This window comes from Carettochelys insculpta, chromosome 1, assembly GCF_033958435.1.
Source record: "Carettochelys insculpta isolate YL-2023 chromosome 1, ASM3395843v1, whole genome shotgun sequence".
In the NCBI taxonomy this organism is placed as follows: domain Eukaryota; kingdom Metazoa; phylum Chordata; order Testudines; family Carettochelyidae; genus Carettochelys; species Carettochelys insculpta.
In genome coordinates this window covers 292017258-292089346 of record NC_134137.1, presented here as the reverse complement: position 1 = coordinate 292089346, position 72089 = coordinate 292017258, and the positions used below count along the sequence as shown (strand labels likewise).

At 45.4% G+C, this 72089-nt stretch overlaps 2 protein-coding genes across 2 annotated transcripts; one reads left to right on the top strand and one right to left on the bottom strand.

Annotated features, from left to right (window-relative positions):
• Positions 1-26133: 26133 nt before the first annotated feature.
• SNRPF (small nuclear ribonucleoprotein polypeptide F) lies at positions 26134-28468 on the top strand. The gene is made up of 4 exons (XM_074983982.1): positions 26134-26261; positions 26377-26502; positions 27208-27272; positions 28362-28468. Exons 1-4 carry the CDS (start codon positions 26259-26261, stop codon positions 28426-28428), a joined length of 261 nt encoding a protein of 86 aa, XP_074840083.1. The 5' UTR covers positions 26134-26258; the 3' UTR covers positions 28429-28468.
• A 133-nt stretch (positions 28469-28601) lies between these two features.
• On the bottom strand, positions 28602-70447 carry CCDC38 (coiled-coil domain containing 38). Its single transcript, XM_074983981.1, has 15 exons — positions 70381-70447; positions 69981-70075; positions 64637-64811; positions 63643-63710; positions 62507-62670; positions 62336-62416; positions 59386-59645; positions 58107-58232; positions 55174-55285; positions 53890-53953; positions 53372-53523; positions 51360-51495; positions 44891-45096; positions 33192-33285; positions 28602-29220 (listed from the first exon to the last, which is right to left on the bottom strand). The coding sequence occupies exons 1-15, from the start codon at positions 70445-70447 to the stop codon at positions 29110-29112; spliced, it is 1911 nt and encodes a 636-aa protein (XP_074840082.1). The 3' UTR covers positions 28602-29109.
• Between the last annotated feature and the right edge of the window lie 1642 nt (positions 70448-72089).

The following is a 72089-nucleotide window of genomic DNA, read 5'->3' as shown; positions in this document are numbered from 1 at the left end:
TTGCTGCTTCTGCCCTTGGCTTCTTCCCACCTGGCTCCTTTATCATCACCCTTAGCTCAGGGTTAACATTTGCAGGTCCTCTCTCTCACAGCTTAAGCAAATGAAGCTTGGACCAAACTCTAGTTATCACTTGAGTGCCTTTGACCAGAGAAGAGCACCCTTCCTTGCCGATCTGCTCCCAACCAGGTGCTGACCTCCTGCTAAGGCCCTGCAGCTCCTTTTATCTGAGCCTGCTGGGCTCTGCCTGACTGCTTCTCTGTGGTCTAGGCAGGTCTGGAGGTGCCATTTTGCTGCTCCTTTCCTGGGTAGGGTCCCTGAAGGCTGATACACTCTGCCACACATTGGTGTTAAGAACATACAGTCTGCACCTCCCTGGTCCAGCATGGCTGGGACCTGACCAGTCCCAAACAAGAGAATTTGCCAGATCAGGGACTCTCTCTCGCACAGCCCTCCACTGTGCTGCTCGCCCAGCCAGACTCTGGCCCCAATTTGCCCTTCCCCCTGTGGGGCTGCCAGGTGACGCTGGCTCCCAGCCCAGCCCTGTAGGGTTGCTAGCTCCAGCCCAGCTTCACTCTGGGATAGCCTTCAGTGCCCCACATAAGGTTGCCAGCTCTGGCCTCACAGAGCTGTAGCCCACAGAGTTGCCAGAGGGATGCCAGGCTCCAGCTTGCCTTCCTGTCTGGTCCTCACCAAGGATGTTGCCAAACCAGAGAACGCCAGTTTTGAGAGGTGAAGCCTGTACTTCAATAATCTGTGGGTTTATCTAAGGTTTGTTATATACCCTATGGGAAGCTGGACCTCATGCTCTTAAAGAGCTGGGTTATAATATGGAGATATACCTATGTCATAGAGTTGGCAGGACCCTGAGAGGTCATGAAGTCCAGTCCCCTGCCCTCACAGCAGGGCCTATCACCATCCCTGATAGATTTGTTTTTAAATCTATTTACCCCAGATCCCGAAAGGGCTCTCTTATGGGCTGAACTCACAGCCTTTGGTTTAGCAGGCCAAATGTCAAACCACTGAGCTAAAGCTTCCCTAGGCCTGCCTGTGGCCTAGGCTCAATTTTTACACCTCAGAAAGGACTCATTGTTTGTAGACTTGTAAGCTAAGAACATGGATTCTGGGCACGTTAATGTTAAGACTATTTTAGGCCTTCTGAGGCAGGATGACCTCTGTGTAAACATCATTTTATCTTGCTATACTCAAGTGTAAAATGTTTGTCTAGATGTATACAGGGTCATCTCCCCTCGTGTTTATTTCAGGTTCCTTTTAGCCGATGGCTTCTGCTCTGGAGATGAGGAAGACCTTTGGAGAGAATGATCCATCAGTTCTACCTGGGGGTGAAATTCACCACCATGCAGACAGTCAGAACAAAATGGGTCACAAGTGTTTCACCAGCCTGCACTGGCTGGCACTTTGCACAAGGGTGAATATCATGGTGCATTGAAATCTGGGATGTATGGCCGTGCTTCTTCATGACTTTGTAAGTGTGATTAGAGAGAGCCAATCTTATTTCAAGTCCTAGAAAAGATTGGAGCTCAAGAGTATTAGTTGTTTTTGCCGCCATATCACAATCCAAACATATCTATTTTGCTATCTGTTCTCACACCAGGCTCCTTTCTGCATTACTGCTTTCCAGGTTCCACCTTCAAACTGAATAGACCAGATCCTCTGCCATGGCAGAAGAGCATGCAGGACCCTATAGGGTCTGGAGGGGTGTAAAGATAAAGTAAAACTCACCATTGCTTTTCCCAGATCCAAGGGGCTGAACCACGAAGATCCCGGCCATGCCTCTTCGCCTCCTGCCATGCCCTCTATGCTGGTAACAGGGGACCGGTGGCTGAAGAGCTCCTGTGGTATTTCTATGCCACAGATGGATTCCCCAGCACGGGGTGATCCTGTGGTGGCTAGTTCCATCAGTTCTATGGCCGAACAGTCATGTGGACCAAACCAGCTCCTTGGCAGTCAAGGCCTCAGCCAATACAATTTGCTTACTTTCCGCTAGCTGAAGTTCATTCCATTCGTTGCTATCTGTACGGATAACCTCTGCACTTAACTTAGTACACATTTCTCTGTTGGCACAGGGGTTTGCAACACCTCCAAACTTGGCATCTTCGGTGAATTTCATTGCCATTGACAAAGACGTTAAGACCGCTCGGAAGCTTTCGGTATTACATACTCTGGGTGGTTGCTCCAGTGTCTATGGCGATTACTGGTGTGCAAGGATTGTCTCCACTGTGGCTGGAATATCTGTGCATCTGCAGTATGCAGGTCCTAGCTACAAGGCAGGAACTAAACTGTAATTCGACACAACTGTGCATCGATTGCAAACACCTAGTGAGATGGGGCATTCTTCCTCTGCGCTGGGACCTCTCAGGGAACACAACTGCCTTGTGATTGCAGTGTTTTATAGTTTACATGACTTCAAGAGGTGTGATTCAGGAATATTTCATTATTGCTGCCTATTCAGATGATCTGTAGAAGTGGACTGTTTTAGTTCACCTTTCCCACTTGCCCTTCAATCCCTCCCTTTAGTGTCATCACCATCAAGCTGTATCTCACTGGCCTTTATATTAGTACATACTGGCAATTCCACCCTCTTTTCTTCCCTTCCGGTCTTTCCTCTCTATATTGTAACCACCTATAGGGAAACTAGCTCTGAGACGTTTTGCACTGAGCCACAAATAAATTAACAATAATTTCTCTTGTTCTTGTTACCGCATTCCTGTCACAAAAATATTCAATTTCTTGTACATCTTCTGTTCCAGAATGCCTCTCTCTGTTATATTATGTTAATGGTTGAAAGTTTGTTCTGTACAGGTGGAGTTACAGTAAGCAAAAGCTGCCCCTTTCACCCCTTCTATTTTCTCTAAATTTAGGCTTTTGGATCCCAGGCTGTTGATTTAAATCATATTGGGTAATGCATTATTTTTCCTTTGAAAAGACAGAAATTCTCAATTACAGCCCCTGCCCACTTTCAGGGATGTTTTTAACGGAGCTACAGCAAACTTTGATCATTTTCCTCTGATCTAGGTTTGCAGTGACACTACTGAAAATCAACCTGAGGACAGCTATTGTAGCTAAATACCAAAGGATTTTGTTGGTTACAAAGGGAGTCCAATTCTCTTCTTTGATATGTCTAAAATGCTGGTTTTCTTACAGGGCTGCCAGTTTTGCAATGTAGTATAATGAGGAGAAGGAAATGAATGAAGATACTTCAGAGAACGGTTTGACATTTTTCTGCTCGCACAGGCCAACATTTTTAAACTGGAGAGTCTCATGTTAAGCCCACAAATCCAGTTTTTTGCACCTACGTGAAATTCAGCCTAAATTCTAAGGAGTGGAACAACTGCTGTTCCTAACTTCAGCATGGGTGCATCACTCAGAAAGGCTAGTGCTGTCATTGCTCTACGTACACTATATTACAAAGGTTTGCAGCACAAGAAAGAGGAAAGCTTGTTTCAGACGTGAAGCCATTTCACTCTGTGTGTGCATGTTAAAAATGGGAGGAAAAAAGGTGTCAGTTACAAGAGCTTAATTACCCAACAGCGATGAGTCGGTATGGAGCTGGAGAGAGTACTCTGTCACCACAGAGTCTGCAGTAGGCAAACTCAGATTAAAATATCCCTTTCTCTGTTACCAGCCACTAAATCAATGACAGGTACCATATTTCAGGTCCTGAGTATGTGCCCCAAACTCATAGTGACATGAAGAGAGTCCAAAGTGTGATAAAGGCAGCATGTGACCCTGAGTGATGTCTCAAGGGGTTTCACAACAAGAGTATCTTTCTCAAATATTCCAGCTATTGTACGATGTTACAATGTGCAGCGACTTTTGCAATTCCTAGTGATGCAGAGGTTCGCCAGGCCAAATCTGAGTGCGTGCTGCTATGGCCTGGTGGATGGGGTTGCAGCATCATCACCCACTCAAGTTTGGCCAGCCACCGCCTCTATCATCATGATGTAGCGGCAGCCAGGCTAAACCTGAGCAGTGCTGCATCCCTGTGTGCCAAATCACAGTGCCCCTGCGGTGAGCTGGGCCTGGTTGTGGGGGTCAGAAGCTAAAGAAGTTGCCGCTGTGGGATAAGGTTTTAGCTGTTCATTTTATTTCATATTTGCAGAAGCCGCTAGACTCTAGCAATGATCCACAGATTGCCAAGGGCTCTTCTGACCTTCCGCATCTGATGCCAGGTGATGTGTCCATCCTCCTTAAAGATTCAGTCCCAGTGTGGTACCGCTGCTACGTCTTACACCTTGCTCCCAACTTCTCTATACCCCCAGGGACCTTCCCGCCCCTGCTCCCTGAGGCATCTCACACCCCTTGAGTGAAGGACCTGAAGAGATACAATGAAATATGAAGACAACCCCCCCATCCACACAATGGTATAAAATATAAACACTCATAAGAATGTCAGGGGTTGTGGTCATTTCCCATCCCCGCCTGACGCAGCTATGCTGACAGAAATGTGCAGGCAAGGCCTGTGACTTGGACTGCAAGCGGGTCTTTGCCCACGAAAGCTTATGCTCCAAAATATCTGTTAGTCTATAAGGTGTCACAGGACTTCTTGTTGTTTTTGAATACTCCCTACATGAGCAAAGATTGGGGGGGGATATAGGACAGCCTGGTCCCCAATGTGGACACCACACAGAGGTGATTCATGGGGCGGGGGGGAAGGGAACAACCCAGATTTGTCTCTTTGGCCCTGCTCCTTTCCACGAAGGAATGTTTGATGAGGTGAGCAGTGATCCCAGGTACTCTCTGTATCCAGATCAGTTTCCCACCATGGGCTGTGTGAGGCAAGGACAAAAGAGCAGCTCCTGACACCTCACAGCGCAGCTCAGGTGGGAGGCTGACCTGGACACTTGGGGTGCCTGGCGTTGCTGCTCCCCAGCCCCTTAGGGCCACAGAGGAACACGTGGGGGTAGGGGATGAGCAGCATCGCCCGGTGCTCTGTGCACCTAGGACAGTTTCCCCATGTGGGCTGTGTGAGGGGAAGGCAGGAGGGCAATTCTGACCCTCCCAGCAGAGCTCTGGCATGGGGCCATTTTGTAGCCTATAAAATAAGAGACCTGCCCCAGGGACACAGGCCCCCAGACACAGGCGCACATTCTCCTCAGTCCCAGTAACAGGGTAACAAGCTCTGAGCGGCTTCCCAGTGCCTGCACAGAGATGGCACAGATGGGCTCAGTGAGCGACAGCAACCAGGGAATGTTTAACGTAGGTAGAAAGTGCTGAGGCAGACTGGCAAAGGGGACAGGAGTTAGTGATGGCATTGTCTGACGTGAGCACTGCATGGTTCAGTAGCTCTAAAACCAGGGACGCTTGCTTCGGAGCTACATGAAAGTGCTGGGTTCTGATTATGCAAGGATTTGGTTTTATGCTAATGCTGGTGGCATACACAACAAATAATTAAACAAAACTGAAGGGAGATTAATGAGCATAAACTATATTGGTGATTTCAAGTACACCGTCATTTAAGAACAACAAGCATCCTGTGGCACCTTCTTGCCTAACAGATGTTTTGGAGCATAAGCTTTCGTGGGCAAAGACCCACTTGTGGGTCTTTGCCCACGAAAGCTTATGTTCCAAAATATCTGTTAGGCAAGAAGGTGCCACAGGACTGCTTGTTGTTCTCAAAGATACACACTAACTTGGCTTCCTCTCTGATACTGTCATTTAAGTATCACAAACGATCAATAAATGGAGATGTTAGAGCTGTAACTATTACTAATAGTATTAAGCCCCTTCCCCACCCCACCCAACACAGACATGGAACTACACCTGGGTCTATAGACCTTTTCAGGAGCCAGCTGAGCATTCAGTCTGGGTGCATAGAATTGAGCACTGGCTTTCTGGTAAACCACCCAGAGCAGGTGAGTGAAGAATGCATGAGGAGGGCAAGAAATGAGAGAAGACCCAATTCTACCCTCCCTATTTGCTTGCCTGTGCAGCTGACCCAGCCTAAGAGTGCCATATATTGCAGCTGATATAGGCCAGCTGAAAATCACTTCCCCAGCCCCCAGGACAAGGAGGGAAGCAGGGGAGGAGCTGGGACTCAGAGGAGGTAAGTCTGTCTTCCAGCACCATTCAGATGGGATGGAGCTTAAAAGCCACCTCACCCACTGCCCTGGGCTGGCCTGAAATCACAGTTGAGCTCAGCACAGTTGTTATTGTAAATGACAAAACAGTCTGAACAGTAGGCAAATGCCCATAGCATCCCTAGGAGATCAGCTGAGGCTTTGTTTTTCTTTTGCAAACTAATAGCCTGACCTTGTTCTTCTGACCAAAGACCAACAAGTAGGAAAGGAGACAGCAAGAGAAAATGAGAGGGAAAAAAACAATAAAAGTAGATCCAGAACCTTGAAGGGGAGAGCGAGAGAGCATGTACAGACCATCCTTACATCCTACTGAATAACTAGGGCCCTACCAATTTCACAGCCGTAAAAAATGCATCATGAACTGTGAAATGAGCCCTTTGCCAAGAAATCTGATGTCTCAGGAGCACCACTTCAAAGGAGGCTTCCTAGCTGCAACTGTGCAGGGGAAGGACAGGACTTACCCATCCCTCGCAAACTGTTCTACAGTGGGATGGGGGGAACCCAACTGGACCTACCTCCAGATGCATCCACCTGCTGCTCGACTTTGACTGAGATTAGGCAGCAGTCTGAGGTTCCTACAGCTGAGTGTGGGGCAAGAGGTGCAGCATTTTCTGCAAATGAGCTAAGATAGCTAGAGCGCAAGTATTGTCCCTTCTAAGCTGGCCAGGACTAGCAGGGAGGAGTCCCTAGTTGGTTGCTCCCAGCAGCACAGGGGAGATCAGACCCACATCTACCTCCTGGAGCCTGCTGCAGCCCTGGGAAGCTCTGTGGTTGATACCTTCAGAGAACAGCCCTGAAGGCAGCCCAGAAGAGAGGGTAGCAATCCCGTGACCCCCCTACAATAGGTTTGTGACACCCCCCCCAACTCCTTTTGGGTCAGGACCCCATGGTGACATCCCTGAAATTTCAGGATTGAACAGCTAAATGTGGAATTTACCAATTTTCAAATCTTATGGATGTGAAATAGTTCATAATGGACCATGAATTTGGTAAGGCCCTGTGAATAACTATGGTTTCTTTATAGTGTCATACAGCCCCCTATGACTCTTTTTTCCCCAGTACATTGCTTAGAATGGGTGCATATAGCTACGTAAAACTCAATATTCTTCACTGAGTTCATTAACTCTTCTTCTAAGGAAAAGGATAGTTTCATCAAACCATCCTGGCTTTCTGCACTGTTCTGCCTGCATCCCAGCACAGCATCACACCCCACTGGCGTATAGTATTTTGAGTTGCATTACAATTGCAGTGGTGACATTTGCCAGGAACTGCCTATATCCCAGTCTAACGAGTTGTCAGAATTTCTGCAATGTCACTGATCTTCCAGGCAGGTTATTATTATGAAGGCAGCCAGAGGCGGGTGAGGATGGGGTGAGTGGTACATTCTCTGGTCAGCGGGGAGCTGAGACGCTGTTCACATGGGATCAGCAGGGAGCTGTGGGAACATGCCTATCATGCAAACATCTACCAGGACTACCCTTTAATAGAGCTCTAGGGGTTCTTGGAAAACTCAGTGTGGTTTCCTCTAATGTATGTCCTAATGAGCCTTAGGAGGGCGTTCTGCCTGCCTGTAAGCCTTAGTGCGGTAAAGCAGAGTGGACATTCTCATACAATAGTAGGCTTAAATTCAGCTCCTCACCAAGGCTTAATTCGTGGGTGGAACAGCTTTTCTAATACCTAAAGAACAGAAGTACAGTAGGTCACCATTTCTATAACTAATTGGAGTTGACAGCTACATATCTATCCAATCCTCAGAGTGACTGACACATTTTGACTCACCGGGGTTGCTGTGTGCCACTTACACTCAGCCACTTATGGAAGAAGGCTTTGTATGTACCTGGCCTTACATCCTCGAAGAATCAATGGGAGATGGGTGCCAAAATATCTTTGAGAATCTGAGCCAAAGTGCTTCACATATTCAAAGAGTTTCACAGAAATGAGCAAAATTACTCTTCACCGCAGCCCTGTGAGGCAGGTGGAGCAACAAGCGTTGTGATACCTCTGTGACATCATTCCCCACCTGTAAAATGGGAATAATGCTCCCTTTTTCCTACCTTCTGTTTTATAATCTTGTCAGGGCAGACACTGTCTCTTGCGATGTGCTTGTACCAGGCCTATCACAATGGAGCTCTGAGCTGGTTTGGGGGTCCTAGATATAACCATAATACAAATAAAATAATAATTATAATAAAGCTGTTTTACGGATAAAGATGCTGAAACCACTAAATCAGAGATTATCAGACTTGTCAGAACCTATCTTCCAAGCTCGAGCAAGGTGCAATAAGAGACCAGGTTTCTCAACTCCAAATCTCTGCTTAATGTGCCAGATGGTAGTGTGAACATTTATGACTTTTTCTTCTGCATTGGATGATTTTATGTTGGGAGACAGTTCAGCCATCCTTTAATGTAAAGCAGCTTGTCCACCTGCTCGCTCAGACAGAGATCTTGCTGCTGGAAAATGCACAAAGTCAGCACTGTTGACTTCCATTTGAAAACTGGCATGTGCTACCCAGATAAAAAGTTAATACCCAGAACTTCTTAGTGAAGAACCTCATAACTGCTTTGGAATGCAATTCTAATTACGCATTGAGCTGTCAATCTTCATTGTCAATATAACAGCATCAAGAATGTTAACTAGAAAATCAAGTAAAATCACTCTACGAGTGGAAGAAACAATCATCCATCCAGGAGTGGTTTGCGCTAACTTGGGGACTCAATGTTTACTTAGGTTTACTTTTCATGCTGTTGCAGTTGAAGTCTCTTATCTCAAACAGCCAACATAAAATCATTTAGCTACATTTTATGCTTCTTCAAAGCCTTCCTCATCTCTCATTAAGTTAATTCCAGCCTAGATGAAAGGTAGAATATGCCAAGTTGGGCTGATTACCACTTTGTTCTGGGCCCAACAGAGATCATATGGAATATAATGCTGCTTGCATTCAGGCAACAAACTGGCATGATGTCCTTTCTGTATCCACAAAGGAGTATTTTAATTACTATTGATTTTAAATGGAATGCACTCAGATATTACAGTGAGAGGCAGCAATATGAAAGCCTAAAATAGATAAAACTGGGACAAGGTAGATGATCTATGATTTGTTCAAAATATTTTCATGTAAGGAGCATTTGGAATACAAAAATATCCCAGTGTCATGCTTTTAAAGAGACCCAACTGGTAGAGTGGGAAATACATTTTTAAAAACCAAGTGAATGCACCACACATTGGTAAACAGTTCTCAATTCTGGTATGGTGTGCTTGTCGAGGCTTTTGCTACCATGCAACTTTTAATTAGTCCCTCAAAAATTATTCTGCTTCACTTATACAGAGTACAGTAAACAGCTATATAACTGCATAAGAAACTAAATAAACAGGCTTTCTTCATATGTGTCGACGTTTAGAACACAAAACTGATACAAGAATGACATTTCTGTTTCCCCTGGTATTAATCACGGACCAGGTCAATATTCCCTTGTGAAATATACAGTGATTATGGTAAAAAAAAAAAAACAAAAAAAAACTCAACTGAAATTCTTCACTTCACACTTCAACAGTCTTCCAGCCATACAAAAGCATTCATGCATGCATAGCTGTCATTTCCAATCCAGACTTTTTTTTTAATAGCCTTAGTTATTGTGAGGTGCTGCCAGTATGAGTGACAACCCTGATACCTGTAACTAAATGGTTAATCTGTTCACCCCTGTGAATGTAATCAGTGGTCTGAGACAATAGAATTTCAGATTGTGTGTGTCTGAAATGACGTGGTTTAGTAACATATGTACATTATATAAGTATGTTATAATAGAGAAAAAGAAAATATATTTTAAAAAGAACTAAAAAATTGATTTTCTTTTTGCTACAAGAGAAATCGTTAACTGCTGCTTTTTGTGTGCCAGAATCATGACATACTACATGTAAGATTTAAGGTCTTGGCCTGCTGTCACTGTTTTATTATAGGTATTTTTAGCATAAATTGTCTTAGTGGAGCTCCCTTATTCCAATCTCCATACATGAATTTAGTGGTACTCCGGTTTTGAAAATGCTGTGACCATTACAGCAATCTTACTAAGTGTACCAAGGTATGGTGTGCATTCCCAAAAGTGAGAGAATTAAAAACAGGAACTGTAGAGGTGTAGTTGGTATGTATGCGACAGCACAGCCTGGGCAGCTTTAATTTGCTGTGTTGGCACCTTTAAAGTATGTTATCTGAGATCTTATGCATTTTTGCCCATTACAGAGGTTACTTTTTTCACTTGGATGGGCTATTTTATTCGTATATGTTCTCATTCCACATCAGACATTCAGGTCTTCTCTGTTTTCCATTCATATGCATGAATTTTGACCACTATAAGAACCTTCCAATCTCACTCAATAACTGAACTTTCCATTTTTCTGACAGTATTTCTGAACCATAAGAACATCCAAATGGCAATACTGGGTCAGACTAATGCTCCATCTAACCAAACATCCTTCTTTCAATGGTGGCTGGTTGCAGATGCTTCAGAATGAAGGAATGGAACTGGGCAATTTATTGAGTAATCAGTAATCTGTCATCTCATCCCACTGGCAGTTAGAGAGCTAAGGACATGCAGAGCAAGGGTTGCAGCCTTGACTAGTTTACCTAATAGCTGTTAATCAACCTGTCCTCTGTGAACTTACTCTCATTCTTCCTTGAGCCCAGTTACACTTTTGGCCTTCACAACAAGCCCCACAGGATGACTGCACATTGTATGAAAAAGTACTGACTTATGTTTGTTTTAAACTTGTAGCATATTAATATCACAGGGTGACCTGTTTCTTGTGTCAGGTGAAGGAGTGAATAACACTTTCCTATTCACTATCTGTACGCCATTCCTGATTTTATAGACTTTTATCACACAACCTCATCATAATCATCTCTTTTCTAACCCGCAAAGTCCCAGTCTCTCTCATGTTTTCTCATATGGAAGCTGTGCCATATCCCTAGATAAATTTGTTGCCCTTCACTGTATCTTTTCAAATTTTAATATGTATCTCTTTTGAGTCGGGGTGATCGGAATCATACTGAACATTCAAGGTGTGGATGTTCACTGGATTTTCATAGTGTAATTATGACATTTTCTGTCCTTTTATCAGACCCTTTCCTAATTGGCCCTAGCACTCCATTAGCTTATTTGCTTGCGGTGCACACTTTCAAAGAACTCTCCACAGTGACTCCAAGATCTCTTTCCTGAGTGGTAACAGCTAATTTAGACGATCATTTTGCGTGTATAGCTGGGCTTATGTTTGAGATTGTGCAATACTTTGTGCTTATCATTCAGTTTTGTTTTGTCATTTTGCTGCCCAGTCACCCACTTTTGTAAGATCCCTTTCTAACTCTGTGTAGTCAGTTTTGGACAAATATCTTCAGTCATTTTGTGTCAGCTACAATTTTTGGCATCTCAGCATTCACCTCCTTTTCCAGATCCTTTATGGATATGTTGAACAGCAAAGATCCCAGCACAGATCCCTCAGGGACCCCAGTATTTACCTCTCACCCAATAGTGAATACTAGGGGGAGGGGTGCTGAGTAAGATGAACCATTTACATTGTGTGCATCTCCAGAACGGTACAATCTTCTGGAGAGACTGTTATATAGTGGTCAAACTAGGTTTTCCAAAGACCAACAGGCAAAGAAAGGGCTTTTAACATGAAAAGATTGGACTTAACCTGACTCATGGCCTTCTATCTGATCCAGCAAATAGACAGAACCTTCTGTTCATGAGACCCCCAGCCATAGTGCCAGGCTTAAAAAAACTCCCTACTAGGAGCACTAAGCCTAAGAAACGGTCCCACAGCAAGCTTTTGGCAAGCACATGGGAACATTTTTTTTTTGGTCTGTGTTTTTTCTATAATGCTTTTACAGTAAGAAGAAAGTTGCTTGCTTAGAAAGAGATGTGCAGTAATCTGTAGGCAAGACACTGTTCATGGTTCCTGGAGAGACTTCAAAGTGCAGGCAAAGGCCTTTAGGCAGGCTTGTTTGCTAAGCTCACAGTATAAGACAGGGTGCTGTGCGGCCTTTAAACCCCTGGTCAGAAGGGTGTAGAATAAGGGTTCCTCCCCAGAAACAAGTGATGGCTGGAGACATGAGACATACTTGGACAGTGTTAGAGCGTCCATGGATGAGGGAATACAGGAGCTGTTATCCTGATACAACGACACTGAGGTCCATCAAGGTCTTTTGTGGAGATTTCCCAAACGGGATAAAGCAATGGGAGCCTGATGAATGATTTTTACTCACAGCTCCCCAAAAAAGTAGGGAGAAAGAAAACAGGGATAGATTCTGAGATGTGCCTCCTGAAAGGTAAATGAAAGGAGGTGTATCCTTCAAGAGCAGTATGGAGTCTGCTGTAACTGAAAGAAACCCTTGGACTTATTCAGGAGGCAGTTCTGGTCTCACAGCAGACTAGAATTTGGAGGTTGCAAATGTGACTGGAGGTAACCTTCACCCTCTTTTTCTCAAGCTGCACATCATTTAGTTTACCTTTCAGGAGGTGCAGTTCAGAATCTAGCCCAAGAATTTAAATGCCCAGATGATTAGTTATTTCATAGCCGAACATCTGGGCAGAGACATCTAGCCAATGTGCTTATCCCACAGTTTCAGCCTGCTGTCCACACCTCTCCAGTTTGCAAAAGCCTTGGCTGTCCACTATCCCCCTGTCCAAACACCCAGTTCCCTTCCTCCCCAAAAACTTGTGCACTTTTACTACAGAAATGTCAGTGGTGTATTGAAACAGCAGCACCGTGAGGACAGCACATAGGAAAACAAATGACACAGAGGCAAAGGGGCCAACAGTGTTACTTTCAAGCTGTCACAGAATTCCTAGTCTGTTGTGCCAGACAGGCACAGTCTCTGGGGATCTTGCCGCAGGAGAGACCGGCAGCTTGTTACAGAGAATCTGGGGCTAAAGGGCCTACTTTTGTGGGTTCATGCTCCAGAAATACAGGGTCTCTCAGAACAAATACAACAAATGCTGACAGACTCTAAAAACAATAGGGTATTTTTCAACCATATAAAACCCTCTGCGTATGAAAAACCCAAACACATTCTGCCTGAGCTTAATATCTAGCTGCTGCTATATCTTGGCTTCCTACTTCCCCTGGTACCATATAGCCCCGGATGGCTGCTATTCAAAAGATAAAATAGCTTGAACAGCCACTAGATGGAGCAATACTAAAAGCAAGCGTATAAGACGAACCGGGATATAACATGTGAAGAGGTTACCTATAATAGAGACTAGGCCCTGCCTTTAAATAGCAATTAGTAATTTGGGGAAGCTACTTGACAAACTTGATTCACCTTTATTGGGACTTTGTTAAACTGCAGTCACTTTGAGGTGTCTATAGCTGATTTTATGAAGAAGGAATGACACGCTATAGCCGTGTCTACACGTGCACGCTACTTCGAAGTAGCGGCACCAACTTCGAAATAGCGCCCGTCACGGCTACACGCGTCGGGCGCTATTTCGAAGTTAACTTTGACGTTAGGCGGCGAGACGTCGAAGTCGCTAACCCCATGAGGGGATAGGAATAGCGCCCTACTTCGATGTTCAACGTCGAAGTAGGGACTGTGTAGTCGTTGCGCGTCCCGCAACGTCGAAATTGACGGGTCCTCCATGGCGGCCATCAGCTGAGGGGTTGAGAGACTCTCTCTCCAGCCCCTCAGCTCAATGGTGGCCGCATGGAGCGGCCCCTTAAAGGTCACCTCCCCCTCCCTTCCTGTGCAGGAAGCTGAGGGAATGTGCAGGCAGCAGCCCAGACACGCGGCCAGCCTGCACGTCCCTCAGCCAGCACAGCCACCCACCCAGCTGCGATGGCTGCCCAGCAGCGCCCCCAGCGCCCCCAGGCGACCCCCCCCAAGGGGAGCCAGGGCAGCCAGCCCAGCCAGGCGGGCAGCCAGGCTGGCAAGCGGCAGCGGGGCCCCTCCTGGATGGAGGCCGAGCTGCGGGACCTGCTGGGGCTCTGGAGCGAGGAGGAGGTGCTCCAGGTAATGGGGAGCAAGAGGCGGAACGTGGATGCGTTCGCTCGGCTGGCCGACGGCCTGGCTGCCCGGGGTCACCCTGCCCGCACTCCTGATCACGTCAGGAGTAAGGTGAAGGAGCTGAGGCAGGGTTACTCCCGGGCCCGGGATGCGGCCAGCTGATCTGGGGCCACCCCTGTCACTTGCCCCTTTTACAGGGAGCTCAGGGACATCCTGGGCCCCCGGCACACCTCCTCCCCTCCGGCCACCCTTGATACTTTGGCCAATGAGCCCCAGCAGGCCCTGCAGCCGGAGTCCGCCCCGGAGGTAAGCCCCGCACCCCGAGGGCCCCCCCCGGAACCCACCCCTGGGACATTGCGGCAGGAGGAGGGAGGCTCGTCCTCTGCAGAATCCGGGCTGCAGATCCTCCTCCTGCCATCCCAGAGTAGCAGCCGGGTCTCCGCCCCCCGGGGATCTCCAGACCGTGGGAGTGGACCGACAGGTATGTACCCCCCTCTGGTGTACACCCCTGGGCTTGAGGGGTGGGGGGTAATAGATATGTGTCCAGGGCCCCCCACATGCTCACATGGCCATGGCCCCAAGGACAGCAGTGCCATGGCCCTCACAGCAGTGCATCAGCCCCTGCCCCCCCCCACCCCTCACGACAGTGCCATGCCCCATCCCCGGGGCAGGGGGGAGCAGAACCTCGAGGGGTCCCCGGGAGGAGGGGGTGGGACACCCCGCAGCAGCAACAGCAGCAGCAGCAGCATGTGATGGGGTGGGGGGAGTGCAAAAGGGAGACTCAGGCTACATATGAGCAACAAGAGCCGAATAGCTCCCAGGGGCAAAGGATGATCCTGGGGCTACAGCTGGCAGGTGACACCTCTGCCCTGAACAAAGAGGAGGGAGGAGCCGAGCTGGCTTGGAACTGGGGGGGGAGGGCGGGGGCCACAGGTAGAGGCTAGGGGAAGGGAGAGCTGGAAGGCAGCCAACCTGAGGAGGGGGAAAGCTGCATCCCAGAGGGGCCCCCCTTGGGGTCTTCTCCCCAGGACGGGTTGGAAGGACTGTCTCTTCCGACAGCTGGTGCTGTCACTCCTGGGAGAAACTGGGCATCTGTGGCCTAAGAAACCTCTCCTGCTGTCAGACCCTGCGGGGTGAAGTGAGAGTCGCTCCCACCAGGGGACGGGGTGCAGGGCAGGGGGACCCCTGAACCCCATCCATCACAGCAGCATCTCCCGGGGACGGGGATGGGGAACCTGCAGCACAGGGCTGGGGGGACAAAGGCCATGGCTCGGGGCTCACACTAACTCCTGTCTCCATTCTTCTTCCCCCCCTCCTCTCCTGTGTCCCGCACCTGCACCATCAGAAGGACTGGAAGAGAGCGCCGGCGAGGTATCAGTGGTCCCGGAGAGCCCTCCGGGACCATCGCTCCAGGCCAGCCCCTCGGCCAAGGACCAACCAGCCCCACGGCGGGCTAGACGGCGGACCCCACGCCACCAACAGCCGACGGCGACGGACCCCCAGCTGCTGGCCATCCACCGACGGCAGCTGGAGGTCGCGGAGCAGCACCTGCAGCTGCAGGAGCGGGCACTGGCCTGGCGCCAAGAGGCATGGGGGGGCCTACGTGGAGACTTTCAACCGCCTGGTGGACTACCTGGTCCCCCATGCCGTGCCAGCCGCCGCAGCGCCCTCCGTGCCTGCTCCACCAGCCGCACCACCAGCTGCTCCGCCCGTCGCCGTCCCGTCCGCCATCGCCCCGCCACCCACCGCCGAGGGCCGGAGCGCCGAGGGACCCCTGGAGCCAGCTCAGACTCGCCGGGCATATCTTCCGGTCTGGCCCACCCCCAGCTAGCCCCGGATAGGGCTGCGGCCGTGGCGGGGCTCCCGGCCACCCATGCCCAGTGCCGGACTGTAGGGGCGAGGGGCCCGGGACGTGGCCCCCCCCTTGTATATAGTTTCAACTTATTAGTTTGCCCCGTCCCCCCCATGTAAATAGTTCTCCCCTTTATCCTCCCTGGTTTTCTTTTTATTAATGAGGACACTTGTTTCTTACGATTGTTTTATTTGTACATATTACTTTGGTTCCACATGTTGTATATAGTTTGTTCTTGTTTTATATATTTACAGTTAAAAAAAAAAGTTCTCAAAGAAAAAGAAGTTTAAGTTCAGCCACAAGTGCGTGTTGTCATTTGTCCAGGAAAAGTGGGAGGGGGGTGCGGTTGGGTGCTCCATGGTGTGGGCGTTGGGGCAGGAGTGTGGTGGAGGAAGGGGCGGGCAGTGGGGGGCCTGGGCAGAGTTCATCCCGTGGCCTCATCATCGAAGTGGGCCCACAGGGCCTCCCGGACCCGGGTCCCTTCGGGGTCCACCTGCCGACTGGGGGCAGCAGGTGGCTGGACGTCGGCCCTGCCAGCCTCCACAGCTCAGGCCTGGAAAAAGGTCTCCCCCTTGCTCTCCACGAGGTTGTGCAGGGCGCAGCAGGCACCCACAATCAGGGGGATGTTGTTGGGGCCCGCATCCAGGCGGGTCAGGAGGGATCTCCAGCGTCCCTTCAGGCGGCCAAATGAGCGCTCCACCACCTGGCGCGCGTGGTTCAGGTGCTTGTTGAAGCGCTCCTGGCTAGCAGAGAGATGGCCCGTGTAGGGGTGCATGAGCCACGGCCGGAGGGGGTATGCTGCATCTGCGATGACGCAGAAGGGCATGGTGGTGTCCCCCAGAGGGATCTCCCGCTGGGGGATGTAGGTCCCTGCCTCCAGCCGGCGGCACAGGCCCGAGTTCCGGAAAACCTGGGCGTCGTGGGTGCTGCCAGGCCAGCCCACATAAATGTCCTGGAAACGTCCCCGGCTGTCCACCAAGGCCTGCAGGACGACAGAATGGTTGCCCTTGCGATTCAGGTATCGTCCTCCACTGTGATGCGGGGCGCGGATGGGGATGTGAGTCCCATCCAGAGCCCTGAAGCAGTTGGGGAAGCCCAGGGTGGCAAAGGCCACGATGGTGGCATCTGGGTCCCCCAGCCTCACGAGCCTGTGCAGGAGCATGGCGTTGATGGCACGCACAACCTGCAGAGAAAGCACATGGGACAGCACCAATGAGGGGTGAGCAGGGTGTGTGTGGCCCTGCCCTGCCCTGCCCTCCTCTGCCCGGGCCCCCCTCCCCTGCCCGGCCCTCCTCTGCCCTCCCCCGCCCTGGCCTCCCCCGCCCTCCCCTCCCCACCCCTCCCCTGCTCTGGCCTCCCCTCCCCTCCCCTGCCCTCCTCTGCCCGGGCCCCCCTCCCGTGCCCTGCCCTCCCCCTGTGGGTTCTCTTACCTCCATGAGGACAGCCCCGATGGTGGCCTTGCCGACACCAAACTGCTGGCCCACGGATCGGTAGCTGTCGGGAGCGGCCAGCTTCCAGACAGCGATGCCGACCCGTTTCTCCACACTGAGGGCACGCCGCATGGCGGTGTCCTGGTGCCTGAGTGCAGGGGTGAGCCACTGGCACAGCTCCATAAATGTCTGCCGGCTCATCCTGAAGTTCCTGAGCCAGCGGTCGTCGTCCCACTCCCCAAGCACCAGCCGCTCCCACCAGTCGGTGCTGGTGGGGTAGCTCCACAGCCGCCGGCGTGTGAGGCGGGGGGGGGGGTGGGGTGCTGCAGGATTGGGGGTTGAGCTCATGGAAAGCACTCTGTCGCTGGTCAGTATAAGCGCTATGAAGACATCTTAAAGGCCAATGTGAAGTCATGAGGCATATCTCCCAATGATCTGGAAACTCTAGGTCAGGACATATTGTCCTGGCAGCAAACCACTGTACAAGTTCTTAATTGCTTTGTGAGTCAGCGTATCCAGGCTCTACAGCAAAAGCACAGGATCCAAAAAGAACATACAACGCCTGCAGTTGGCAGCTTTCTACGTGACATCTGTAATCAGCTCTGCCAATCAAGGATTGGTTTAGTCTGTCACCAACGGTGTCACAGAAGATTATATACACTGATTGACGGCTCAGTCCAAGAAGAGGAACACAGTTGACAGGACTCAGGGCATGGCCAGCCTTGCCCATAGCACTTTGTCACACCTCCACAGCTAGGCACAGCACTGAAGACACAGCAGCATGGACCCCTGCATGGTTCGTACAGAGCCTGCCCGGAACCCTGCGTATGTCCTCATGTCGTGAGTCCACATGGGGGTCGATGCCGCTGTGTTTTTACTAGTATCTGTAGCTGTGCCAGTTAGATTAAAGCTTGCACAGCTGTGCCCACAAAACTTGCCTAATGGATACACAACTTATAACAACAAAACAGTACGTTAGCTACTTTAGCTTAGACCATCAGTTTGGTGAACAAAAGAAGCCATAATGGAAACGGCACTGATGGTGCTGTAATTTTATCCCATGGTTGTTGCTGGGATAGAAATAGTGAGAAAAAAAGTCACACTCCTCACCAGCACTGCTTGGGTTCCTTCCCGGAATGCCCCTTTGCCCACTATTTTCAAGACCCAGGTGTTGAGACCCATGAGGCTTGTCAGAGGCACAGCTTCCAATTTGTGACCCGCTCTTAAGCAGTCAAAAAGACTTACTTACACCAATGCCCCATTCAGGGAAGGTGGAGGATTGTCAGAACAATTCAGTTGCTGACCAAGAGTTGAAAAGGGAACTTGGGTGGCACTGGAGTGAGTCTATGGTGGCAGAATGGGATTGTTGCTGGCAGTTCCTTTCTCAACAAATCCAGGAAATAATACTGGACAGCTCAGCTTTCTCACAGCAGTGAGAGCTGATCAGGAACTAGCCCTCTCTGGCTGAGATTACAGGGTGATGGTGTGTGAGTGATGTCAGTCATGGTTTGTACTTGCAGAGATAACACAGTATAACGTATTTCGGAATTAAAGTGTCACTGCCATCGGATGTCCTGCTGCTTAATGTGTTTCCTTAGGAACAATATGTGGGCAGTTGGGTTTGTTTCCCATCCCTCTGCACAGAAATAGAATAGCCGTGCACATAAGATTCAAGACTTTGTGTTAATCTAAACCAAAAACTCTTTCCTGATCATTTCCTGCTGAGTGTTTGCCTAAAACATTCTGACCTAAAGGCAGAGAAAAAGGCGAGTTGTTACTAGAGCAGGGAAAATACAGAGAACAAAAGGTAAAATTCACTGCTGTGCAGAGGGATTGAGCAAGGCCCACATAAGCAAACTGCCTCCAACTCAGAACGATTTTATCCACACAATAAACAGCAAATTGCTCACTGAGAAAAATAAGTCAATTTCCAGATCAACCAAGCAATCCAGAACTCAGAATAGTACAATGTATTTCTATACTTTTAGGCAAGCATTTATTTCCATCACCTAGGCTACGTCTACACTACAGTGATTTGTTGACAAAAGTTACTTCTGACAAAACTTCTGTCAACAGATCGCGGCCACACACAAAAGCTGATAGCTCTGTCGAACCACTCTCCCAACACAGCGTGGCTGGTCTGCCCTGCCGCTCTCTTGACAGAAGAGCCAACCAAAAACACAGTAGATAGGGCTGCCTAGTGACCTGGAAGCCCTGTCTGTCAACAGAGGGGGAGAGGCAGAAGGCTGTTGACAAAAGCACCGAGTTCTGTCAACAGTATATTGACACAATGCATTTTCAGTGTGGCCACTCTGTGAATTTTGTCGACAAAAGTGGGATTTTGTTGACAAAACGCTCTAGTGTAGACATAGCTTTAGTGTATCCATCAACAGCACCACACAAAAAGGCAATAGACTCAAAGTACAGTTAATCAGACTACTGAAGTGTGGTTTAGTACTCTGATTGTGAGACCAGAAGCCTATCAACACTGCCTCCTTCTGGTGCCATGCGCAACTCACCTAATTTTTTTCAGATTTGGGTTCATCCTTGGTAAAATGGAGCTAATCATAGTTACCTACCTCTCAGAAAGCCTCAGGGGGCAGCCGAGTTAGTTTGTATCTGTGAAAAAAAATAAGGTGACCCATGGTACCCCAGGACTAATAGATCCATTAGGAAATACACTTTTGTGGGTAAAATCCACTTCACCTGGTGAGTTACAGTGGAAACTGCAGTGGCAGGGGTCTATATAAGAACAATAAAAGAAGTACTTGTCAAGTGTAGGACCAGCGTTAATGAGTCTAATCAAGAGGGGAAATTGCCTTTGTAGTGTGTTAACCACTTAAGATCCTTATTCAGCCCTAAACTGATTGTCATTTCTCCCTCTCGATCTTCACATCTCCACAACGAATGCTGTGAATGAGACATATCCATGCTGACTCATTAACACACTGGTCCCACATGACAAGTACTTCTTTTGTTGTTCTTATATATACCTCTGCTTCTGTAATTTTCACTCCAACTCACTTGATGAAATGGGTTTTATCAGCAAAAGCTTATGCCCTAATAAATCTATAGTGTCTAAGGTGCCACCGGACTTCTCATTGTTTCTACCTCTCAGAGGCATTGGGGCTGTGTCTATGCTAGCCCCCTTCTTCCAAAGGCGCATGGTAATCAGCCTGATTGGAGAATACTCATGAAGTGCTGCGATGAATATGCAGCACTTCATTAGGCTAATTCTCCCTGCAGCAACTTTGAAGTTGTGGAGTAAGGGCACTTTGAAATTATACAGGGACTTTGAATTGCCTGCGGCTACACGGCATGCCAGAACTTCAAAGGTTGCCACGGGTTGAATTAGTCTAATGAAGTGCTGCATATTCATCGCAGCACTTCATGAGCATTCTCCAATCAGGCTGATTACCATGCCCCTTTGGAAGAAGGCGGCAAGTATAGACATAGCCTGTGAGAATTAAATGTGAAAGTACCTTGCCCTGCATTCCTTCACCCAAAACTCCAAATGAAGACATGGGTGCTCAAATACAGTAGAACCTCAGAGGTATGAACATCAGTGCTATAAACAGGCCAGCCAACCGCACATCTCATTTGGAAGCGGCAGTATGCAATCTGGCAACAGCAGAGACAAAGACAGTAAAAAAGGCAAATATGGTTGGTACAGTACTATGTTAAATGTATTCTATTAAAAATAATAAAGGAAAAGCAATATTTTTCTTCTGCATAGTTTCCAAGCTGTGTTAAGTCAATGTTCAGTTGTAAATCTTTGAAAGAACAGCCATATTTTGTTCACAGTTATGAACAACCTCCATTCCCAAGGTGCGCACAACTCTGAAATCCTACTATATCACTGTATTGGGCACCTAAGTCTGAGGATGAGAAATGCTCTCTAAAATTATTAATTATTCTACTAGTAGTAATAGATTCATATTTATGTTTAGCATGCATATCAGGAAAGAACTAAAGCAGCTTCCACAAAGAAAATATTCCTAAGTAATTGACCCTAATCTGACAAATCTTTTGCCCCAACGCACTGTGTGGCAAATTCTGTGACTTCAGGTAATCTGAAACGTTTGGCTATGTAGTCTTTCCAAGACACAGTCATGTTCACAGCACCAGCCCAAGGGTTTTTGCTGCCCTAGGCAAACTATGACTTACTGCCCCCCCACCCTTCAACATAGAGAAAAATGAGAAGCCTAGAATGAAATGTTACCTTTGTTTACCTGTCTTTCTAAATGACCAATATAAAAACTAAAAATAAACTTTTGTATTGATTTTTTTCTCTACTTTTCATTAATCCTAAAACAATTACACTGTACAGGGTAAACCCTCCAGTAGCTGACACTTTAAAGTTTTAACTATTTTGAGTTGTACACAGTGTTTCTGATCAGTGCGATAAGCAGAGATATTTCAAGTTGCAACTGTCTGCCTCCCAAAGGAACTGAGTTTTGGGGAGCTACGAAAAGCTTTACCCCTTGATACTGAATTAAGTCTTTTTCTGAGGTGTAACCTTTTTGTACTAGGCCACTGCCAGAGCCATCCCATCAATAGGATGGTCTTCAATGGCTGCGCTAGGCCGTGTGCTCTGATGGCAGTTGGTGGTATTAACTAGGGGGCCTGGCATGGACTGGCAGCAGAGGTCAGCCCCTCCTCACTGTGGAGATGGGAGCTGGAGAGACCTGACAACCTACTCTGCTCCATCTTGTCACCCTCTCCCAGCCCACTGTGCTCACCTTCACCACAGCAGCAGGCTGGGAGGGGGTAGCAAGGCAAAGCGGCGTAGGCTACTGAGCTGTTCCAACTCCTGCCTCTGCAGTGAGTTGGGAAGAGACTGGCTCTTGGTGCTGCCTTGTGCCAGCCCCTCCCCACCCCCGTGATTCCCCAGCTTGCATTGTTCAAGGGGGCTCTGGGCAAAGGAGCGAAGCAGAGTGGGGTGGAACTGGAGCAGGGGCAGGGACTGTAGGAGGAGCCCCATGCCTGGGGTGGGGCACGTTGACCCAGGCTCTGCGCCCCTCTAAGGATGGCCCTGGCCATTGATTTATGTAAACATTTAGAACTATGGTTTTGTTCTTGCAAACTGGGAAATGAGTTGTCTGAGACAAAATTTTGAATCTGTTTCATGTTCTGTTAAGACGGTGGCCAATCCAACAGGTCTCTCGGCATGCAAGAACGAAGCTAGGTCAATTCTTTACAGGTGCAGTGTCTTTAGGATCATGGCTCTTCACTAGGAGGTGAGCAACTCTGACCCAGCTGTATGATTGGCCAGCACTGGGCTATTGAGAATGACTGAACTGCCAGACCCTGCCCCCAGACAGCCAACCCAGATAGCACTCTTTTGAAGCTATGCCACGGTACATTTTAACTCTACTTACATACACACAATGCTCCCCAATGGCTACGTCTACACGTGAAGCCAACATCGAAAGAGCTTATTTCGATGTAGCAACATCGAAATAGGCTATTTCGATGAGTAACGTCTACACGTCCTCCAGGGCTGGCAACGTCGATGTTCAACTTCGACGTTGCGCGGCACATCGAAATAGGCGCTGCAAGGGAACGTCTACACGCCAAAGTAGCACACATCGAAATAAGGGTGCCAGGCACAGCTGCAGACAGGATCACAGGGCGGACTCAACAGCAAGCCGCTCCCTTAAAGGGCCCCTCCCAGACACAGTTGCACTAAACAACACAAGATACACAGAGCCTACAACTGGTTGCAGACCCTGTGCCTGCAGCATGGATCCCCAGCTGCCGCAGCAGCAGCCAGAAGCCCTGGGCTAAGGGCTGCTGCCCACGGTGACCATAGAGCCCTGCAGGGGCTGGAGAGAGAGCATCTCTCAACCCCCCAGCTGATGGCCGCCATGGAGGACCCAGCAATTTCGACATTGCGGGACACGGATTGTCTCACGGTCCCTACTTCGACGTTGAACGTCGAAGTAGGGCGCTATTCCGATCCCCTCATGAGGTTAGCGACTTCGACGTCTCGCCGCCTAACGTCGAAGTTAACTTCGAAATAGCGCCCGACGCGTGTAGCCGCGACAGGCGCTATTTCGAAGTTGGTGCCGCTACTTCGAAGTAGCGTGCACGTGTAGACACAGCTAATGTGAAATAAATAATATAATTCAGCTCTGACATGGCAATGATGCACTGTTTTACAAGCAAAATATGTGATACTTTTGTTTGTAAGAGAGCATCTTCATGTATTTTGTAAACAGAGAAAAAGTTCACTTCCATCTAGTTTGGCACCCTTTAAGCCCTGGCACATTAGGTGACAGCCTAGTTCATCTATATGGTTGGACCAAACCTGCATGTTCATGCTTTTAGTGTATAACACATCTTCCTGTGTTTCCTTCTATAAAATTTATAATCCAATAAGAGTTGCTTTCTCAGCTGCTATCTACTGAGCCTTGTTAACAGAAATGTCAAAGCATAAATTTAATTAGTCTAACTCTGGTATCACATCTATTGTTTAACAGACCTGGCTCAAGGGGCAATCATATATATTTTGAGCACTAAAAAAACAAAGAACAAAACACGTTTTTGGTATTGTATAAATCAAAACAACCATAATTACACAAATCTTCCTCCACCCAAAACCCCAGCAGCTGGACTTGGCACAGGAGATTTCCTCTGGGACTAAGGAAAGAATATTCCCCCACAGGTCATAAACTGAAAGGTTAGCCACTCCTTGGTCATTACTGCAGTCCTGTGAAATTCCACCAGCCACAGCACACTCCTGTTGCCCGTCTGTTAGAAGTAATATATAAGAAGCACTCTCTACCCAAACCATCCTACGGGGTGATCCAGAGGAACTGAGCAGAGCTGCGCTGAAGGAGTAGAACTCTAGTACTCACACAGCCCATCCCACATATACAACTGTGCAGTTGAAAAGCTATTGGTCCACTCTACGTAGAGATCTCTGTGGCCAAAGAGAAGGGCACATGATTTGGCCCAGTGATAACATAACCAGAGTAATACTATTTCTTTGAACAGTATGGAGACAGAATGAATTTGCCAATGATTTGGGGAGGAGGGGGATATACTACATAGCAGAATGGGCACTACTTGAAAACATAGTTGTTTTCTGAATGCATACATTTTGCACACAGATTTGAATATATTGAATACAGAGTGGAAGAAAATCATATTTATTGTGTACAGTAAACTCAGTCTCAAAAGACCATATTATATCTATCAGGCTATGTACTTGCTTGATTAAATCCTGCTACAAGACTGCAATGCAAACACGTGGGTTACCAAATGTTACAAACAATATTTATTAGGGATTAAGGGAGTTAGGAGTTATAACTACAGCAACACAGCTAAAATTCATTAAGTGTGAGCAAGTCAGGAAGGTCATTCTATGGATTTTATTGCCAAGAGAAATAGTAGTTCTACTGCTTGAGATTTAAAACTATAATGTAGATTCCAATCCTGCACTGGCAGGGACATAGAATAGATTATCTAAGTGGCTTTTCTCCCTACTTTTAGATTCTATAATTCTAGGTCCACATTAATTAAAATAGCCTACCCTATCAATTACTCTTCTGCACAGAAATCCATTTCACTCTGTTTTGCTGTCTTTATATGAAAAGCCTCTGTAGCAAGAGTTTCTTACCACAGGGCTTCCCCATTTACCTCCAGACAAGCCTCATGCAATAAGCACTGCCACCTTGTGGATATAGACAGATAGATGAATAGACTCTCACCACATTTACTGTCGGGATGAGATTGAATCTGTTTGCAGATTTGTAACGCTGTAAGTTCTCAGGTTATTAGAGATAAAGAGAGAAGGACTAACAAGTGGGAAGGGATGGGGGTGGGGACGTAGGATCAACTTCAGTTGGTGAACCTGATGTCATCCAGAAAGATGAAAAATGAAGTTCTAAGTAGGGGGCAATGACTGCTCTAACCCAAAACCTGCAATGGACTCTCATTTTTTAAAACACATTTTTTTCTCAAATTGAACAGGTTCGCTCTCAGCTCAGGAATGAATTAGCATGTATTTGGTAATATTTTTAGGGAACACAGTTCAGTAGTTTTAAAAAACAAAGAGAACAAAATAACTTCCTTAAAGTTTGTGAGACACTGAGCTGCTCTGGCTATGGGGAAATTGGGGGAATAATGAAGCATGAAAAAGTCTATGAATAAATAACCAAACACACAGCATTGCAGAGAGCAGCTCTTTGCCCTGGGTCAGGTCAGGATGACACTGGGTGTGGGACTTGGGAGTCCCCAGGCAACCTCCCACCCTAAAACTCTGCCAATCAAAGGGTCAGGACCAGGAAACAAGCTCGGCACCTTTGCACGGGGAGAACTTTGGGAGCCTGGTTCAATACTCTGCCCTCTACCCCAGCCCAGCCTAGCTGGCCTGGCTTTGGCCTCCTCCCTCCACCCCTAGCAGCAAGTCCCTGGATGCAGTCTGGTGAATGCATTACAGGGAGTGTCCCCAGACTGCAGCAAGTACGTCAGAGGGAAAGGCCTAGCGCTGCCATAGGGTTCACATGCTGGGCTCCTCTATAGGCCCTTAGGGTTAGTCTGTCTCCCTCCTCTCCTCCCCCACCATAAAGTCTCTAAAAAACCGTACGTCAAACTCCAGCCCGCACACACAGAGAACTACGGCACGGAAAATCCACGCCCCTTCACCCGGTCTGGCCACTCAGCGCTCGGCTTTTGCGTTCGCGCGCTCGCGACTTTGTCCAACGGGAATCGGGCTTTCGTGGGCGGAGAAAAAGCGAGAGGTCAGGGAGCGCTCCCGGAAGTGAATGAGCGGACGTCACTTCCTGTCTTTCTGTTAGACTCCGGCAGCCGCACGTGCGGCCCGGCGAGTAATTTTTGTTTTTACCGCTGCCTTGTGCTAGGCCGCGTTACCATGGTGAGTGGGAGGCGCGCCTCAAGGGGGGTTGTCGACGGGGCGGCCGGGGGCAGGGCTGTGGGGGCGACGGGGGACCGCGCCGCGCGCCTGACCCCGTTGCTGTGGTGACTTGCAGAGCTTGCCCCTGAACCCGAAGCCTTTCCTGAACGGGCTGACGGGGAAGCCGGTGATGGTGAAGCTGAAGTGGGGGATGGAGTACAAGGGCTACCTAGTGTCTGTCGATGGCTACATGAACATGCAGGTCAGTGGCAACCGCCCCGCGCTGGCCCCAAGAGACCCGCTCAGCCTGGGCTCGGCGGGCGTTCAGTGAGGGGGGTGGGGTCTGGCCGGGTTGGAGGGCTGCCAATTCTCCCGGACCGTCCCTTGTTGCCGCGAATGGGAGTGGAGGATGGAGCGGGGTTCAGAGGGAGCCGGGGGAGGCGGTGTCTGGGTTCAGAGGGGCTGTGGAGTCCCACAGGCTGTTTGGGTGGGGGTCAGGATTATTCAGAGGAGCTCATAAGTAGGGTGCGGCCGTAGAGAGGGTGGGTGAATGACTTGCCTAGAACCAAGCTGAGGGAGCTTTGTTTAGCCAGCCAGCCAGCCAGCAGCCTTTTAACAGTGGAATCCACCTGACCCTCCCACACACGCGACAGCACAGAGGGGCAGAGCTGATGGCTCTGTTCCCCTTGATAAGGGGATCTTCTCCCTCCTTGCTTATGCAGCAACAGCTGCCTGTGGCTGGAGCTTCCGGGTTCCCCTCCACTCCCGCTTATGTGAAATACGTGCATATCAAATGCGTGTATCGTGAGGGTTTACTATATTCTAATGAGGCACAAGTTACTATTAGACCCAATTTCCAAAAGGGCTATTAACTCTTGTAGAATGTTTGTAGCCTGACGATAGTTTATGGATTGCTTGCTGAGAATTTTCTTCTAGTAGTTGTACTAATAGTTTCTTTTTCTTAAAGCTTGCAAACACAGAAGAATACATAGACGGTGCATTGTCTGGACACCTTGGTGAAGTTTTGATAAGGTAACTTGAATAGCAGTATTTCCCAACTTACATAGAAGACATACTACATTTATAGATGACTGTAACTGTTTAACTTCTACTATTCAGCGTAAAATAATTTGAAACCATGCAGTGTTAAGGACATTAGTTGTAGTATCTATTTCTATACTAAACAGTTACTGAAGACATTTTATTAAAGGATCGCACTAAACTATATTATCAGGGGTGGGGGAAGGAACACTAAAATACCCAAGTATTTCATAATTCTCTTTTTGTAATGTCTGTCTTTGGTTATCTGGGTTCTTATTTGATGTTTAGATGAATTTCTTGTCAATATCCAAGGAAAATCTTGTTGCTAATGTGAAGAAGTTAAACAGGCACTGAATAGTTTCTCAGAAATGAAGGGCCTGTAAAATAGGGAGAGGTATAGGCATTGGCAGAGACTCTCGTGAGTGAATGTGTATGTGTTGGTGCAGGGGTAGAAGGAATTTTCAAAAGAATACTAATAAATTATTAGCAGCAATGAAGGGTCCTGTGGCACCTTATAGACTAACAGAAAAGTTTAGAGCATGAGCTTTCGTGAGTTAACTCACTTCTTCAGATGCACGAAAGCTCATGCTCTAAACTTTTCTGTTAAGTCTATAAGGTGCCACAGGACCCTTCATTGCTGCTACAGATCCAGACTAACACAGCTACCCCTCTGATACTTAATAAATTATTGTGCATGTCTACACAGATATATTTAGGCCCAGCTCTTGCAAACTCTCATGTGCTTGAAGTTAAGCATGAGCATATGTTTATAGGATATGGGCCTAAACAGATTGGTGTAGTGTACAATGAATCTGACATTCTTTTAATAATGTATTTTCTGTTACAATGGAGAACTACAAAATGAACCATCTAGAAAGCCTTTGGAATGTGGGATCACCACCATGTGTTAAATGGTTGGCCTGATGCACTTCATGTTTGCACAGAATTTTTTTTCTTTAAGGTAGCTAGTCCAAGTTCAATCTGGAAAACACACAACTCAGTTTAAAGCTATTGCTCATGTGGGGAAAGTCAGAACAAAAGCATGTTGAAAATTAAGAAAAATTGTGATTTTATTTACAGATGTAATAATGTCCTGTACATCAGAGGAGTAGAAGAAGAAGAAGAAGATGGGGAAATGAGAGAATAAGTTTGTATATTTCTGGAAAATAAAGATCAGTTTTTCACAACTATTGTAAAGGCATTTTAAGTTTTACTACACACCTTTCTATAAAGTGTGTTGTTTAGTATATTCTTGTACGGACGGACACATAAACCAATCTAACGTCCAACTTTTAAAAAATTGTTGGTAGGTTAGAGAGGAAAGGATAAAATATTTTAAAATGTGGACTACTTTAATCTTACAGGTGATCTCTTGCATCTAAGTGGTTTCCTATAGTAAATTACATAGTTGTGTGTGTCAGTAGGATTGTGGCACATCACTTTATATAGCAAAAGTTTCTGTAATTGTGCTGTAGTTATCAAGCAGCTCAAAAGTTAATCAGGATTTTTTTACTTCCGGAAACAGCTATCTTTCTAAGCTGACTACATGGGAGTATACTGAAGAATTGTAAGAATGGCATTCTTTTGAGAGGTGTTACAGAACAAGCCGTGAAGACATTCTTGGTTTTTTCACACAATATACAAATTAGGTATACTACTTAAACTAAGGATCCTGGCATTTTAGTGGAAACTAGAACAAACTCCTTTTTGTTACTGAGTTGTTAAACTGCGGTACAGAATGGTAATCTTTTGCACTAAATTAACTGTGTTGAAGATATAGCTAAAACATGGTATCACCACCCGTGAGGAGGTATTATCCCCTTTAAACTCAAGTGAAAAATAACAAATCATCTTGGGTTTTTGTGTTGATCTCCTTCAGGCATGTCTTCTTCTGTCTAATTTCTGGAGGCTGTGAGCGAAATACCAGTTTTCTTCCCATCTGAAATGTTGGAAGAAGGGAGATGTTAAATATTGAAAGGTATATGTCTATGCAGACTCAGTTTTATCATAAATTTTATTAGTAGACTATGTAGGGCTGCATTGTGAAATAATTCCACAGCTCCATGTTGGCAATGGGTGTGGAATAGCATTATTTCAAGATAGTTCCAGGTTGTGTGTGGTGATGTTTTTCGTTTTGTTTTGCTTTAAATAAGTATTAGTATTGCTGCTGTACCGCCTACAGAGAAAAAAGGGTTTGTGTCTGGATGGTGACAGAAAGGAGATGATCCTCAGCAGCTGTAAATGTTATGTCAATAGAGCTATGATAACATACCATAGGTAAGGATAAGAATGGCCATACTGGGTCAGACCAAAGGTCCATCCACCCCAGTAGTCTGTCTGCTGACAGTGGCCAGTGCCTGGTGCCCCAGAGGAGGTGGACCGAAGACAATGATCAAGCCATTTGTCTTCTGCCATCAATCTCCAGCCTCTGACAATCAGAAGCCAGGGACACCATTTCTACCCTTGGCTAATAGCCTTTATGGACCTAACTTCTATGAATTTATCTAGCTCTTCAAGTTCTGTTATAGTCCTAGCCTTCAGTCTCCTCTGGCAAGGAGTTCCACAGGTTAACTGTGCACTGAGTGAAGAACTGCTTTCTTTTATTGGTTTGCACATTGGCCTGGTAAACACAGGGTTGTGAGTTCAATCCTTGAGGAGGCCATTTAGGGATTGGGACAAATAGATGTCAGGGGTGGTGCGTGGTCCTGCCAAGAGGGCAGGGGACTGGACTAGATGACCTCCCAAGGTCCCTTCCAGTTCTAGGAGATGTGTAATTTCATTTGGTGTCCTCTAGTTCTTGTATTACAGACACAAGTAAATAACTTCTCATTCATCCTCTCCATCTTATTGTAAGTATAGTTGGGGATATTTTTTCCAATGTGCATTACATTACACTTATCCACATTAAAACACAGGATCTGTCCTATGGTTTCCTGGTATGCCTAGGTCTGCCAACACATAGCTTTTAATTTGGTTTATAACATCCAGATTGTTCCCTACGTGTATAGTTAGATTTTAAAATTTAAAAAGATGTCCTCAACTTTGCCTCCACTTCTTAGATGAAGTTCACAGCTGCTTTGCTGCTGTCACCAGCAGAAGACAATGACCCTTCTGAAGCTATCATGGGGTGCGCAGAGGTCTGCCAGGAGGCACATCAACTCATCTAGTTCAGTGTTTCTTAATTGTAGGGGTGAAAGGATAAATTGGCAGGGGCTGGCAGGAGGGTCAAGTTCTGGGGTGGCATTAAGGTGTGTCAAGTAGGGCAATTACGAGGGGTTCCATGTCATAGGAGACCCTGCAAAGCTAAGTGACATGCTTCAGCCCCACACTGTGGGCCTCAGGCTTCAGACGAAGTTCACAAGTGAAATGTAAATACAATATTTATATTCTCAATTATTTAAGTTACAATTTTAGAGTAAAAATGAGTCAGCATTTTTTCAGTAATGTGATACTTTCATATTTTTAGGTCTGATTTTTGTGAGCAAGTAATTTTAAGTGAGGTGAAACTAGGAGTTCCCAAGACAAATCAGATTCCTGAAAGGAGTACAGTAGTCTGAAAAGATTGAAAACCTCTGCTATACATTGAAATAAAAGTAATTATATACCAAATTAGAGAGTAAACAATTTTTCGGTAATAATATGATCTGGTACTTTTGTATGTTTAGGTCTGATTTTTAAGTAGTTTTTAAGAAGACTGACACCTGGGGATACTCAAGACACATCAAACTCCTGAACAAGGTTTCAAGCCACTGATCTAAAGAGTTTTAAACCCTATGGATTTGGTTTAGAAAAGTGATGTTACAAACTGGATCTAAGGAGCTGGAGGCAGTGTGAAGTATGAACTAGTAGAGGAGAAGGGTGTGAGGGTGCACAAACTTCCAGAAACTGGAGCACATAACAGGCTATAAACAGCAGTTGCTTGCATAGTTTCCATGGTAACAACAAGAAGTGCTGTGGCACTTTACAGACTAACATATTTTGGAGCATAAGCTTTCGTGGGCAATGACCTGCTTCTCAGATGTATGGGGGTTGTGGGGGAAGGGTCTTTGCCCATGAAAGCTTACGCTCCAAAATATGTTAGTCTGTAAAGTGCCACAGGACTTCTTGTTGTTCTTGAAGATACAGACTAACATGGCTACCTCTCTGATACTAGTTTCCATGGTAATACATCAATTTGTGGAAGCATACTGCCTTTTATTAAACCGTTTACAAGTGCCTTAATAAGTAATTTCCTATAATGGCTCCCAGCTTCAGGCACCAGAAAGGATCCCTTGCCCACTCTTGTAGAAGCATCTCCTAATCCTAATTTATCAGCAGACCTGACAATACTGCTGTTACCAATAATAAAGGTTCTGAACAGAGCAAATGGTATCTACTGATTGTATTAATTTACATTTTGCAAAAAACTATACTCAGCTTTAACAATACTGTCTCTCTGAAAGTTTTAATTGCTTTTGTTATGTCACCTAAACCAATTCACTGAAACATAAGAAATCATCTGTTCTTTAGTTTACTCTAATAACTTGCCTGGCTTCTGTTATAGTCAGTCAAGACTTCAGCTTGCAAATATATACACATAATTTTACTTGTAGGTATTATCTGTTTACACAAGCTTTTAAATGGCCTTCGTTTGCACCTGTGAAACTTATTTTTCAAAATAGAAAAACTGGCCTGTAAAAGCACTCTCAGATATTAAACTTGCTGAATTTAAAAAAAAAAAGTGCTTCAAATTGCCTGACTTAATCTCAATTGGTCACAGTCAGGAAATTACACACATTTTTACATAAACAAAAGATCACTTTATCACAACCTTGGCAGTATGATACAAAATAACTTGAAAATCAGTTACTTAGATGTGTAATATTAGTGCATTTGTTTTGTTATATAATTAAGATATACAGGAGAGAAGAAATGTGGTTGAGGTGGTAATGTTCACTCAGTTTTCTGATTTTTATACTGGATTATAGCAAATAGTATATTATAATTGAGCAGCTGCACAACTCATTATACATTTACAGAGCTACTCAGTTTGAGTACTGATGTCAGCAGAATGCAGAGTTCATCCTAACATACAGAAAATACTAGCTAGATAATACTGTAAATTTTACAGTACAGTTGCGTTGAAGCCATGCAAACAGTTCAAGGATCAGCCTTTTGAATTCTCTGCTGATTGCTGGCTACAGGTTGAACCTTTCTAGTCTGGCAGCCTTGGGACCTACCTGGTGGTGAATCAGAGAATTTGCCAAATCATAGGAGGTCAATATTGTCTAGCAGTGGTGCCAACATTTCCACTGCTTATTGGGCTCTTAGAAGACATTTAGGGGTAAATTACAGCTAAGTAACAGCATAGAACGCTGAGCCAGGACTGGTGGCTGTAAATTTTATGGGACCACAGGAAACTTGGCCACACTCATGATAAATGGATATTCAGCTAACATACATCATGCTGAACCACCGATGTTGCCAGATTATAGAGTGCAGGACTAGAAAAGTTCACTTTACTAATGCTGTGACCACCTAATTGAATAAAAGGACCTTGAACTCTATTATCTTACATTAAATATTTTACATTCCCCTTACCCACCTTCAAGTACTATTTTACTGAAATAATCAATTAGTTGCTATTCAAAATAAGGGCTAGATATTTTCAGTTAATCTGCTACTTAGCTGCTCGCATATTTTAATGCTTTATAATTTAGTTTACATCAAACAGCTCTTATTCAACAAGGTCTGTCTTATTTACTAAATAGACTAATGATCAGTAGTGTTTTCTTTTAATTGTAACTACATACAAATTTATCTCCTGCATAGGAAAAGTAAAGTTAAAGTGCTATAAAAGAACAGGAATTTTTAAAGCAAAAGTGCACAGGGTCTTGGACTTCTCAGGAAAAAAATAAACTAAATGCAAACCTTCTTCTTCGGTGCTGCAGTTGCTCTTTCCATAGAACACTTCAGTCGTTCTTCCTGAAGTTTCATTTCTTGCCTCTTTTTTTCTTCACGTAACCTGCAATGGCGAAAAGTGAAATTTGCCAGTGACTCAGGTATTAGTAGGAAGGAAAATGTCTGAAATTTTAACAAAAATCATTTTTGCTTCTGTAAACTTAATTTCAGGGGCAACAAACAGAATTGAAGCAGGGTGACAAAACATTTTGCCTCCATTGACTGAAATACCTCAAAATAAATTGAAAGTTTGCAGAAAAATTGGGACAGGATTTTATATTTTTTCAAATTTTAACTGCTTAATATGGAATGCTTAGAATGGTAATTAGTTTCCATTAGGAATTAGGAATAAATCTTTCATTTAAAAGAAAATTAGAATATATTAGAAATTCTAGTAATAGCTGCTATAGGATGATGTAATATAGTAGGAGATCTGATTTCTAGGGCACGTAATCGCTTCCTGGGGCACAATAGTAAATTCCACTTCTGTGGGGAATTACTTAGCAAAATCCCATAGGGGCGATTTGACCCCTAGGAATACATGGGATTTTCAAATAAGAAGTAGCTAGGGTTTAGCCAAAGGTTAGCTGAGAGATTCCATAGGACAGGAGTGGGCAAACTTTTTGGCCCGAGGGTCACATCTGGGTAGGAAAATCGTAAGGCAAGCCATGAGTATAGGGTGGGGACAAGGGGCTGGGGTGTGGAGGAAGGTGTGGGCTCCAGTCCAATGCCACTTACCTTGGGGGGCTCTGGAGTGGCAGCACAGTGGGGCTAAGGCGGTTCCCTGTTTGCCTTGGCTCCTGGCAGCGGTTCCCGCAAATGGATGGGGGGAGGGTAGCAATTACCTGTTCATAGCCAGTGGGAGTTACGGGGGACAGTGGCTGCAGGCAAGGGCAGCAAATACAGGCCCTCTATTGCCTTCACTCCCAGGAGTCACAGGGACACGCTGGCCACTTCAGGGCACAGCAATGGAGCTATGGCAGACAAGGAGTATGTCTTAGCCCTTCTGTGCTGTTAGACTGGTAATCTTGTGAGCTGGGTTAAAAGCCATGATGGGCTGCGTGTGGTCTATGGGCCACAGTTAGCGCATCTCTGGCATAGAAATACATGAGAAATAGAGATGGGTGTAATCAGGAAACAGGGCTGCATAATTTCATGTGCACATGACTTAATTAGCATAATTAATTCCAGAAGCTGGTTGACTGAATTTGAGTGCCATGTGTCAGTACATGTAACAAGTTATATGCAAATATATGAAAGCTGATTGGCTGAATTATGATAAATTCTAGCTAACGAGGCACAAATTGTGTACAAAGGTGACAACTAGCTTGCTAAAACCTGGTAGGGGACAGGAACCTGAAGGAGAGGAGAATGCTGCAGACCACCTGGAAAGTGGGAAATGCTCACAAAGCTGCAGCACCCTGCAGGGTCTGACAGCTATTGCCTTTCAGCAGAACACTAATTACCCATGATTATAATAGTCAAGACACTCACAAGCACTGATGCTTGCTAGCCTCAGACAACTGTCATGAGCAGCTATTGCTCACGCAGCACCAACTACGGCAGCAACACCACAAGCCATAAGTAATGGCTTCTGTAAGTACTAATGGCCTTTCCATCCTAGCCATGGTGCACAGCAAACACCACAGCCCACACTTTCTAGCAGTGATCCCTGTAATTTTTTCCATGGGTGGAATAAATTTTATGTACACCACGGTGTGAGTAGATGTGCACTACCAATAGAATGCATGCTGCTGGCTGTGAGCAACTGTAGGCGCACTGCAAATCAACTGGCAGCACCTGAATCTCTCGTGCGGGGCTGCCCAAGTGCTCAGCTTGCAGGGAACACTGCTCATTAGCGTTGGTCCCAAGCCACGCGTGCAGCAACAGTAACAGCAGTCTGCCCAGGATTCCAACTTGGCCTTTGGCAACGGCCAATTCTTTACCCAGCCACTGCAGCAGCCCTCTCAGCATCAACCAAGTGGGCACTATGTCTAACTTGCGGAGCAGGGGAGAAGGAGGTGTACCCTGATGTTCTTTCCAATCGTTGCCTTTACATTTTTCCTCTTTTAAGACTTCATCTTATATTTTAAACCATACCCCCGTGTGCTGTAATTACATCAGCAATCACAAGCTATGCGATGTTGGTTTTAATCCGCACTCATCCTGGACTGCGTGACAGGAAACGTTTTGACAGAATGAGACACCTCTCCATCTCCTGAGGTAACGCCACAACATGGTGATATATTATTTTGCTGTTGGAATCATTACTTTTGAAGAGGTAATGCATGACCAGAAGTGACAGGACGTTAGAGTTCTGTGACGCTTTTTTGCAAAACAAATGTAGCCAAACTGTCCCGTCCAAATCCAACCTTGAATAATTACACTGACATTGGAAAAGGAATTTAAGAAGTGCAGTATTAGACAACAGCCATGTTCACTCCACAAATGGCTATTTATGTGTATAGATAATGGGTCCCAAACACTATAGAACTATTGTTGAATTTTTTTCCACTTCGAGGGTGGAACATGGCAGCAGTTTCACAGCACAGCGACATTATCTACATTAGGACAGACAGCAAACACATAGCCTGTTGAAACTTCAAGGTATGTTGAGAAGGTATACGAAGGCAGTGGCAGATAGATAGTTACCCAAATTGGGCTTGAGTCAGTACTAGTTAAATTGTCCTCATCTCTTTTTAGAAAGGCTATAAAATATTTACCACATACTCAGATGTGGAGGTTTTAATCTTCTCTGAAAGGTGGCACATCCACCCAAAAATACAATCTGTCTCTTCACATCATATTGGGCATTACAGGTGGAACCTTTCTAGTCCAGCACTCTCTTGTTTGGCAACATCCATGGTCTGCCATGATTTTAGTTAGCCAGATGACCACTTATCATTGGTTTGGCCAAGTTTCTTGTGGCCCCACAGAGATTTTTTACAGCCACCAGGGCTGGCTCTCAGCATTCTGTGCTGTTATTTAGCTCTAGTTTATCCCTAAAGATGTTCTACGAGATCACTAAGCAGGGGAAGTGTTGATAACGCTGCCAGACAATAATGACCTCCCATGGTCTAGCAAATTCTCTTATTTGGCACTGGTCAGGTCCCAGGCGCGGAAGGTAGTAGGATATATGGATTTGGGAAGGCTCGCCAAGCTGACTCAAAGTTGAAGATTATAGGTTCGCACCTTTCCCAAATTCATAGTTAAATCTGAGACAGAGCCTGCCTCAGGCTAGAGGTGGGTTTTTGGGATTTCCAGTGATTAGAGAGACAATAATTTAGCAGCACTTATAGTTTGTTTATTTAACAGCATGACGGTATATATGCAGCACTTAAACACAAACTACCGGTATATAACAGTCAATATTTGCTATAATTAGAAAATTTTACTTAACAATATTTTTAAAGTGGTACCTATTGCCTTACTAACTGCACTTAGGGTTTGAACCTGTGCTAAGTAAACGGGATGCAATACTCACCGATTCCTTTTGAACTCTCTAGAAGCTGAGACTAGCTTGCTTCGATCAGTAAGGAAGGAGTTATTGCAGAGGTTATGTGAAAGGAGGAAATACAAGAGTGTTCCAGGAAAGACAACAATGATTAAGGGATAACAGAGAGACAGAGTAGAGAAAGAGAGAGAGACAATTGGGGTGATCTCCCCGCTGGTGCAGATCTGTATGGCACAGCTTAATGCAGCACAGCATCAAGCATTTCTTCTTCGCTGTTTCCCCCATACACCAAGGGATTTTTATACTCATTTCCCCCCATACTGACTAAGTTAGGGTCTGGCCTCATAGCCTCTTTGACAACTGCTGAGACCCCCGATTATCCAATGACCTCAACCTAACTATTTTCCCCATTCTGAGAAAAAGGTCAAGAGGAAAATACCACCGACTGACCTTTACCCAAATCTAACGGACAATCTCATATTGTTCCCTTTTAGGTGAAGGAAACTTAGGCGTACATTGGCGTCAGAGATCTGCCCTAGACAGCAAAGACTGACACACACGCCGTTACTAGCATGACCTTAAGCCTAATTACAGAAAATGTCTAGCACAAAGCCCCCTCCCACCCCCAATGCCATGTTTAACTAGCAGGCTACTTGCATTACTGCTGACAGGAAAGATAGATAGGCGTCTTTCTAGGCCTCAGTTAGCTAGATTGAAATGGCTTCTCAGTATCTTATCACTATAACACAGTAAGTTCTAACCTGAACCATATACTACAACTAACTTAAGCTAAGCACAGGCTACAAGTCAGATCAGAGAGGTTCAACCTACAGTTTAGCAGTGACTCAGAGTAAAGAATGGGCTTTAAGCTACATAATCCTTTTTGTTTGGTTTTTTTCCAAACATATTCTTTAGATGATGTGTACTTCATTTATTCTTTTCTGTGGTGGGTGTACAGTAGACTGCATATTGTAATTGGAAATGTACAATATTAGGAGAAAACAAAAAAGATTCACAAAATTCTGGACACCGGGTAGCTAATGGACAAATAGTTTAAGCAGATCATCTGCAGATAAATCCCATAAGAGGGCAGTACAGTACAACTATTCACTTTATTAGACATTCCATCACCGTGTTAATGCAAAAGTGTCAACTTGAAAACAAGATGGTGACTTTGCAACAGTGCAATGGAATACGCAATCATTGTTAAAAACAAACAGTGAACTCAAGTTTACTCACTTCACGACAGGCTGCCATGTAGAGAATCAACGCTCAAGCCACATATTTAAGTTCTGACCCTGCCAACCCTTAAGCACATATAGATGTCACTATATTCCATAGCTGGGTTTACTACAGGTCAGAAAAACAGTTCATTTAATGTGACCACTACCATGTTTTTCAAAAACCATAAAAGAAGCTGCTTAAAATTTTAAAATCCCTCAGAAATATTTGTTTTACTACAACACTGATCTCACAAAAGTCCCCAATTACATTATGTTCAAAACGTTCCTGGAATTGTTTCTTCTACTTTTGATGCAGTAGCTGGTCTACACTTGTTTTATAATGAAATGTTTTTGTTTTATGTTAGGGAAGTCCAGTCATGAGTTACATAGTTATATTGATATGTATGATTATTGCAGTAAAAGTTTTTTCCCGTCAATACACCAGATGTAGTTGTTGAAATGTTTCAGGATGACGTGTTGCTTTTAGATGGTCTATTACAAACACAACAAAGCAGAGATATGGTTCCTCTGCAGCTACATGGCGCCACATGGCTATTTGGGAATACCAACAACCCGTTTAAAATTAGGGACTGCTAACCACATTTGAAACCTCACACAGAAAAAGTCAGTTTGGCTTTTCAACATAACAGCAGATTTTTCTTTGCGGCTGGAAGTGTCTTGCATGTCCCAGTGCTCCCACTTGTTCTAACCTGCCATAGCGCCCCCCGCACACTAAATTTTCTCCCTTTAACAAGCATCAGGACACTCTGAAGCACTCTCCACCTGGGCAGAAGGGATTTGGAGGAGATATGCTCCTTGCCATGACACAGCAGGAGAGCTGGCTTTGTAAGGCAGAAATTCTTTTTCTGATGAGAGGGGCTGAGCATGTTGCCTTTGCTGCACTACTTTCACAGAAGCCAGGGACCAAGGCCCCGCTGATCACTTAAGATCAAAACACTAAGAGTGGGCCAATCGGGGGGAGGGCCACTTGGGGACCTCAGATTTAGACATTTGTTAATTTTTCTGCATTTGATAAGTTTCAAAACTTGGTATTTATGCACATTGCTCAGTAAATGCATTTGCACAGAAAAAGGGTAGAAAAGCATTTGTTAAAAAAACAATCCCTTCAAATTCTGTCTCACTCTTTTTAGTTCCTTATTTTATTTTTGTGTGACGTTATTTCTTATTGCTAGGGGCCTCAAAAACTGGATGTGGCTCGGGCCTCTGTACATGTGAGGGGCTTAATGAGTGGTCCCATTTTACTGAGAAACAATAGACATAGATTCAGCAGCATCGACAGCTGCCGTGGGTCCAGGGGGAAAGTGGAAAGGCAGCCCTGCTCCCTTTCCCCAGAAGGGGTGGGGCCAAGGCTGGCAGGGATGGGGCTTAGGGCAGTCAGCCCTGGGATATTTCGCCCCCCCCCCGCCCCCAGCTCCATGCTCATTCAGAGCTGTTTGTGGAGTGGTGGTACAGCACTCTGGCATTTCAAAGGGGCCCAGAGCTCCAGCCATCACCACTGCTACTTTGGCACCAGTGGTGGCTGGACCTCAAGGCCCCCTTGAAATATTGGGTCCTGGGGCAACTTTCCCCATTGCCAGCCACTCTTTCCCGTTGGTGATCCTGCATAGATTGTGAGCCCAGAAAGGATCATTGTGATCTGACTTCCTGTAACACAGGCCAGAGAAGTTCCCCCAAAGAGTTCCTAGAGCAGATCTTCAGGAAGAATATCTGATCTTGATTTTAAAATAATGATAGAGACTCTACCATGACCCCTGATAAGTTGTTCAAATGGTGAATTACTCTCATTATTAACAATTATTTCCAGTATACATTTGTTTAGTTTCAATCTCCAGCCTTTGGATAGTTTTAGAGCAAACCCTCCATTTAACGGACTTCAGAAATAACGGACACTGCCCATCCGTGTCGTGCCCCCCTCCCCCCCAACAAACACACATAAATACCAGCAATTCGCTGGAGCCACCTCCACTGGACCCACTGTGGCTGGGGCCACCAGGGACAGAGGAGCTGCCAGGGTGGCTAGGGGTGCCGGCACCAGAGGAACCGCTCAGGAGAGTGGGCTGTGGTGGGGCATGGGAGCCATCCTCCCCCAGCCCCATGTGTGCAGAATGTGCCGGTACCCAGCTGCCACTGCCTGCAGTGGCACTCAGCAGCAGCCACGGCAGACTCAGGGCAGCAGCTGTGCTTTGCTTTCGTGGGGGCAGCTCGGACCCTGGGGCTGAGCATGCTGAGAACTGAGAGAGGTGGAAGGAGCTGGGCCGGCGTGCAGCTCCCCTCCTGGTCATTGGGAGAGCCACATGGAGGTGTGAGGGGAAGAATGGGGCAGGAGCGGGGAAGGGAAGAGGGGGCAGAGGACAGGAGTGAGGGATGGGCTGGCAAGGTCAGTGCATCGTCATACAGTACAACCATTCGGATATCACACACACCCCTTCCCCCCATTAGTCCATTATATTGAGGGTTTACTGTGTATGTTTTCCTGCTAGACTCAAGAGCCTATTATTAAATATTTGTTTCCCATTCTGATATGTACAGATTTTGCTCAGCCTTAGTATTCTCTTTCTTAAGCTGAATAGATTGAGCTCCTTGAGACTACTGCTGTAAAGACATGGTGCCTAACACGCTAGCCGCTAATCTCACGCAGCTCTTTGGCCAGTTGTGTGTGGCTTATTGGCTTGAACAATAATTTTCAAAATAATGTGGCTAGTTTTCTATAGCAGTAGCTGCTATAGTGCTCAACTGGTTGGACACCATAGCTGTAAGGCATGGGTTTGTAAGCCTTTTAAAGCAGCCTCAGGGCTGTTCTCTAAACCCTCTCCAATTTTTCAACATACTTCTTGAAATGCAGATGCTAGAACTAGCACAGTATTCATGTAGCGACCACAGCAGTGCCAATTGCATTGACTTGGGTTGTGGGAATATAGATAATATGACAATAGCTATTTGGAAAAAGAAAATGGAATCTATTTAGCTGAATTTCAGAGTTAAATAAATATCAAGGCCGTTATAGCATGATATATTCTTGTGTTAAATTATCCAGCAAAAAAACGAGATAAAAGTCCTGAGAGGTGTATTATATTGCTGGCTTGACAATCATGCCTACTCACCAAAAATAATTTAAAAAGTCAGAAGAAATGCATGTGATGTATTACAAGCAGTTTACCTCTTTGAGCTCATTTTGGTACTTTGGTAATTTTTTTCAATTCTTGGTTCCCTAAAAAATTCCCTGTTCCACCCAGAGTTGTCCCCATTCTGCCTACCCCACAACCCATTTGCTCGTTTCTGACCTCCACCCACTGTGTCCCAGAGAAGCTCAGTCCCTGCACCACGGCCAGGGGCTGTAGCACAGAGTGAGAACTTCTCCAGTCCCAGGGCTGGAGGGAGGGTTCAGGTGCTGGGGTTTCCCTCATCACCCGCCACACTTCTGTCATATCCAGTTGTACACCAGGACACCACTGTAGTAAGCACACAAAATAAAGAGATAGACCCAGCCCTGAGAAGCTGATGGTACATACATTTATAGCAACAAAAACATCATGAATTACAGAAAGAAATATATACAGCATTTCTGTCCGTGAAGTACAACAGAATACAGTAAACTCTTTCACAGCCGGCATCCTATCATATGGAACTATCAAGTAACCAGCATTTTAACGCTAAGTAAATTTGTTATGTTTTCCACAGGTACAGTATAGAGAAAGTAAATACAAATAAATGCAGCAAATATAGTGTAAGTTTACAGTGGACAATGCTACTGTTGTTGCTGAATATATAATCCTCTTTTCCTTTTAGTGTTATGCATTGCTAGATATACCTCTCTATTACCCAAAATATTTGGATATCCAGCCACCTCCCAGTCCTGAGGCTGCTGGATATGAAGGAATTTACTGTATATACGTGTATAGCATCTAGACAGTTTATGCCATACCCATGCTTTGCCCTACTGGCAGATGGAAGGGGGAAAGTGTGGGGAAGCAGGGGGAGGCTTGGGCATACCACCAATTTTTAGTGAGGAATTGTCACTTCACTCACTATTTGTACACACACAATCATCTTTCTACAATAAGGTTATTGAGAATTATGCAGAGTGGTAGATATTCACAGAAAGTCATGGCCTGACCCACCCAGCCTCCAAACTTAGATGGACAAGACAAAGGAGCAAGTAAAGGGATGCAGTTCAAGGAGCAGCAAAGGGTGAGTGTTGGTGAGAACAAGGAAATTCTTGGACAAAATGGCCTGGAAGAGGTTAAGGGGGAGTCCCATAGCAGAGGAACTTGAACATCATTCCCAGCTCAGGGCAGCATAGTAAGTAATGCAAAGCTTAAAAGTAGGGAAGAAACAAAAGGACTCATAAGCAGAAAGGACTGAAAGGAGCAGCCAGAGGGAGCTGTAGGAGGAAATCAGCACATTTATTTCTATTATGGAAATGAGAACTAAAGAGGAATCAATCAAGAACTATAATTTGGCATAATATGATGCTAACATTAGGATAAAGTTCCCATTTAAAAGAGTGGTGACTGGAAGACAGATCTGAATTCTCAGAATCACAATCTGCTTCCCAGGCTGCTTCATGAGCAGACAAACAATATGCTAGGCCTAGACTGAGGATCTTTCCTCCTACATGCCAGTATAAGCATCCCAGCCAGTCCCTTGCAAATGGGGGCATGAGGCTGAGCCCACTCCCTGCACTCTGGGGATGGGATATAGCAGCTCTGCAAAAACTGCTGTCTTCTCCATGCTACAATATATAGTGTGGAGCAGCTGTCAGGCTTCTGGCTTTCAACCAGAATGGCAGGTAACAGTCCCTGCTCCTAACCAGGCTGTTAAGTCTAGTTTGCCCCAGGCAGGATGGGAGAGCAGGAGGGGTTTGGTGTGTGGGCTCCAGTGGTACTCATCTCAAGCACTTCACAGGAAGCAGCAACATGTCCCTCAGGCTTCTAGGCACAGGGGTGGCCCAGGAGGCTCCACGTACTGCCCTCACGTGGCACCTCCATCCCTGCAGCTCTCATTAGTTGTGGTTCCTGCCCAATCAGAGTTCTGGAGCCGGTGCCCAGAGCAGCACACACAGCCTCCCTAGCCAACCCTCCACTTAGGAACTGCATGGACATGTCCCAGGAGGCTCCTGAGCACCACCCAGATCCCACATCGCATCCTGTGTCCCAACCCCTGCCCCAGCCCTGAGACCCCTGGACTCAAACTCCCTCCCAAAGCCTGCATCCCAACCCCTCGCCCCTGTCCTGAGCCCTCTCCTGTGCCCCATCCCCAGCTCCAACCCAGAGCCCACAACCGCAGCTGGCGACCTGAGCCCAACCCCCCGCAAACCTCTGACCCAGCCCACAGCCCCCTCCTGCGCCCTGAACCCTACATTTCTAACCACACTCCAGAGTCCCAACCCCTACCCCAGAGCCCATATCCCCTCCCACACAACCACTGAGCCCAGCTCAACTGCCCAAAGCCCACACCCCAGCCCAAAGCCCCTTCCACACCCCAGCCCTATGCCCAGCCCAGTGAACATGCACAAGTGAGCAAGCGTAGGGGAGAGCAGAGGGAGCGGGGGGTGGAGTGAGCGGGGCGGGGAGCAGGACTCAGGGCCAGAGACGGAGCAAGGGTGTTTGATTTTACGCAAATAGAAAGTTGTCCACACTAGTCTAGTCTACACTAGAATACTAGATGAGTTTCACTTCATCAATTAAGGGTGTTAAAAATCTACCCCTCCTGAGTGGCATGTTTAAGCTGACCTAGTTCTCCTGGGAGACAGTGCTAGGGACACAGAAGAATTCTTCCATCAACCTAGATAATTACCCTTGTGGGGGAGGAGGACCTACCCTGACAGGAAGAGCTTTCTCATCAGTTGTATGTAGCGTCCACACTGAAACACTACACTGCCCTCCTGTGTCCTTTACTCCCTTGCTGCACCAGGCAAACCAGGCCATGATTTTGAACTACAGAAGCAGATTCATTACCAATTTGGAAAGAAAATCTTAGTACATGTACATAGTACAAAGAAAAGGTGTACCAGTTACCGACAGATAGAAAGGTTTAAAAAGCTGATCTAAGTACTGGAGAAGATGTTAAAAATCATTCAGAATTGGCCCAGCTCTTTCCCACAGAAGTCAATGGAAATTTTAGCAATGCTTTCTATGGCAACAAAAGTTAGCCAACGCTAAGTGTTTTAAAATCTTACCCCCGGTTATAAATGCTGGTGTTTTTCTTCATGATTTTTTTTTGAGTGAAGTGAGAAATCAACGATAGCTAAATTGTATTGAGTATAACTAAGTCTAGAGACAATATCTTGTATTGCTGAAACAAATACTCCAGGGCTTGGAAGCATCTCATGACCCTTGTTTCCACTACAAAACAAAGATGTAGTCTTTACTCCTGGTAAAATGCTAGTGAAGACACAACAATTAATTGTAGACACATAAGTTAGATTGAGGTAAAAAAACTACAGGGAACTTAGACTTTAAATCAACCTGCTAATGCACCTGAAAACTACCTACTGCGTTGTTTTCACAATGGTTTTTCCTGAACTTAAAAAAACAAGTTTTTATAGTGAAAATAAGGCCCTAGATACCTGATGTGAGTATACAAAAGATGCGCTATTAAGGCATCTGACAAAGCATTGTCTTTGCCCATGAAAGCTTATGCTCCAGAATATCTGTTAGTCTATAAGCTGCCACAGGACTTCTTATTGTTTTTGAAGACACAGACTTACTTGGCACCTCTCTGATATCAAGGCACTGTTTCACTCCCTTAAGTAGAGAACATTATGCTGCTCCTAATGTGATGCTATGTAGGTAAACATCTATTTTATGCACAAGCAAAATATGCAAAAACATACACTGTCAGAACTTGCACATTTTGTGGAATTAAGACTAACATTGTTAATTAAATGCTCTAAGCCCGTACAAAGATTGCACAGAATACCAATCAGGAAAGAGCTTACTCATTTTAAATATACCGAGCATTCATTTTACCTTTGCCTTCTTTCTTTCATCTGAAGTTTCTCAATTGCTTCAATATTTTCCTTCGGAACTGACTCAAGCAGTTCACACAGCTCCTCAATTCGATCCTCTATTCTTCTCAACATCTGAATGGAGTTAATGCTTGAGGCGTCTACTTCCCCAACACTAACTCTGTATACTTCTGCAACCTTTTTATTGAGGGTATGTAGCATTTTGTCCTTAGATTAAACACAGATAAATCTGTAAGCACCTATAAAATACTGCAGGAGTGATATCTGCATAGTATTGCATTTCTGTAAATTCCTTTAAAGCCACACACAATATACACGCACCTTTACTATCAACAATGTGACAGTCACATGTGAGTGCATCGATAAGAGGAAGATTTTTGTGTGAATGGTGAAACGCACGCATTTTAAACTTATGAAGAACAACACATATGCAGCCAGCCATGCATTTCAAGGAAATTCTACCACAGCATTTTGGTGATAAATACCTCTGTCTATTGCTTCCTGAGCTATGTCTCCAATGCAGTAAAGTACATACATATATATGTCAGTGGGACTTCTCACATGCTTAAAGTTGGGCACATGTTTAAGTCCCTTGCAGAACTATAGCCCCTAAGGGGCAGACCAGAAGCCACTTGCAACAACTATACTAAGACAAAAACTACAGTTTATTCTGTGTACACTAAGATTTTATAATGTGCTATTCTGACAGTTGACTCTAGCTTACTATAAATACGTATCATTTTTCTGGTGTGGGCACTGCTGTAAACCCAAGAAGTGGATTTCTTTCACAAGAGAAATCAACAATGAGATTATCACAGGGGAATACCAGGTCTGCCACAGTTAAGGGTCAGACAAGCTTTCAATTTAAAGACAGACTGTAAATGCACTAAAATTCAGCTACTCAGATTGCCTTGAAATATGGTGTGCCTTATGGGGCATTGGATTAGTGATCCAAATTTAGGCTCATTGGACCAAGGGATGACATAAGACCTGGAAAACACAGCTTTTCTTAAGGCTGACAATCTTATTTTACCAATCTGTGTTTTTGGAGTGGGGAATGGGGGGTTGTTTGTTTTTCTCCTTCCAGACCTAGAGATCAAACTATGACTCTGAGCCTGGCCAAAATGGTCACGATCACTTTGTGTTAGCTGGAGCATGGCATCCACTAGCTTTTGCTAGCAAAACTGAGAACAGTATTGTTGAGATAGTTAAGCTTTCAAGTTAGTCACATGCCAAACAAGCTGGTGTTAAATGGATCACACAGCACATACAGGGACATTGTAATCAACAGTGTTTCTAACTTACCTGTTTTCACTGCAGGTGGGAAGCTCAATGGCATATGGCACAGCCATTGAACCTGACTTACTCCTAGTCAGTGTGAGTCTGAGGCCATGTTTGGGCAGAAATCTAAGTGTAACCCTTCTGCCAGAAGGAGTCGGCAGCACCCAGGGCCGGGTTCAACATCTAGGGGTTCCTTTTCGTCCATCTCACACAGAACTGGCTCAAGCCCCCACCCAGTAGCCTGAGAAATTCACACACCCCGGGGCACCTTGGAGAGGCAATGCTTCCCCACTCGCAAGCAGAGTGTGAGTGTAGAAAAGAAACTTCTAATGAAAGAGGCAGAAAAGTCCCATAGCATATGCTTGGGAAAAAACCACACCCAGAGTTCATAACCAACCCTCAAGTAACTGTCCCAGCTCAAATGGACTGAGCAGCATCCTTTGCCTCTCAGGCTCACCAGTCCAATACTGCAAGGATCCAATCCATGCACCCAAACTTTCTCCGTATCCCCTTTCAAATGCCCCATTTACAACTCTGTCCAGTCTATGCGGGCCCTGACACATCACCCTGATGCATTCCCTCATGGAGCCTGAGGCAATGCCACCTTTGTGCTGGTCTGGTGTTCCGCTTGTCCCTGCCAGCTGCTCTACTGACCATCTGCCATTTGCTCCTGCCGGCCACCTGATACTTCTCCTACTGCCTGCTGGTCACGCTTGCCAGTTGCCTGCTGCTTCTCTTACTGGCCAGCCACTGCTCCTCCTACCAGCCATCCGCCAGTCACGCCAGCTGGCCACCTGCTGCTCCTCCTACTGGCCATCTGCCGGTCACCCGCTATTTCTCCTGCTGGCCAGCCATTGGCTACGTCTACACGTGCCCCAAACTTCGAAATGGCCATGCAAATGGCCATTTCGAAGTTTACTAATGAAGCGCTGAAATGCATATTCAGCGCTTCATTAGCATGCAGGCGGCAGCGGCGCTTCGAAATTGATGCGCCTTGCCGCCGCGAGGCACGTCCAGACGGGGCTCCTTTTCGAAAGGGCCCAGCCTACTTCGAAGTCCCCTTATTCCCATGAGCTCACGGGAATAAGGGGACTTCGAAGAAGGTGGCGTCCTTTCGAAAAGGAGCCCCGTCTGGACGCGCCGCACAGCGGCAAGGCGCGTCAATTTCGAAGCGCCGCTGCCGCCCGCATGCTAATGAAGCGCTGAATATGCATTTCAGCGCTTCATTAGTAAACTTCGAAATGGCCATTTGCATGGCCATTTCGAAGTTTGGGGCACGTGTAGACACGGCCATTGGTTGCTCCTACCAGCTGTCCACTGCTGTCTTGTGGGTTTTGCTGTGGGCAAAACCCTGTGATTCCAGCTCTCCATAGCTTCAGCTACCAGCAATTTCAGCTCATAGTGGCATCTCAGTATCCACCAAGGTGGATTCTCATAGAATAGCTATAGACCCATCTTTAGGTCTACCTTTGAATAGCAGTGGTCTGGGAGGGGGAAGAACTACTCAAACCACTGTTACAGCTGTATAGCTAAAAGGCTTCCAGCCAGCTGGTTCAATCACTATCCCTCCCCCATTTCTCACCTCACAATACTTACCGGGAGGGAGCCCTCTGTAATCCATATCTTACACAGTAGTGATGACTACCCTGTACCCCCACAACAACTTCAAGCATTGTTGAGACGGCACAATTCTTACAATGGGTGATAGCATAAATTGTGACTTTACAACAACATGTTGTTTACAATAGACACAAGCTCATTGCTTTGCCTGCTCCCATCAGGCTTTGTTTACAAGGCATTACATATGCACACCTTTGCATTTTCATGCAAATGATCTCTGAAGGACACATTCCCCAACTTCTTCAGCAGTATTGAGCTCCTGCTGACACATTCCTTGAATCAGAAAGATTTTAGCACTGTGCCATCAGACCTTGCACCGTTGGGGGTGCATGTGTATGTTATTTTGATGCAATCTAACCAAACACAGGATTGCTTGCTAGGAAAGAAGCAGCACTGGGATGGTGGAAGAGGGTCAGGGAGAGGTCCCTGGAATGGAAACAAAGGAAGAGGAGGATTTTGGGCATGACGGGTGCTCTGTGGGTGACTTTGGGCCAGTCACTTCATCTCTCTATTCCTCAGCTTCCTATCTGTAAAATGGGGAGGGGGATGGTTACAAAATGGCGAGGACTTTTTGTTTTTGCCTGACTGCAACAGCCTGTCAAATGGAAATCTGACAAAACAAAGTAGCAGAAATGTAGCACTTTAAAGACTAACAATATGATTTATTCGGTGATGAGCTTTGAAATGCTGGGCCCCGGGGCAACAGCCTCCTTTGCCCATCTCTCTCCCCGGCAGTGATCTGATGAAGATCTGATGAAGTGAGTCTCTCCCACGAACGCTCATCACTGAATAAATCATTTTGTTAGTCTATAAACTGCTACATTTCTGCTGCTTTGTTTTCTTGGAGTACAGACTAACACCGCTACCTCTCTGTTAATATTCAAATGGAAACTACAACTGCCTAAATGCACACTAACTTCTACAACAAATATTCCTTTCTTTCTGTTAATAAAAAACATAGGAAATGCACTCAGACAACTTCGTTAGCACAGAGTTAATATTTCCCAGTGGTATCTCATGTCCCTTCTCAGAGCGGGTGGCTGGAGCAGGAGCCAGCTCATGTAAAAGTGCACAACCAGAGAAGAGGGACCCAGGCTTGCCGGCGGCAGCGGGGGCCGCGGTGCGGCAAAAGAAGGCTGTAGTCCCAGGGCCCAGCATTTCAAAGGCTGGAGCTCTGGGCCCCTTTGAAGTGTCATGGCAGCGTGCAGCTGTGAGGGAGTAGATGGGAGCCCAATGCCATGGTCCAGCTGGCTCTGAGAGCTGAATACTCTTGGCCCCGCCCCTTCCATCTTTGGCCCTGCAAGGGCACTAAGACAGGCTCCACTCCCACCTAGCCCCAAGGCCTGCAGCAGCTGTCAGTGCCCCACTGGTGGAACCAGTATGTTGAAACTACTGGTGACAGCAATGCTGCTAGCCAGATAATGACACATATTAGTCTGGAGAGACTTCTTCCCTTAGGGGCCTCTATGCCTACTTTGAAATCACCTGGAGAGGCTGGTCCCTGTTTGATTTGTGTGGAGCCTATCAGAAGACCTGCAGGCAACTGTTTCTGATCTCTCATCACATTCTCTGGCTCAGGGATGACTCCTCAGGCTCAGCCAGGCTGGGACCCTGAGGTATTTCAGCCTTAGGCAGACTTACAAATATCATATGCTTCCAAAAAGTTATTAAACAAACTAAGCTTATGAAAAATCAAAAAATGAAGAGTTAAGGTGCTTCAAACTCAAACATCTCATAACCAGGAAATACAGAATTACAATACAAGCCCACAAAATCTTCTCTCCCTCTTTAAGCAGTGCCCAGTACAGCCACAACAGACCTGCATGCTGCCTTACCACCGTGCTCACCAGGCACTACACTGTACAATACTTCATGGAACTGGAGTCAGTGGGTCCAAGTTCTATGGGCGGGGACTGTTTCTGACTGCACACCAGGGGCCCTGGGAACAGGTGGAATTAGGCTGGAAGAAACTCAGCTGGATGTGTACAGCAGTGCACAAGGTTCAATAAAGTTCAAACTTAATCTGCATTCAGCTTCACTCTTTGGTAATGAAACATGGCCACAACGTCAGAGCTGTGAGTTCTCTGAGGGTACGTCTATGCTGCGTTTTAAAACCCATGGCATCAAGTCTCATAGCCCTGGCCCACAGACTGGGGCTTGCAGGGTTTGTGCTACAGAGCTAAAACCAGCTCTGTAGATGCTGTGGCTCAGGCTGGTGCTCAGGCTCTGAAGCCACCTGTTCCGCCCACTCCTCCATTAAAGACATGCCGACTCCCATGGATGGCCATGGGGCAGAGCACTTCACAGGCATGAGATTTTCTGTTCAATCCTGTCCCCATCCGGTTGTATGAGTGGAACCCATAGGTCAGGTCAAAAGGCAGGATGTTGAACAGGGCAATGAAGGTCCCCAACGGCAAGATTTGACATGCTGAAACATTGCTAATGGATGTCCTGTCCTGAAGTGCTACCAGCCAGCAGAGGGCCTGACACGTGCGTGATTCACTGGAGAAAGGACTGGGTGTAGCCCTGTTGCAGGAGCAGCTGGCCACATATGCCAGCAGGGCTCTGTCACAGCCTGAACAGGGACACGCCAAACAGAAAAGGAGCTGTGGTGTTTGTAGTGAAGTGAGTTGATCGAGGCACAGTGCTGCAATCAGAGTACAAACATGAAGACAATCATGACAAAGCCACTTCTTAATGCTCCAAAGAGACTGCAGCACATGTTGCAACTGTCCTCACCCCTTCCAGGCCTGGATGGGGGTGGGGAGTGAAAAAGGAGAGAACCTAGCTCAGTGTGGGCCGACTGGAGGAAGCAGGAGTCAGCCTCGGAGGAAGCATCTCTAGCTTGCCATCAAAGCCAGCCACAAGGGAGTAAGCACTGTCTCCTCAGCCAAAGGATACTGTGGAGGAAACCCAGGAGAATGCACAATTGTGGACAATTTAGGGAGGGATAGCTCAGTGGTTTGAGCATTAGCCTGCTAAACCCAGGCTAGTGAGCTCAATCCTTGAGGGGGCCATTTAGGGATCTGGAGCAAATAGATTAAAAAAAAAAAAAGAAGAGATGGTACTTGGTCCTGCCAAAAGGGCAGGGGACTGGAGTTGATGACCTCCCAAGGTCCCTTCCAGTTCTACAAGATGTGTATCCCTTGACTTACATTTATCTACCTTTGCATTAAAATACCTGAAGTAAATAGTCTGAAGGAAAAATATAATCTGAGATTATCATTTTCTCTCCCACAACACCACCTAATCAGATTTACTATACCATAGCTAGAAAGAAGAATTTAATGACTTCTAAATCAGCAACTTGAACTGCTGCAGGTAGTAAATGAAATAATAATAGAGTATTAGACACTGCACAACTGATGCTGTTATCAGAACAGGAACAGATTAGGAGACAGGAGAGAAAGGCTATGGCACATGGTACACTACTACATATTTCAAGACATAAAAAAATTCCCATTCCAACAGCTTTTTTTCCCCTCTAAGATAAGAGTAAGATTTTTTTAAAAGATGTAATTATACAATTTGTTCTTAATATATAATATGTGTTTTTAAAAAAGAATTACCTGGATTTCTGGATTAAACTCTCCAAAAGAAAACATTTTAGCTCTAAGTGCCAGATCACTGCGTTTTTCCTCTTCACAGATGCAGGCAGCTTTAAGGATTTCTTTATGTCCTACAACAACACTTACTTTTTCATCACTGTGGGAGGGAAGAAATCTAAATCTTAGTTATTTAATCTATAGATTGTTTTGTTGTGCAGTAACCACTACTCAGCATTTTAAAATGTTCTTTTCACACAACTGCTAACATCATCTTAGACACTGGCTGTTCTAGGCAAAGGAAGGCTTCAGAACTCCAAAATCTAGACAAGAAATCAGTTTATACCTCTTGGATAGTTGGGGAAAAAAAAGACAGGAATTTGTTTTCATGAGAGTTTGCAATCCGAAAATATTCTACTGCAGCTAAAACAAATCTAGATATTATTTGTTAGAGTGACAGTCACCAGTCACTATCAAGTGATATGATAACAATACGTGTCATGCATTAGGTGTGTGGGATACTTCAGTGGTTAGCGGATTAGCCTTGTAAACCCAGGGTTGTGAGCTCAGCCCTTCAGAGGGCCTTTCAAGGGTCTCGGGGAGGTTAAATTTAAGGAAAAAAATGTGTCCGGGACTGTGAGTGCAGGAGACTGGATTTGATGACCTCTCAAGGTCCCTTCCAGCGCTATGAGATGTTTCACTACAGAAGTTAGGCAATTTAACAAAGAAAACATCTCTGGACTTTAAAAAAAAAAACTTTGAAACTAATTTAAAAATAAAATACAAATAATATGTATATTTGTGAAAGGATATTAACAGAGCTCAAGTGCATCATTGTACAGAAGGCCATAAGGCATCTCTGAAATAATATGTATAGCTCATAGAGTGTCTTTCCTCTCAAAGTGCATATAAAATAATATATATGGGTCATTTGAGCTTGCTGGGGGTTGGAACCCAACAACACTCAGAAACACTTCAAAACACTGTCCAAGGGGGACCCTGATTGCAAAAGGGATGGGGACATGGCCCTGACTCCTGCTCCTCCCCTTGCAGGTCAAGGTGCATCCCCAGAGGGATTTGAATGTGTGGTGGGAGGAAGCCTCTTTTTCCCTTCTGTATGAATACAGGCCCATCATGAGATTTGAGTGAACTATGATTTTAAAGTGAGTTGGTATATCAGCATGTGATGACCAGCTCAGAGCATGAAACCAAAAAGAATAAGATCATAAAAAAAGAAGACTCGCTGTGCTAAACTTGTAGTGAAACATCAAAATACCTGTGTTCTTTTATTTAAGTTTTTGTGCTGAAGTAACAGAAATAAAACATGGTTAATTGGGTCTCAGGTTCGACAAATAATTGGCTAGATAAGACACAACTTTATCTGGCCTAAGCTAAGCTCTGGCAATGACATCATTTGTTTTTTAAGGAATATTTACAAAAATAACCTAATACCTGCCTGACCACATTGGAGATGAGAAGTATGCGCCTAAGCACCCTGGGCTTAGCCTGTTTGTAAGTATCTTGATCAAATACTTGTAAGTGTTCTGTTAGAATCTGGATGTAGTAAATTGCTTATTGATTAGGCTTTTTAGGCAGTCAGAATAACTGTATACATGCCATTCTGCCTTTGCACTTCATACAGGAAATAATACCCTGGTAATACGCTTTATAAAGGATAATCCCAGGACCTTCTCCTCCATTCCACCACATTAGAGGCATGGACTGCATGTCCCTTAGTAATTACAAATGGGACATACATAACTTGGAGCATATATTTCTCCCCAGTCTACCACTAAGCAAACCCCAAATGCCTAGCTTGTATAGTGAAACTGCTATTTTCTGTTATCTATACCTACCAGATTCAAAAATTGCATTCCTTCAAAATATTTTAGGAGCCACACTTAGAGCATGACTATGTTGAAAATGTCCCTGCATTGCTATTCAAGGAACTGATCAGGTAGTCAAAATATCTAGCAGAAAAGAGACTCCAACTAACTTCTGAACTACATATTGCTCTCTCTAATTCAATAACTTACAGTTTTCCCTTTATCATTTTTGCCATGTGTTCAATTTCATCCATAGTTTCATCTAAGTCTTGGTTATTCTGGATCAAAGCAAGATTTTGTTCCTCTAGATCAGTAAAGATCTGTAGTAACTGTTTTGGATCTGTGAAATAGATTTCTGGCACCTAAGATAGAGGAAACATACATAGCGTTCAACTGGAAGATGAACTACCTATGTTAGGTATCTTCAGTTTTGCTGAAAATAATTATTTCTAAAATTAAAAAAAAAAGACAAATGTTAATGTCATGTAAGGGTGGATCTTAAGGAGCTATTAAGAATGGTTTGTGGCTGATTTGAGCTGCTATGATGATGCAAAGCACCTACAGCAGAACTGAGACCACGGCCAATGGGTTCAACATGTGCAACCAAGTACACAACTTAGCCCAGAATTTCTGCAGTTTTTGTATAAGAAAGAAACAAGTAATTAAAAATAAAATAAACCTCATTTTTCACCTGACACATGTTCAATCAAAAAGTATAGTTTCATTACCATATCAAAGTCCAAATCTTTCAAGGAATCCTCATGCATTGTACAATCACTTTCACTTTCCCACCTGATATAAAAGGGAAGAAAAAAATAATTCAGTTCCTTGTTCTAAGCCTAAAATCCAAATCACATAGGTGCTTCCTGACTTCAGTGGGTACAAAGGGAATGCTCATCATTGCAACAGATGTTTTCAGCTTTTTGAAGACTTAGGGCATTTTTCTTCTCTATATATGCACAGTAGTCTTGAGTTTTCAACAAGAAGGCATGCAGTGAAGAGAAGGGAGGAACTGAAGCTTTTAACCAACAGCATTAAATTTGATTTTACAAAGCAATTCTCACTCCCAATCCTGTAAGGAAAGTATTTCAATTCACTGTCCTATACCTACAGATTCTTCAGGACTCTATCGAACCTACAGGAAGGGTTTCTGCCCTTTTCAGTAATAGCTGCTGTATAAGTGCTTCACAAATTTACGTGGTATATACAACTATTAATAACTGTGTCGGCAAATCAAGCAATAATTTTGATATCAAAAGCTCACATGCTGCTGTGAATAGATCTATTGTTTAAATTGGGACAGCGCTTCGGTAGGTTCTTGCACACAAGCAAGGGAAGAAACGTGGTGGAATGGACAGGCAAAACAGAGGTGTCTACCTGCAAAGAACAACATTAACTAAAAGAGGATGAAAAGGGCAGTTAACTATAAGGTGCTCAATTACAGTTCTTGATTCCCTCCTACTCCGCTCTCCATTTTCTCCTCCCAGTCCTCTTGTCTTTCTACTCCATTGGTCTCTGACCCCTGTGGGAGTCTGTGAGCCTTCAGTCACAAGAAAGTTATTTTCACTGTCCCATCAGAGGCACCTTCCCCTGATACTGCTCTGGCTCCGTATATTCACAGACACCATTTTCATTCAATCATCATACTGCTCCTGCTGTGAATACGCACATCATAATAAACTCTTGGGCTTTCATCCACACGTCACTAAGGTGTTTGTCTAAAGCTGCTCACATCGATTGTTAAATCTTTCTATCTACCAAAGGTCAATTCTCAGAACAAAGGTTGACCCCGGGGGTGGAGGAACACTTAAATGTGGATCCATCTAGTTGGCTTTGACCACTGGTATCTCTATTAAATGAGTACCACTGTGGAGGTGCGAGAATTATTGATACACTCCCTTACTTGGTATTTGTTATAACTGCATATCTTATTTTCATTTGCTTTCTTACTTGGTATATTTTCTTATGGTATACAGGCAGATGGAGAAAGCAGATTTTGTCCGACACTGTACCTTAATGGTGTCTTTTTTTTATCAGTCAGCATGGATTTGCACTCACTTAATCTTCTTGCTTCTTCACCCAAGTCTGCTCCTGTTAGTTTTCCAGAAAGCCTGCGTACATTTTCTTCAACATGTGAAAAGACAAAAGGATAAATTTGAAAATAAATCTGCAGGGAAATTATGTTATCCATCTATAGGAACATGAACTTACACACAAACACTACATCTACACAAGAGGCTTTTCTCAGCAAACTGGTCTTTTGTTGGGAAAACCCGCAGAGTGTCTACATGTCAAATGTGCTTTGTCGACAGCTTGTTGACAAAACCAGCACATCCGTCGCCAGTGTCTACCTCTCCACAGTCAGGTGTAACACCTCTCTCGACAGTGTTCTGTCAACAAAACAGCCATGCAGATGCCCCGGTGTCCTTTTTTGATAGACAGGGCTTCCTGTTCACCAGGCAGCCCTGTTTGCAGAGCTTCCAGTGAGCCATTCTGTCACTAGAGGGCTGGGCAGTCTGGCTGCTCTCTGTTGACAGAGCAGATTGCTCTTTTGATCTGCTTTTATGTGTAGGTGCAATCTGTTGACAGTAGTTTTGCTGGGAAATCCCTTCCAACCACGACTTTGGTTGACAGAGGCTTCTCATGTAGACGTAGCCTAAGGTACATTCTTACCCCGATCCTTTGAATGCTTCCAGTAGTGGTCTCCATGCTTTAAGGACATGGATTTTTGTCTATAACTAGCATACAGTTTCTTTCTACTTATATTTTAGATAAATACAAAGAAATCCTGTTTTCATAACTTGTAAATGAAACTAATGTTATTTTAAGGCTTTTGAATAACGTGTTGCCTACTTTATAAAAGTAATTTGTAATATGTTTTCCTTGCTTTGGACTCCAGGCACTAAGAAACTTTTCCTTTGTGCTGTGGCTCACATTCTTTTCTCAAAGCCTAGCACCTCCATTCATATTTAACTCAATCATCCATAGGTAATTCTATAATAGTTTACACTAATCTCATTATACTTATTTTACAGATGTCTACAGTGAGGTACAGGGTATATAAGTGATTTGCCCATGACCACATACTGGCTATGTCTACACTTGCATTCCTCTTTCAAAAGAGGAATGCAAATGAGGGAAATTGAAAACACAAATGAGGCACTGTTTTACATATCGTGTGCGTCATTTACATAATCCCTTTTTGGAAGAGATTATTTCGAAAGAAAAAAAAAGCAGCGTAGACAGAGCTCTTTTGAAAATAAACCCCGTCTTCGAAAGAAAACATATTCCTCTTTTTTTTTAGGAAGAAGGGCTGTTTCAAAGGCGGGGTTTATTTCTAAAAGAGCCCTGTCTACGCTGATTTTGTATTATTATTTTTCATGACATTTAACATTATTCTATCAGAGAGGTAGCCGAATTAGTCTGTATCTTCAAGAACAACCGGAAGTCCTATGGCACCTTATAGATATTCTAGTTTTCCTTCTCTAGATATGGAAAGACACAAAACTAATTTTTCTAATATGTTCACTTTTGCCTGATCTTGGAAATGGCTATACATGCGACTAATTTACAACTAGCAGCAGTCCCATTTACCTGCAGGAGTAAAGTTACATGCATATTTAAGTCTCGACAGGCTTAGGGCCATAAGCTGCAAAACAAGGAGCAGAGCATCGTCCAGAGCAATACAGAGCTTTTAATTTCCTATTGTTTATTTGTATAATTACCCATCTCATACATATGCCATCATATTTTTGTCAATGTAACCTAGACCTGTAATCTGCTCCTTCCTGCCCCTGCTCCACCGCCCCACTTCACCTTACTTCACTCCTTTCCCCAAACCCTACCCTTGATTTACCTCCACCCTATCTCTTCCCACCCCTCCTGTCCTCATTACTCCCCTTCCCGAAGCCCACTCCTGTGAGCTACATGACCTGGGAGATTAGTGACTGGCCTGGTGAGGGGCGACAGCAGGGGTTGGGCCTCCACATTCACCACAGCAGCAGGAGCTGCAGGAAGAGAAGCACTCCAATGGCCTGCCATTCTCCACCCCCATCTACCAGCTGGGTCTGCTGTGCTCCCCTCAAGCCCACAGTGTTTTGGGGAGCAGAGCAGGCAGGGGCCAGGGTACTCTGCTTCCCTTCACTATGGAGAAGCAAAATGACCTGGTTGGGAGAAGATGGCAGAGCAGAGCAGGCTGCTGGGTCACTTTGCTTTCTATGGCTGCTGCCACCACAGTCAGTGAGGGAGGGGACTTCTACTGCCACCCCACACTAGACCCCCATAGGTAAATCTCCCTGGCTACTCCGAGCCCCACAGACCAACCTGAGTATGAGGGGCTGTCCTGCCCATAGGACTTGTTGGGGTGGCCGTTGGGGGGCCTCACAAAGCATGGGGCTGGAGCAGCCACCCTAAACCATCCTTGGATGGGACAGTTCTGCATGTTTCTTCATGGCTGTCAGCCCTGCTCAGGGCTTGAAGCTTGAGCCACCCCTGCCCCCCCGGGGCTGACAGTCCAAGCTGTCACATAGGGCTCACACCTTGAGCAACTCCACCTTAGGTCTGAGATCCTGAGCTGTCAGAACCCCTCGCGAGGCTCACAGCTGGACATCCCTAGCCGGCCCTGGGAAGGTGCTTCTGCTGACAGTGCCCCACCTAACTGGTGAAAACACTTTTAGTGAAGACATGCACCACTGACAGAGGGGGGCACAGGACAGGAACCACTGAGGTCATTACTATAATAGCTCTACATCACCCTAATATAAGTTGATTTAATTTTGTGGTCCACACTCACATCTCTGGCTGCTTCACCTACGCACCCTCTGCCCCTGCTCCTCAGAGACACAACCCTACCAAGGGGAGGACTTGTACACACCTGCCAGGACCCTGCGGATATTACCGTCAGTGCAGAGGAATGCCTTCCCACTCTAGGGCACAGAGCACATACCTTTGTTATCATGCACCACTGTTCTCTGGCGAAGACTCTCACTTATACTCGATGCTCTCCTGCTGTGTCCAGCACTTTTATCAACGGAACTGAAGGGCCGGTCTGTATTTGATGGATAGATCCTGTCTAAAGATATAAGCAGAACTGTAACAATACAAGAGGCTTCCTCAAAGAAATGTGTCTTGACAGCAGCGGCAAAGCTAATGCTCTGATTTACTAGACTCAGAGTGGCAGCTCTGTGAGTCTGTAGCTTGACAAATAACAAGCAGTCCTGTAGCACCTTTAAGACTAATTAATGTACTTATTATGTAATGAGCTTTCATGAATAAGACCCACTTCTTCAGCTCTGAGGCTGTGGGTTTTACCTACAAAAGCTCATTACCTAATAAATAAATGTGTTAGTCTTTAAGGTGCTACAGGACAGCTTGCTCTGATTCACCATAAAACCAAGTGGAGAACACAATGGGATCTAAATAAAGAACAATGTAAAGTAACTTTATCTGGAGTACACCTAAACCAAGAAAGTTCTTCTGACTGCTACCGGGCCAAAAAACAGAAATACAATGTTTTATAACAGTAAGGTCTTGTCTGAGAAAGAAGCTTGCAATAGTTAAGTTGAATTTTCAGTTTGATTTAATGGGTGCAAATCCCTCTGCAGATACCTTTTATGTAATTTAAACATAATTCCACTGATTCCTTACCAGCTTCAGTGAAATCAGTGCGAGACAGGTTTCAATTGAGGGCCACACAGAGGTTTGCACGGCTCTAACTAAATCAATTATACATACACCATTACTTAAACTCTGAAAATAAACAAAGCCTAAGTGAGGCTTCTAGAAAAGAATAAATATTTACTTTAGAAAGCTACCTAAATATAAAGCTTTAAAAGACAGAGCTTACTAATGTGGTCTTATGTCAGCCACAATATTTAGCCTGAATTGCCAACCTTATATGTTCAAAAAATCACGAGTCAGGACCCCAAATTCATGAGACTGGCTTAAAAATTGGGGCTTCTTTAAATAATAAATTCTGGGTTCTTCTACTTTGTCTTTCTGATTTCAGATTGTTTAAAGAGCACATGAGCTTCATAAAAAAAAAAAAAAACCAACTGAAAGCTGAGTTCTCATGCAATCTGTGGATTCCAGAAGCTGGAGCATTAAGAAAAAAAAACCACTGAGCTGGCAAGACTGTACTGAAGGAAATGTCCCATCTTGTGTGTTTAAATTATCAGCTCTCATCACACTTATATAGTTTGTACTTTATACTTTCAGACACATACTTGGCTTTAAAAGAATTGAACCCCGGTGTGATTGGCGTGGAAATGAACTTCTCTTTTCCTTGCGTTCTTTTTCTTGTTGTGAGGTAAAAGCACATGTAATCATTTCTCTCTGTATGCTCCCTCTTTCTTTCTGTTTCTCTATTCTTGCTTTCAATTTTTTTATGCTCTGCTCTTCTTGCCATTCTTTAGGAGCAAGTGTCATCAAAAAATCCTCATAATATAAACTCTCCATGAGAAGGAATTCAACATTTGCAATTTCACTACAAGAATACGTTAGAGCATACTGTTAATATATGTGTAAAGTTTAACCTATATCAACTTAAAATGACATTCTCCTAATCACAAATCCCAGGGGTGGCCAACCTGAGCATGAGGAGCCAGAATTTACCAGTGTACCTTGCCAAACAGACACAGTAATATGTCAGCAGTCCCCATAAGCTTCCACCTCCCTCCAGTCAGCTTCCCTCCCAATCCTTGTGCCTCCTCCCCACTGCAATCAGCTGTTTCACAGTATGCAGGAAGTTCTAGAGAAGGAGGGAGGAGAGAGTATGTGACAGGCTAAGAGGTGGGGACAGGACTTGGGGAACTACAGAATAACAGACCTGGAAGGAACCTCAAGATGTCATCATGTCCAGTACCCTGCACTCATGACAAGACCAAGTACCATCTAGACCTGTGGTGTCCAACTAGTTCTGAAGCAGTGACCACTATAGTAGCTACTGCCATAGAGAACTAACCATATTATTCTGAAAATATGCTTATTGTTCAAGGCAACTAGCTACACTCAACTAGCCAAACAGCCACAGTGGTCAGCATGTTGGGACACCACGGCTCTAGACCGTAAGGGCTAGCGTGGGGATAGGGCTGGGGCAGCAATCACCCCTAGCATATTGGAAAGTTGACAGCTTTAGCTCCAGCCCCAGAGTTGGCATGTGTGCAAGAAGCCACATTTTAACTTTCGAAGAGCCACATGTGGCTACGCAGCCAGAGTTTTGCCATCTCTGTATTACACTGTCATTTTTTCAAAATGTGCCTTATTGAAAAACCCTCTCACATCTAAATTAAAAGGTGACTTGAAAGTTGCTTCAAAGTATGGGTTCATATTTATTATAGACACTAGGGTGCAGAACTAAAAAAAGTGCATAGAACTATTAGGATCACAGCTCTTCTAGGAAACATTAAACAAGTTCTTTCAGCTGACAGCTCTAAGGAACGTGAATGAGAAATTTCTTATCTGATAGGTTGCTTTCAGCTAGCCAGCTCTCTCTGCATTTATCCTTAATGAGTGGATGTCCCCCAACCCCTTAGGAACTTGGGATGGTCCAAGTTTGGGCTGTTGCTGGAGACTGCATGACTAAGCACCACCCTCACACTCTGGCCACTAAGCCATCACAAACGTTCTCCCAGAAACACTCCAGAAATCGATTTATTAGAATTTAGAGAACTACCTAATAGATTCAGTTAACCCCCAAAAAAGTATATCTCTAACTCAGGCTGGTTTTGTTCAACATCTTCATTAATGACCTGGGCAAGGGGATGGATTGCACCCACAGCAAGCTAGCAGATGACACTAAGCTAAGGGGAGAGGCAGATATGCTGGAGGGTAGGATAGTGTCGCAAGTGACCTAGACATACTGGAAGAGTGAGCCAAAAGAAATTTGATGAGGTTTAAGAAGGAGATGCGCAGAGTCTTGCACTCAGGACATAAGAAACCCAAACACTACTACAGGTTGGGAATCGACTGGCTAAGCAGCAGTTCTGCAGAAAAGGAGCTGGGCATTACAATAGATAAGAAGCTGGAGATGAGTCAACAATGTGCCCTGGTAGCCAAGAAGGCTAGTGGCATATCGGCTGCATTAGTAGGAGCATCCCCAGCAAACCTAGGGAAGTAATTATTCCCCTTTATTCAGCACCGTTAAGGCCACATCCAGAATACGGTACCCACTTCTGGGCACCCCATTACAAAAAGGATGCGGACGCACTGGAGAGTCCAGCAGAGGGCAACAAAAATTATTAGGAGCCTGAAGTACATGCCTTATGAGGAGAGGCTGAGAGATTTAGGCTTATTTAGTATAGAAGAGGGAGGATTTGAGAACAGCCTCCAACTACCCGAAGGGGGGTTACAAAGAGGATGGAGAGAGGCTGTTGTCAGTCATGACAAACGACAGAATGAGGAGCAATGGTCTCAAGTTCCAGTGGGGGAAGGTCTTGATAGGATATTAGGGAAAACTATTTCTATATGAGGGTGGTGAAACACTGGAATAGGTTACCTACAGTGGTGGTGGAATCTCCATCCCTAAAAGGTCTGAAGTCCTGACTTGACAAAGCCCTGGCTGGGATTATTTAGTTGGATTGGTCCTGCTTTGAGCAGGGGGTTGGACTTGACCTCCTGAGGTCTCTTCCAACCCTATGATTCTATTTTTATCCTTGTATATACATACCTACACATGCACACACACAGAGTTCACACAAAGAAAAACTAACCCACCCCGAGAAGTCCATCATGGCAAGAAGCACCTGAGATTGGGGTGAAAGGGAGTACCATCACCCCTCACAGATCTGACGAGGACAAGTCCTGGAACTGCCTACTGCTTTTGTGCAGGCCTACTGGCCTGCAGCTGCAGTTGCCCAGTCCCCCTCTGGTTCCCGCTGTTATGTTTGGGTATTGGGTGAAAGGAACGCAGTCTCTCAGAATGAAGGAAGAGTATCATGGTGTGTGCCCTGCTGTAAAGCAGGTGGGTCTGTGATGCTGTCTGCCATACTTATCTCACTGTGTGGTGAATCAACGGGTGTGGGGGACAGGCCCAAACTAGAGAGCTGCACAACAGCTCAACATGGCTGGGAGTGAACCTCAAAGATTAGCTTCCCACCAAAGTGTTCTTCAGAAGAGGGGGAGAACCTGCATCACTGTTACCAGGAAAAGGTGCGCATTGTAACAGTAAAGTCTCACCTTTTAAGAGTGAAGAGCTCATTAATAGCAGACTTCACATCCGCCACCACCTCCATTTTGGATTTTGTTTCTTCAGCTGCACTAAAAAGTAACACGGAAATGTTACAGAGATGTATAGGTTTGGTTTTGGCAGATCACTATATAAACAATAACTGTAATAGAGATTCTAACATTTTAAGTGCATCTGCAGAACGTTGGTCATTTTCTTTCAGAAATTCCTCAAACGCAATGGTATCTTCTTCTAACTTTGCTTCAGCAGAGCTGGCCTCTTTCTCTTTTTGTGCTGCTAATCTCTCCAGCTTCTTTATAGTTTGTTTTTTTTCTCTTACTGCATACTAGGAAAACAAAGGAGTGGGGAAATACGTACAAAATGCTATCCTCTTGTATTTTGCATTTGTATTTTATTATGTCAGGAAGCAATATAAACTCAGCAAGATATGCTTTCAGGAGACAGATATACCGACCCTGACTCAAACTAGGATATACAGCATGAACTAATGTCCAAAATATATTATTTCAATGCCGAGTATAAAAATTTCAACAGTGTCAAGAAATACAAAATCAAGAATCCCATAGTTACATTTTTCACCCATGCTACCCGTACCAAGCCTGATTCTCCATTGTCCTAAGGCCCTTTTACGCTGTTTTGGCACCAAAATGAGACTTTCAACGCACCAGAGCTTTCCCCATTTACTACCCCCAGTGTAAATGAGTTTCCCCGACAGTACAGAGATGGCAAAATGACTCTGTGTTGCTCCCCAACTTGGAACGCAGAGTTGCAGTGCTACCGGAGGCATGCAGCTTGAATATGTTAAAAGTGAATGATATGGACAAAACTACACCATCATGGTCTGTGGTGTGTCTGCTGTTCTTCGAATACTGAGAATTTTTTTCTCCAGTGGTACCAGTTTGGTAAAACTTCCAAGCAAGGTCTGACAAATCATTGAATCGATAATTATGGAGGGAAAGCAACCCAACCAAAATCTTTTATAATTATGAATGTGAGCCTTACTCAATCTTTTTTACTAAGGTCAGGGCCACATCCTTTACATACTTCAGTATGTGATTAAGTTTTACTCACATGAATAGTTCCAGTGACTGAGATGACATTGAAAATCTTACTGTGTTTGTAGGATTAAAACTGCAGACTTGTGTAGAAGCTTGGATCCAGGGGTAATTTTTGAATGACAAACAGTGAGACTTAGAGATAAACAGAAATATTCTGAGCTAATTACTTGCACTATTTTTATTTTACTTTACACATTCTTCAGCAAACACCAGCCGTTAAGAACAATATTCTATGGTACCTGCAGCAGAAACAACTCCTTCTGTTCCTTGATATACTCTGTTAGAGTCTGTTTGTCACTTTGGCAACCTTTTAAGAAAATTTAAATGTTGTTACTATTACTCTGGTGTTACTATTAGTCCTCCATAAGTTCCCACAAATTACATTTGCATTCAGAGATTTCTTATGTGTGTTTGTATCTTATTTAGTCTGGTAAGCAAAAAACATATGGCTTACTGGCATTGATTTCAAATAAAGAAACTGACTAGCCCTCCTAATGCTCTAATTTTGAAAACAGCATATCACAGAAGACTAAATTCTTAGAACAGTGGTCCTCACACTGTAGACTATGTCCCCCTAGGGAACAGAGAGGACCATTTGGGGAGGTGTGTGGGAGGGGGACGCAGGTCAGTCTCCAAATGGGTTGGGAAGGGAGTGCCACCTAGAACAATTCTGCCTGTTGCTCCGCCCCATCCCAGCTCTGCCCTCAATCCCTCTCTTCCAGCAGGACAGCCCTAGCTTCAGCTTCTGCCCTAACCCCAGTTCTGCCCCCTGCCCTAGCTCCTCAGCAGAGGAAGCCTTAGCTGTGCAGTCATGGAAGGGAGGCACAAACAGATTCCATTACTGGTAAGGTAAGGAGGGGCACAACAAGAAAAGTCTGGCCACCAGGGTATTTGTAACACACCATGGTGGTGGTGGTGAGACAGAGAGCAAATGAAAGTGATGGTTTATCACAAGCCTTTGCAAAATGCCAGAGCAGGTCTAAATCCTTGTCCAGAATCCTGAAAATTGACTTGCACTACCAGCAGTCAGGTCCTACACCAAATCCCTGTGCCTATATGCAGCCCCATGGAAATGAGCAGGATTCTATGCGGGTGCAGGGGTCCAGCTAAGAAATCCAGTTACAAAATCTGATCCTAAATGACAGATGTTAGGTGTACGACAGTTGAAAATCTATGCCCAGGTGAGCAGCTCTGACATGTGTATAGCAAAATGTAAAGCTAATGCATACTCACATTTTGCAAAAGTAAGAGCCCAGTTGGGACCAGATGTAGTGTATCCTTTATCTATTGTAGTCCGGGTCTCTCTTTCAATGACTGAATCCAGCTTTTTCACAGATTCTCGAGACTTTGCTCGTGATGAAAATGTGCTTTTTTCATGGACCTTCAAGTTCCGTTGAGCTATTTTATCCTGCATGTACAGATTTTCATATTAGTGTGTTTATTAATGACACTATGAGCTTTTCGAGTATAGGGACCCATGTTTTGGTAAAATACACTACTTGCATGGCACTGTATACATAGTAATTCAGGGCCCTATCCTGCCATCCATATTCCATTTATTGTCAAGTCCAATAAATATTTATGTGTGCATTTAACTTCACCTTGCATAAAAGTCAAAAAAGAATAAGCTTTTATATATTTAAATTTATGAATTATTAGATAGAAACTTGGAAATTAGAGATGAAGAACTAGGTAGATTTTTTCTCCAGTGCAGGATAATGCCCTACAGTACATTATGTAGTATGTATCGGAGGGGTAGCCGTGTTAGTCTGGCTCTGTAACAGCAACAAAGGGTCCTGTGGCACTTTATAGACTAACAGAAAAGTTTTGAGCATGAGCTTTCATGAGCACAGACTCACTTCATCAGATGCTGGTCTTGGAAATCTGCAGGGCCAGGTATAAATAAGCCAGAGCAAGGATGGGGATAACAAGGTTAGCTCAGTCAGCAAGGGTGAGGTTTACTACCAGCAGTTGATCTGGAGGTGTGAACACCAAGGGAGGGGAAGCCGCTTCTGTATTTAGCCAGCCATTCTCAGTCTTTGTTTAAGCCTGAGCTGAGGGCATCAAATTTGCAGATGAATTGTAGCTCAGAAACTTCTCTTTGGAATCTGATCCTGAAATTTCTTTGCTGTAGGATAGCTACTTTTAAGTCTGCCACTGTGTGGCCTGGGAGATTGAAGTGCTCTCCTACGGATTTTGTATATTGCCATTTCTAATATCTGATTTGTGTGCGTTTATTCTTTTACGTAGAGACTGTCCAGTTTGTCCGATGTATATAGCACAGGGGCATTGCTGGCACATGATGGCATAAATTATATTGGTAGATGTGCAGCTGAATGAATCCACTTTGGTGTGGCTGATCTGGTTAGGTCCTGTAATGGTGTTGCTGGCATAGATATGTGGGCAGAGCTGGCAACGAGATTTGTTGCATGGATGAGTCCCTGAGTTAGAGTGACTGTGGTGCGGTGTATAGCTGCTGGTTAGGATTTGCTTCAGGTTTTCAGGTTGTCTGTGGGCAAGGCCTGGTCTGCCTCCCAAGGCCTGTGAAAGTGGGGGATCATTGTCCAGGATGGGTTGTAAATCCCTGATGATACGCTGTGGAGGTTTTAGCTGAGGACTGTAGGTGATGGCTAGTGGTGTTCTGTTGGTTTCTCTCTTGGGCTTGTCCTGTAGTAAGAGGCTTCGTGGCACACGTCTGGCTCTGTTGATCTGTTTTTTCTTTTCCTCAGGTGGGTATTGCAGTTTCAAGAATGCTTGGTAGAGATCCTGTAGGTGTTTGTCTCTGTCAGAGGGGTTGGAGCAAATGCGGTTATATCTTACAGGACCTAACCAGATCAGCCGCACCATCGTGGGTTCATTCAGCTGCACATCTACCAATATAATTTATGCCATCATGTGCCAGCAATGCCCCTCTGCTATATACATCGGACAAACTGGACAGTCTCTACGTAAAAGAATAAAAGCACACAAATCAGATATTAGAAATGGCAATATACAAAATCCGTAGGAGAGCACTTCAAACTCCCAGGCCACACAGTAGCAGACTTAAAAGTAGCTATCCTACAGCAAAGAAATTTCAGGACCAGACTCCAAAGAGAAATTTCTGACCTACAATTCATCTGCAAATTCAACGCCCTCAGCTCAGGCTTAAACAAAGACTGCGAATGGCTGGCTAAATACAAAAGCAGCTTCCCCTCCCTTGGTGTTCACACCTCCAGATCAACTGCTGGTAGTAAGCCTCACCCTTGCTGACTGAGCTAACCTTGTTATCCCTACCCTTGCTCTGCCTTATTTATACCTGGCCCTGCAGATTTCCAAGACCAGCATCTGATGAAGTGAGTCCGAGCTCACGAAAGCTCATGCTCAAAACTTTTCTGTTAGTCTATAAAGTGCCACAGGACCCTTCATTGCTATTATGTAGTATGCACACCTAACAAGTCATGTGACCTTTGATATAGAAAGGCATATAGCTAATATACAGTAAAACAAGAGGTGTATTTGTGTGTGTCTTTGTTTTCTCTGTTACCTATTTAAGGTTGGCTTTTTCGATTGGGATTTTTTAATCCTTTGAAGCCAAGAACAGCCATCAGAGGTGATAAAGCCTAACTGAAAAGCTACTAAAGCATCAGCTGTCTCTGGGAATTTAAGACCGTGAACTATACTTCTATGATGGACAAACCACTGGCTGTCAGGACATCACAAAAGCCCTGATTCCACAAGATATTTAAGCACATAAGCACTCCCATTGATTTCACTGAGGGCACATCTACACTGCCCCACAGGTTGAATTCTAGGGTGTGAACAGCAGCGTGCACAATGAAGTGTTCAACTGTAACTTACCTGTGTGGACACTAGAAATATAAATTTATAAGCCTGACTTCCCATCAGTGCAGGAAGTTTGCCCCTTTAGGGCCCACAAAGAAGTGTTACAGTGCAGCACTTCAGTGCACTCTGCTATTTGTGCCCCATCAGTCCAAACTGTGAGGCAGTGTAGAATGCCCTGACACAGGCAACATGGGGCTGGGTGAACAGTCACCCACGGGCTGCAACTGGACCATCTGATGTTTTAGCACAGCCCTCAAGCTCCCACTGGGGAGTGGGACTGGGGATGTGCCCGCACGTCCCCCCGTCGGCTCCTATGCATAGGAACGGCCGGGGGCTCTGTGTGCTGCCCTGTACGAGGCTCTGTGTGCTGCCCTCTACAGGGCACTGACTCCACAATTCACACAGGCCAGCAACTCTGACCAATGGGAACTGCAGGGGTGGTGTCTGCAGACAGGGCAGTGCTCAGAGGTACCTGGCCTGACCTCCATGTAGGAGCCAGAAGGAGGACATGCTGCTGTTTCCAGGAGCTGCTTGAAGTAAACGCCACCCAGAGCCTACACCACTGAGCCCCCAGCTCTGTGCGTCAGGTTGCTAATTCTTCCGCCTTCACCAGGAGTCTCCCAGAATCATGCCCTACCTCCCACAGGCTACCTTGACCAAAGTGGGAGACTTTGGGTGCTAGCAGTCCAGCACAGCAACAAAACAGAAGTAGGCTCCCTTACCTGACTTCACTCTGCCCTGATCCCAGAAGCAGGCAGTACTGTCCCTGTGGCCCCAACAGATGGGGAGGGCAGAGGGATCTCCACTGCCCTCTGCCCAGAGCACCAACTCTGTGGCTCCCATTGGCCAGGAACAGTGGTCAGGGGAAGCTGTAGGGGCAGTGCCTGCAGGCAGCAGCACACGGAGACTCTCTGGCCCCCTCCCTCACTCCAATCCTCTGCCCCAGCCTAGAACCCACACCCCACAGTCAAACTCTGACCGAGAGCCTGATGCTGCACCCCCTCCCAAACCCAAATTTCCTTCCAGTCTGTACATTGCACCCCAGCACACCCCAACCCTTGATCACCCTCCACCTTCCAAACTCCTTGGTCTCAGCCTGGAGCACCCTCCTGCACTCCAATTCATCATCCCCAGCCCCATATGAGAGCCTGCACCCACAGCCAGAGCCCTCACCTCCCTCCCCACACTCCACCTCCTGCCCACCCTTGATCTCCCTCCCACACTCTGAACCCGTTGGTTCAGGCCGAGAGCACCTGCCCACTCCCCAGTTCCTCATTTCCAGACCCATCTCTTGAGCCCCATTCCCCCAACCCCCATTCACCCCCTCCTATACCCCACCCCCCAATTTCATGAGCATTCATGGCCTGCCATATAATTTCCATATGGAGATGTAGTCTTCAGGCCAAAAACTTGCCCACCTCTGTGAAAAACCATGCGCTGAAGTGTCCCTAGCCCATGTTTGCCAGAAGCTGGGAACGGCTGACAGGGGATGGACCACTTGATGATCACCTGTTCTGTTCATTCCCTCTGGGGCACATGGCATTGGCCACTGTCAGCAGACAGAACACTGGGCTAAGTAGAGTAGGTCTAGTCCAAGATGGTCATTCATATGTTCTTATGACTATTCACATGTTTAAAGTTAGGCACATGCTTACATTCCTGGCTGAACTGGGATCTAAATCAGTAAGGAGCTAAGAGAGTTACAAAAAAATTGAACAGGACAACTTGGCTCTGGTGTGCTGGCCGGAGGGAGAATTGCATTTTTTAATCTCCTGGCTCAAAGGCATGCAATGTTTCTGTGTACAGCAGGAAGGTGGCACAGAGTTCCATCCTTTTAACTTTTGTGAAGTTATGACAAAAATATTGTACACTCGGAAAATGGTTATGCACAAAACCCAACTGGTCTGAACGAATGTTAAGTGCAAGAGTGTAATACAAATTTGTTTTTGTTCTCTGCAGTGCTTACAGAAATTTTAGAAGCCAGTTTACTTAATCAATGAAGTTTCTAAACTGGTATAAGCCTAATGGCTGTGGGCAGCCCTGATGTGCCAGTCACCCTCAATATCTCTGTAGTTAGGACGCTAGCTTAAATGTGCCATTCAACATAACTCACTCACAAAAATCAATTCTCAGGACTCCTATAGTCTCCTCCTCAATGAGTGCACTTCAGATCCCTTTTGCAGATATTAATAAATTAAGCCATAAAACAAATCTCTATGGGAAGAAAGGGGTATGAACCCCATTTTACAGATGAGAAAACCAAAACACCAGAGCTATTACGTGACTTGCTCAGTCACACAGAGAGTTTATGGCACAGTCTAATAAAACTTGAACATCCCCCAACATACTTCTGTGCCTTACCCACTAGGCCATACTTCACCTCCTAGGCTGAACGTTCTCAAGATATGGCTACTGGATAACTATATCTGGGGCAGCCCGATTTTTCCACTCTGTGGAAAGCATGTCCTCTGAAACCATATACACATCCAGCATCACCAAAGAAATTTAAAATGCAGTACTTACCACCCCAAAAGTTGTTATATTAAACTGTTTTTCTCTCACATTATCCCCAATTGGGTGGGAGAGTTTATTTATCAGCAGACTTTTCACCACTTTGGTTTGTTTGGTGAAATGAGTTCCTTCCCCTCCCACAACCTGATAAACATGACAGTTATGGGGTAAGTACAGTAAATTAACAACATATGTAGGCTTAGCATGGGATCCGATAATTAAAACTGACACAAACACATACCTTTTCTTTGGCCCTACATTCAATATCTCTGTAAAGGAATGGTTTGCAGTCCACTATTGTAAAGGGAGTCTTCTTTTGATTATCAATGTCATAGTCTGTAAACATGAAAAGAGAAAAATTATGTTCTGATACTTCTAACACCACCATGTAAAATTCAGTCCAAAAACCTATTTTAGTAGAACAATGGGCTTATGATTCAAAGCCCCCAAACTCAGGGAATTAAAGTGTGCACTCCTTTTTCACCCTTCACTCTACTTTCTCATGTATATGTAATTTAGAAGTACTGTACAGTGACTGTCACCCTTAGAGTATAACAAACCCCCTCTCACAGTTTCTAAGCATTACAAAGAACTCATGTATGGTGGGCTTTAAATTTATTTTTAATTAAAACATTTTTTACCAAAGTTAACACTCTGAAGTGCAGGAGTCTGGGACTGGGATGGTAGAAATAAGTCTACTGATGCCATTTCTGAAATTCCTTCTGGAACAGCTGAAATAGACAAAATGGGAAAGGGGGAGCACTAGCATTAGACTATAGAAACTGATAAATGCTTGAGCCCAGCTTGTCTTTTGGTCTATGCACAGACAGATTGAGTAGTAAAGCACATAATTAAATGCTCACAGGCCTAAATAATGGTTTGTGTATTATACGTATACACAAGCGTACGTGCAAGTTGTCTGTGAGCACAGTATGGAGGGTTGTTGCATGCAGGACCAAAATATCCATGGACCAATTGAAGCAACTGTATCAGTGCATGCCACTGTAGGCTCTCTCCTCTATTTCTGTTTTGATGTCTAAAGAAGCGTCACCTGGGCCTGCCACAAAGTGCATGAGAACTCCTGGAACAGGGCGGGTGCATAGGGTGGGATTCGCAAAGTTACACAGCTTCCTAAAGCCCAGGTTAGAATCCACTGTGATTCACAAAACACCTGCCAAACCATGCAAGGACCTAACCTCACTTCATATCAATGTTTCTGTCTCTTGAGCGTGAGCACTGTGGCCTCATTCCAGGTGTGCAGGTGCCTGGCTCCTGCCTAAGCCCCAGAGTGATTCACTAAGCACATTCACCCACTTGTCTTGCGTGGGGAGCCTAACCTGGCAGGAGTGCTCACGTGCTGCCTACTGCCTTGGGTCACATTCAAATTCCAGCCAGAGGAGGAGGTGACAGTGCTGTCACCCACTCTCTAACCTTTGGCTCAGTGGTTAGAGAACTCTACCAGGGTGGAGGAGACCCAGATTCAATTCTCCCCTCTGCTTGAGGGGAAGAAAGGATTTAAGGGGGTGGGGCAACCAGGTTTCCCATGCCTTAAGATCTAGAGGAAGCAGTTTCCCCAGATAAACAGAGCCACTGAAGCAACATGGTCTTCCATGGGTCTCCCACGTATAGGGCAACCATAACTCCCTGTCCTAAATATGGGACAGGGAGATATGGGGAAGGGCAGCTCCTCCTGGCCCCACCAAGCCCCAGGGAGCTGGCGCCCCGCTCCCCCCAGCTCTGGGAAAGCAACGGCCGCAGCCGCTCACGCCCCCACCCCTAACACCTTAGGGCCTAAATTTTGGACAATTTGCCCCTTTTAAAAAATAAGTAGGGACGTCTTTTTGGTGTCCCAAACATGGGACCGTCCCACCCAGTATAGGACAGTTGGTCACCCTACCCATGTAGGTGCCCTAACCACTAGGCTACAAAGTTAGTCTCACTCTCTTTGGTCCAATGACCCGTTAATTTTGTAATTTACAGTGGAAGAGCTTCTACAGGAGAGATTTAGGGTGCCCCCTTCAGCATATCCCTTAACTCCATGGATTGTCCCTCTCCTGAGATGTGGGAAACAGATTTTCCATCCTTCCTCCTCATCAGAGAGACAAAACAATTGAATCTGGGTCGCTCACATCACAGGCGAATTTTCTAACCACTGGGTTAAAAGTCAGAGGGCTGGCAGGAGCAGCTGTGCCCCCTCCAGTCATGTGTGTGTGGGCAGGCACCTGTCTGATCCAGGTTATGTCTACACTTACCAGTAATGTTGATGGCTGCTATTCAATTTTAGGTATGCCAGTTGTGTACCTAAAATTGATTTTGCAGCTGTCGACACTGGTCCCTGTCCTCACTGCAG

Bases quoted from the DNA above. Each gene is read 5' to 3' on its own strand.
- SNRPF (XM_074983982.1), top strand. The intron at 26,503-27,207 runs GTCAGTGGCAAC...TTTTTCTTAAAG, and splicing joins ATGGCTACATGAACATGCAG to CTTGCAAACACAGAAGAATA. The intron at 27,273-28,361 runs GTAACTTGAATA...TTTTATTTACAG, and splicing joins CTTGGTGAAGTTTTGATAAG to ATGTAATAATGTCCTGTACA.
- CCDC38 (XM_074983981.1), bottom strand. From the start codon at position 70,447: ATGGCATCAGTAGACTTATTTCTACCATCCCAGTCCCAGACTCCTGCA. The intron at 63,711-64,636 runs GTGAGTATGCAT...TTTTCTTAAAAG, and splicing joins GGCTCTTACTTTTGCAAAAT to GTTGCCAAAGTGACAAACAG. The intron at 58,233-59,385 runs GTATGTGTCTGA...TTATATCTTTAG, and splicing joins TTCAATTCTTTTAAAGCCAA to ACAGGATCTATCCATCAAAT.